This window comes from Mustela nivalis (assembly GCF_964662115.1).
Source record: "Mustela nivalis genome assembly, chromosome: 3".
NCBI lineage: Eukaryota > Metazoa > Chordata > Mammalia > Carnivora > Mustelidae > Mustela > Mustela nivalis.
This window is the reverse complement of record NC_139022.1, coordinates 8,172,412-8,244,500: the sequence shown is the minus strand read 5'-3', so window position 1 is coordinate 8,244,500 and position 72,089 is coordinate 8,172,412. Positions and strand designations below refer to the sequence as shown.

At 37.0% G+C, this 72,089-nt stretch overlaps 1 protein-coding gene and 1 pseudogene across 2 annotated transcripts; both read left to right on the top strand.

Moving 5' to 3' along the window:
* Positions 1–30,906: 30,906 nt before the first annotated feature.
* On the top strand, positions 30,907–71,523 carry GCSAML (germinal center associated signaling and motility like; the record flags this gene model as incomplete). The annotated part of the gene is given in 7 exon segments (XM_082725230.1): positions 30,907–30,911; positions 31,876–31,935; position 40,150; positions 40,154–40,199; positions 70,133–70,161; positions 71,287–71,490; positions 71,494–71,523. Coding segments are annotated over 7 exon segments (375 nt in total).
* LOC309861889 (small ribosomal subunit protein uS2B pseudogene) lies at positions 66,555–69,030 on the top strand (annotated as a pseudogene). The gene is made up of 2 exons: positions 66,555–66,575; positions 68,304–69,030. The product of its transcript is annotated as a small ribosomal subunit protein uS2B pseudogene (transcript).
* Positions 71,524–72,089: the final 566 nt, after the last annotated feature.

The window sequence follows — 72,089 nt, the reverse complement described above, 5'->3', positions numbered from 1 at the left end:
TAAATGAAGGGGCAAGTAAAATACTAAAAGGGTGGCAACAACCCCAGGAAAATATGCTTTAACCAAATTAGAAGAGATCCAAAATCGTGAGTGGGGAGAAAGGGGATAAAAAGAGGTTCAAAAAGAAAGAAAGAAAAAAAAAGAAAAAAGAAAAAAAAAAAAAAAGAAAAGAAAAAAAATTTTTTTTTTTTTTAAAAAGAAAACACCTGGGAAAAATGTAAAAAAGAAAAAATATATATATTAGATAAACTAGTAAAAAATCGTTAAAAAAGAAAAAGGTAACAGTTAAAAAAAAAAAAAAAGTTTTACCCGAAGGCGAGAAGAAAAAAAAAAAAATGAAAAAGAAAAAATTAAATTAACTGCAAGACTAAAAAAAATCACAGGAAAAAAGCCATGAGTTCCGTGCTTGGCTTTCTCCTCCTCTGGAATTCTGCTGCTCTCCTTGGTATTGAAACCGCACTCCTTGGTAGGTGAACTTGGTCTCGGCTGGATTTCTTGTTGATCTTCTGGGGGGAGGGGCCTGTTGTAGTGATTCTCAAGTGTCTTTGCCCCAGGCGGAATTACACCTCCCTTACCCGGGGCCGGGGTGTGTAATCCGCTCGGGTTTGCTTTCAGGAGCTTTTGTTCCCTGAGCTCTTTCCGTAGAGTTCCGGAGGACGGGAACACAAATGGCGGCCTCCTGGTCTCCGGCCCGGAGGAGCCGAGAGCCCGGGGCCCCACTCCTCAGTGCGCCCTCAGAGAACAGCGCCCAGTTACTCCCGTCTGCCTGACCTCCGGCCGCGCTCCGAGCTCACCGAGCCTGCGATCGGTTCAAGGTAACACCGAGCTGCGAGCTTACTGTCGGCTCTGTTTCTGTAGCCGGCTTTCCCGTTCCAATACCCGCAAGCTCTGCGACACTCAGACACCCCCGATCCTTCTGTGACCCTGCGGGACCTGAGGCCACGCTGACCCCGCGTGGGCTTCGCCCCGGTTTAGCCTCTGGAGCGATGTCCCTCAGCGGAACAGACTTTTAAAAGTCCTGATTTTGTGCGTGGTTGCTCCGCTGCTTGCCGGGAGCCGGCCCCTCCCCCCGGGGTCTATCTTCCCGTCGCTTTGGATTCACTTCTCCACCGGTCCTACCTTTCAGAAAGTGGTTGTTTTTCTGTTTCCAGAATTGCTGTTCTTCTTCTCTTCGATCTGCCGATGGATTTTCAGGTGTTTGCAATCTTTAGATAAGCTATCTAGCTGATCTCCGGCTAGCTGAAGCAGTCTCAGCTTGCTACTTCTCCGCCATCTTGACTCCTCCCCCTAGCTCTGTTATGAACATTTCACTACATTTTTATCATTGGGGTAAATACCCAGTAGTGCAATTGCAAGGTCTTAGGTAGCTCTATTCTTAATTTCTTAAGGAATCTCCACATTGTTTTCCAAAGTGGCTTCACCAACTTACATTCCCGCCAACAGTGTAAGAGAGTTCCCCTTTCTCCACATCCTCTCCAACACATGTTGTTTACTATCTTGTTAATTTTGGCCACTCTGACTTGTGTAAAGTGATATCTCTGTGTACTTTTGATTTGAATCTCCCTGTTGGCTAATTATGATGGACATTTTTTCATGTGTCTGCTATTCATTTGTATGTTTTCTTTTGTCTGTTCATGTCTTTTGCCCATTATTTTTTAATTCTTGAGGAACCTCCATACTATTTCTAGTGCGGCTGCATCAGTTTTCATTACCACCAGCAGTGTAAGAGAATTCCTTTTTCTCTGCATCCTCACCAAGATTTATTGTTTCCTGAGTTGTTTCCACACTTATGTGAGGTGGTATATCTTTGTGCTTTTTATTTATATTTCCCTGATGTTGAGTGATGTTGAGCATCTTTTCATTTGTCTGTTGGCCATCTACATGTTTTCTTTGGAAAAGTGTCTATTAAAGTCTTCTTATTTTTTCTTCTTCTGATTTTTAAAAAATATTTATTTATTTGAGATGAGAGAGAACAGAAGTGGGAATTTTAATGGTTTCCTGTCTCAGATTTAGGTCTTTAATCCATTTTGAAATTATTTTTGTGTATGGTATAAGAAAGTGGTCCAGTTTCACTATGCATGTTGCTGTCCAGTTTTCCCAGCACCATTTGTTGAAGAGACAGTTTCGCATTAGATATTCTTTTCTGCTTTGTCCAAGACTTATTGACCATAAAGTTGTGCTTTTTGAGCTTTCTATTCTGTTCCATTGATTTATGTGAAGTGTCTGTTTTTGTGCCAATACCTGGCTGTCTTGATGATTACAGCTTTGTAATATATCTTGAGGTCAGGAATTGTGATGCCTCTGGCTTTTCTCCCCCACCACCACCGCCAAGATTGTTTTGGCTATTTGTGGTCTTTTGTGGTTCCATACAGATTTTAGGATTGTTGGTTCTAGCTCTGTGAAAAATACTGGTGATATTTTGTCAACGATTTTATTAAATGTATAGATTGCTTTAGGTAGTGTAGGCATTGTATCAATATTTGTTCTTCCAGTCGATGAGTATGGAATATCTTCCCATTTTGTTGTGTCAGTCTCAATTTCTTTCATCAGTGTTTAATAGTTTTCAGAGTACATATTTTTTACTCCTTTGTTTAGTTTTTTTTTTTTTTTAACCTCTAGTTATCTTATGGTTTTGGTGCTTTTTTAAACTGGATCAATTCCTTGATTTCTCTTTCTCCTGCTTCATTACTGATATATAAAAATGCAACGGATTTCTATACATTGATTTTGTATTCTGTGACTTTACTGAATTTGTGTATCAGTTCTAGCAATTCTTTTGATAAAGTCTTTTGAGTTTTCTATAAAGAAAATCTTGTTATCTGCAAAATATTTGGCTTTTTCCTTGCATTTAGAATACCTTTTATTTCTATTTGTTGTCTGATTGCTAAGGTCAGGTCGTCCAGCACTATATTAACTAACATATGTGAGAGTGGACATCTCTGTTTTGTTCCTAACTGTAGAGGAGAAGTGTTCAGTTTTTCCCCATTGAGGATGATTATAGCTCTGAGTTTTTGTATATGACCTTTTTATATTGAAGTATGTTCCCTGTATCCCTACTTTGTTGAGGATTTTTATCATAAATGGATGTTTTACTTTATCAAATGCTTTTTCTGCATATGTTGAGAGGATAATATGTTTTTTTTATCCTTTCTTTTACTAATATGGTATATTATACTGACTGGTGAATATTGAACAACCCATGCAACCCAGAAATAGATCCACCTGATCATGGTAAATGAGTCTTTTAATGTACTGTTTGATTCAATTCATTAGTATTTTATTGAGAATTTTTGCATCCATGTTCATTAGGATATAGTTCTCTTTTTTTAGTGGAGTCTTTGTTTTTTGGTGTCAACATAATGCTGGCCTCATGGAATGAATTTGGAAATTTTTCTTCTTTTTCTGTTTTTTGGAACAATTTGAGAAGAATAGATATTAACTCTTTAAATATTTAGTATAATTCCTCCTTTTAAGCCATCTGGTCCTGTACTTTCATTTGCTGGGAGATTTTTGGCTACTGATTCAATTTCTTTGCTGGTTATTGGTCTGTTCATATTTTCTATTTCTTCCTGTTTCAGCTTTGGTAGTTCATATGTTTCTGGGAATTTATCTCTTTCTTCCAAATTGTCAAATTTGTTTGCATATATTCTTTCATAATATTCTGTTTGTATTTCTGTGATATTGGTTATTTCCCTTTTCACCTTTGTGATTTTATTTACTTAGGTGTTTTCTCTTTTCTTTTTGATAAGTATGGCTTAGGGTTTATCTTTATTTATTTATTTGTTTGTTTGTTTATTTATTTATTCAAAGAACCAGCTCCTGGTTTCATCAATCTCTTCTAGTAGGTTTTTTTTGTTAGTTTTGTTTATTTCTATATCATTTATTTCTGCTCTAATCTTTGTTATTTGTCTTCTGCTACTGTCCATAGGTGTTCATTGTTGCTGTTTTCAGCTCCTTTATGTACACAGTTGGGTTTTTTATTTAAGATTTTTAGGTCTAACTTTAATCCCTTGTAGGAAGCATATGGATGGGCCTTGTTTTGCTATTCATTCTGACAGCCTGTGTCTTTTGATTGGGGCATTTAGTCCATTTATATTCAGAGTAATTACTGATGCATATTTAGTGTCATTTTATTACTTATTTTGTCATTGTTTCTGCAGGCTTTCTCTGTTCCTTTGTAGTGTTTGTTGTTTTTTATCTTTCCCATTCAGAGTCTGCTTAGTATTTCTTGGAGGGCTTGTTTGGCAGTCTCAAACTCCTTTAGTTTTTGTTTGCCTGGGAAACTCTTCATGTCTCTTTCTATTCTGAATGACAGCTTTGCTGGATAGTGTATTCTGGCTACAGATTTTTCCAATTCAAAATTCCTGACTTTAAAAGCCCAAACTGAGATGATAGTTCTTTGAGTATCAGAGTCACCAGATAGTATTTTGTATAAAACCTGAACTTGTTGATAGGCAAAAGGCTAAGTAGTGAGGCTAAATAGATAGCAAACAAGTAGAGGGTATTAGCAGAGAGCTCCTGTAGAGATATAAAACTCTTGCATCAGGATGAGACACTGGTATTGAAAGGACTACATTTTCTCCTACATGGCACTGAGAGTTCAAATGAAGCTGGACATGTGCCTGTCTATTGTGTTTAATGAATAGTCACTGCCACCACCCCTGCGAGTACTTTCAGGTTGCTAAAACCCACTTCCTTATATCCTATCTATCTTACAGAAGAAGATGTGTTCCAGGTTGTCCACTGGTTAGACATTGGTAGTGGAATTAACATTTTGTCCTTTTCCAGATAGATTCATGCTAGTGTGAGCAGAAAGGGGAGTTAAAGAGGATGGAGAAACTAGAAATGTTCCGAGTAACGTATTTCTGTCATTTAGTGTCTTAGACCCAACAGGAACCTACTTAACTGAGCCTTTGTGGATTAATGACTTTATTCATGAGTAATCAAAACAAGCAAAATCTGACTGCAGTGTTTCTCAAATTTTAACAGGCAACAGAAGGAATCTACTCTCAGAGATTCTGATTTAGTAGGTGTGGGTGAATTAAGACCTGAGGATTTGTACTTCTAATAAGTTCAGGTGAACCTGATGATGACAGTCTGGGATGGTGCTTTAAAGATGGCTGGCCTAGTGTCTAGCTACTCAAAGGAAGAGCAGGAATGGTATACCTGGGAGCTTGTTAGAAAGGCAGAATGTTGAAAATTAGCATTTAACAGAGTCCTCTGAGGATCAGTAAGGTGTGAAAGTTTGGGACACAAGGTTTTAGTATGTAGGTTCTCAAATATGAATTAGATTAATCATAAACCCAGCATGGTTTTGTGGCAATCCTGCTTCAAATATTTTTCCCATACTATGATTAAACATAAAATAGTAATACATATTTCAGAAATGGCTATAAAGCATTTGAAACCCCTGAGCACTAACAAATTTCCTCAGGCTTGGTATCTCCATTTGGTTTAAAAACAGACAAAACAAAACAATGGGATATATAAGCATATAATTTCTGACTTCAGCAAATCAATTTCATGTTGGATGAAAAGTGAAGAAGTTTTAATCTGTTCTGTACTCCATTGGGTGACAGACAATATGAATTAACTGTTTTATTCCCCTAACAGCTACAACTCAGGGTCAGCAGTCAGCTAATCGCCTGCATGAAATTATCACTGAGGCCACCTTGCCCTCTGTGGCTCTGGTGGGTAGTGTAAGGGAGGAAGTGGGGGACCAGATGGGGGAGATGGGTCTGTCAGGCCCCATCTCCTTCCCCATTGCAACGGTAGCCTTGGAACAACAACAGGAAGAACAATTAGTCCTTTACCTAGCTTGTATAACATCAATACTCTTCTATTTTCATACTTTTTTTCTCTTTCTTTCCCATTTTATTATTATTATTATTATTATTATTATTATTATTATTATTTGAAGTATCAGACATTTCAGGAGAGATATTTACACTTGATTTAATGTTTATAACCTGGGGAATAATATATTTTATTTCTAACTTTTTTTTTTAAGTTTCCTTACAAGAGAATTTCTTTTTGTGTGTTTGAGAAAAGACAAAATATTGGTATTCTGGAGATCAAAGATTTGTGAAGAATCAGAAAGTCCCTGTCTCTTCTGATTCTTCAATCCTGGAGTTTCCTTGAAATCAAAGTAAACCCAGAGTGTTAGATTTATTCTCTCTCTCTCTCTCTCTCTCTCTTTTTTTCCCATGTGCCTTTCTTTACCCCTCCCCTTCAGAATGTTTCCTGCCTTCTCTACCATGCCCATCCCTTGGCAGCTCATGGTTGGTAGGAGCACAAGCCAGTGGTCAGATGCAACATCCTGTCTCATATTGTGTTCATCATTGCCAAAAGCGGAGTGAAACTCAGGAGCTGAAAAGTAGAGTCACAGTGAGAGAATGGGGAATTATCTCCTGAGAGAATTCAGGTGAGTCTGAAGCTGGGCAGGGGTCCTTTTTGGATAAATAGGGAGGGATAGACTGGGTATATGCATTTGGAACAGTGACACAGTGATGCTTTAAGAAGTTTGAACCTGATGACAGCATTTTTAAGAACACACAGTGTTCCATCACCACCTCAGTTTACTCAGCCCTTTTTACCTTCTTTGGAACCAAAGTAGGTTGCCAGTTTTAGAAAATAAAAATACAGGCTTTCAAGTTAGATTTTAATATCAGATAAACAATTTTTTAAGTGTAAATATGCCCTATGCAATATTGGAACATTATTGCACTGTCATACTTATACTAAAAAATTGCTGTTTAAATGAAATTCAAATTTAACTGTGCATTTTGCATTTTATCTAGAAACCCTAGTCTGTAGTCACTTGAATTTTTCTATACCTTTTTATCCTCATCTGGATATACAGTTTTTCTTCCCATTCTTCAACTTCATGGGGTCTGGATGAGAACAAACAGTCAGGTTCTTGAAAATTATGGATGCAAAATAATGTACTCAAATGCTTTTGAATTAATTAGTGCCTTCTCTTGGTGATTTTAGCCTTCTTCACCTTCTAATACTTTAAAAAAATATTTTATGTATTTATTTATCTATTTACATATTTGACACAGAGAGAGGGAGAGAAAGAGAGAGTGCACAAGGAGGAGGAGTGGCAGGCAGAGAGAGAGGGAGAAGCAGGCTCCCTCCTGAGCAGGAAGTCCAATTTAGGGCTTGATCCCAGGAAGATCATGACCTGAGCCAAAGGAAGACACTTAACTGACTGAGCCATCCAGGTGCACCTTGAATGCTTTTGAAGTTGTAGAATAGATATGGATAACAGACATTATTCTTATTACAGCTTGCTTAATCTTAAAGGACTGTTTTTATAGCACCCCACTCTTCCACATACTGACCTTAACTCCTTCCAATCTTATTATATTATGTTATATAGTAAGACAAGATTTTTAAAAGCAAGATATAATTGAAATATAACAGTATATGTTTAAAGTACACAGCTTGTTGATTTGATATATTTATTATTGCAATATGGTTACTACCATAGTATTAGCCGAACACATCTATCACATTACATAAATTATCACTTCTATTTTGTTATTAGAATAATTAAGATCTAGTTCCTCAGCAAGTTGGAAATTTACAATACAAAGTTGTTGTTATAATCACTATTTTGTGCATTCGATCTCCAAGACTTATCTATCTAGTAGTTGCAAGTTTGTACTCTTAAACAATATCTCCCTAATTTCACTACCTCTAGCCCTGATAACCACCATTCTACTTTCTGGTCCTAAGAGTTCACCTTTTTAAAATTCCATATAGAAGTGATATTTGTCTTTCTCTGTCTGTCTTATTTCACTGAGCATAATGCCCTCAAGTTCATGCCATGCCATGTTGTCATAAATGGAAGGATTTCTTTATTCTTGTGGCTGATATATGGACATATTCTATCCATCATCTGTATCTATTTTTCTATTATCTATCTATCAATCTAACATCTATCTGCTCTATCATCTATTTACATCTTCTTTATTCATTTATCCATTGACAGACCCTTAGATTGTTTCCATATCTTGGCCATTGTGAGTAATTTTGCAAAAAACATGGTAGTGCGGATATCTCTTTGATATCTTGTATTTATTTCCTTCAGCTGTATATCCAAAAGTGGGATTGTTGGATCATATTCTAGTTCCATTTTTAATTTAAAAATTGTTTTCCATGGTGGCTAGATCAATTTATATTTCTACCAATAATAAAAGGTTTCCCTTTTCTTTACATCTTTGCCAACACTTCATACCACTTCTCTTTTTGATGATAGCCATCTGACAGGCACCAGGTGATATTTCATTGTGGTTTTGATGTGCATTTCCCTGATGATTAGTGATGTTGAACACCTTTTAGTATACCTTTTGGCTATTCATTTATGTTCTTTAACACAACTAGATTCATCTGCTCATGACAGAGCTCTATTCACATTACTCCTGTGTTTCAGGATACATCCATTTCCCACTACTTAACATGTTAAATGTAGACCACTTATTTTGGAATTTAAGGTCTTATACATTCTTTTTTAATAACTCCCTGAAAAATGACATAAAATAAAATAAAATAAAATAATAATAATAACAATAACTCCCTCCATCTTGTTCTCTTTTCACTTGGGGCATTGCCTTCACTGCATGGCTTAGCAATAAGCCTCTGATCAATTATTTCAGTTTAGTAGAGAATCTCTCAAGGATAACTGTTTTCTTGAATATATCTTTGCAGTCCCTTTGTCTCCCTAGAACTTAACACAAAGCAGGGTTTTAAATAAAGTAAAATTAATTTGGTTAATATATATTTTTCTGCCCTTTCTATTGTAAATATGTTGCATGGACTTTATACCCTTATCAAATTGACCACTTTTGATTTCAAGTCTGTGTGCACTGGCTGTCAAAACTCTTACTCCTGAGTACTTTTCCAACAATTTTTACTTGTCAAAATATTTATTCTGCAATGCCCTGGCCTAATGTGACCTCTTTCTGATCTTTGCCAGAAATTATTCTTTCACATTTTTATGAGTTATAAATGGTTTATATGCATTTATGATACTAGCCACATTCTACCTAGTATCATGATTACTTATATACAAGTCTTTTAGATTATGGATCCTTTGATTACAATGACAGTACCTTTAAAACTTGAGCATCCCTGAAACTTGTGCTTATGCTCTATGGAAAGAAAGTTCTCTATAAATGTTTTTTTGCTCTTACAAAGAAGCATATGTAGTTCTTATTTGAGGGAAGTAGAGGTCAAAATGATCTGCTTTGTAGTACTGAGACTTAAAGGAACTTTCAATTTTTAATTATATTCCTTTTAAATTGATCAAGTTAAGTTTTCTGACATACAACTGCTATCATATTCTGATAGAGATGACGGTCTTTGGACTTTTACTTTATAAATATTAAAGCAGTAAGAAGATTTTGCTTCAATTTAACCATGCTGTAGTGAAGCCATTTAGACTCAGAGAGATGGAAATGTTTTGGTTTGGTCACATTTTCACTTGCAAAGACCCTCTTCTTATTCTGCTCTTTAGCCATTGCTCTTTGCTTAGAATTCTAGGCCTGACTTTCTGGAGAAGTCCATTTGATGGGTTTTGGTTTTATTTGTTTTTTAAGTTTTTATTTAAGTTTTAAATTTAAATTTTATTTAAACATTTTAATCATATAAAAATTATTAAAATAATATAATATAATTAAATAAACTATTAAATATTTTATTTAAATATATTTAAAATAAATAAAATAAATTTTATTTATTTAAATTTAATTTGTTTAAATTAAATTTTATTAGTTAACATACAGTATGATATCAGTCTCAGTTCTATTTTAAAATCTATACAGACACAAAGAGGAAAGAGGAGGACATTGAGTCAGGAGATCTCACTGTGGGTATCTGTGAATGAGACCTCCAGTGTCCAGCATTTTCCACACACTTTGCAGCAGTCAAATTCAGTGACACTCAAAGAATTCACAGGGTTGAACACAATATTCAACTTGCATTGATAATAACAAGTGATGATTATTTCAGGCTTTCTGAATACATAATATTAAGAATTTCACAAGATTATCTCAACATTTTTCCACAGCTATTATATGACATGGTTGTTGTTATTACTCCTATGTACTATGATTCTAGAATCAATCAATAAGTAAGTAAATAAATAAATAAATAAATGTGAGTTGCATAGTTGGATATATTTATTGATGAGTGATAGAGATATTTTATTCCCAGTAAGTAAAATATGAATAATTTCTGTCCAAAACACTCTTTTCTTTGGTGAACCTTATTTTTACTATCATTATTTGATTGGCCTCCAGTAATTTCTTTTTATATTACAAAACTATTTTATTTCTCAATTATATCTTGATAAATAACAGTTTGAAATTTTTATTTGAACCATATTTGAAACAATAGCATGTAAACGCAACCAGCAAAATCCAGAACATTTCTTCAGCAGAAAAATTCCAAGGAGGATAAACAAGAAGGGGAAAAAAAATCTTAGAGTTTAAAAGGACTTTAGGCAGCTATTAATTAACTGGAATATATTGATATTATTTGGACTCTTTTTTTTAAGTTTTTATTTTAGTTTCAGTTAGTTAAGATACGGTGCTATATTAGTTTCGTGTGTAGAATATTGTAATTCATCATTCCCATACATCACCCTTTGCTCATGACAAGTGTTTTCCTTAATCCTCATCACCTGTTTAACCCATCCCCTCACCCGCTTGCCCTCTGGTAACCATCAGTTTGTTCTTTTATTAAGAACATCAATTAAGAATTTGTTTCATGATTTGTCTCTCTTATTTTTTGTTTTACCTTTGCTCATTTGTTTTGTTTCTTAAATTCAACATATGAGTGAAATCATACTTTTTTTATCTATGACTAACTTATTTTGCTTAGCATTATATTCTTTAGCTCCATTCATGTAGTTGTAAATGGCAAGAATTCACTCATTTTTATGGATGAGCAATATTCCATTTTGCATATATACCACATCTTCTTTATCCATTCATTAGTTGATGACTACTGGGCTGTTTCCAGAGTTTGATTATTGTAAATAGTGCAGCAATAAATATAGGGGGGCATGTATCCCTTTGAATTAATGCACTTTTATTCTTTGAGTAAACTATTGGTGAACTTTGGAAGGCAGGTTAGCAGCATTGCCTGGAACTCATATAATTAGATAAAAGGGAAATGGATAGTTTCCATTAAAAGATCACCTGGGAAATCTCAGCCTGATTTTCCTGTAGCACTGGATACATTTCTTGGTTTCTCTGATTCCATATTCCCATACCCTAGGTAAGGATATGAATATTTCCAGATCCTTGATTTTGTGAAGCTAAAATGAAACAATGTATTTATGTTAGCAAGAACATGGTAGGTGATTAATCAGTATTAGCTGTTATTTAACTACTTATAGTGCTCTGAAGTTGAGCTTGTTTTCAGGTTCTTGAACTATATATTTTGTTTCAATGAACCACTCATAGAAATTATGTGGTTCTCAAGGAACCTCACTCAATGCACTGTAGATATGATTGAGAACAAGATGGAAAAATTCCACCTCATGGAACTTATTCTAGCAGGATGAAGGAGTTGCAAAAAGTTCTATAAATCATGTAATTTATTTGGTCATAAGTACTACAATATAAAGTAGAAGGAAGGGTGTGATATTATGGATACCTGACTTCTGAGGAAAGATGTGTATAATTAAGAGTGAGCAGGTTAAGCAAAGTGTGGGATTAGCTTCCAGACAAAAGATCATAGTAAAGACCCTGAGAAGGGTCTGAGCATGGAGTGTAGTGGGACAAAAAGGTCAAGAGTACATGAGGTTAATGAAATGAGTTGTTTCACTACTAGTCCACTCCACAACCTATAGCTGGTTATCTTGCTTTTTGTTGTTGTTGTTGTTTTACCTCTAAGTTTTATTAAGTTATAATTGGCAGACAAAAAATTACTCATAGTTAAAGTATACATTTGTTGATTTTAGACATATGTGAACTCTTGTGACATAATCACCACAATCAAGGTACTAAACATATCTATTATTTTCAATTTCCTTGTGTTTGTGTGTGTGTGTGTCTGTGTGTGTGATAACACTCAATATAAAATCTATCATTTTAACATATTTTGAAGTATTTGTTACATATTTTGTACAGTATTCTAAAGTATAGGTACTATGTCGTGTAACAGATCTTTGGAAACTATTCATGCAACATAAAAATAGTCCTTGGTAGCTACCACTCCATTTTCTGATTCTAAGAGTTTGATTATATTCAATTTGACATATAAGTGAGGTAAATCAGTATTTTCTCTCCAGTTATTGAATTATCTCATCTAAACATAATATCCATAAGGTTCACTCATGTAGTTGCAAATGGTAGTACTTCCTTCTTTTTTATGGTTGACTAACATTCCACCGCATGTCTATGTCTAAATATTTTCTTTATCCATTTTGGAAAGACATTTCGTTTGTTTGTACATCTTGGATATTGGTAAATAATGCTATAGTGAACATGGGCATGTGGATAGGTCTTTAAGATCTTTATCTTGATGCTTTGGATATATACTTAGGAACAGGATTGCTAGTTCATAGGGTTATTCTATTTTTAATTTTTGAGAAGGTTTCATGACATTTTCCATAGTACCTGTACCATTTGTATTTCTACCAACAGTTCACAAGAATTTTAATTCCTTCATACCATTGCCAACACTCATTATTTTTTTTTCATTTTTTTTCATTTTTGGATGACAGCCCTCCTAAAAGGTTTGAAATAATAATTCACTGTGATTTGAATCTGCATTTCCCTCATAATTATTAATGTTGAGTATGTTTTCATGTACCTGTTGGCCATCTACCTGTATGTCTTCCTTGGAGATGGAGGGGAAACAACATAATTTTGCTTAAAGAGTTGATTTCAGGGGCGCCTGCATGGCTCAGTGGGTTAAAGCCTCTGCCTTCAGCTCAGGTCATGATCCCAGGTTCCAGGGATCTCTGAGTCTGGGGATCGAGACCCACATCAGGATCTCTGCACAGCAGAAAACCTTCCTCCTTTCCTCTCTCTGCCTGACTCTCTGCCTACTTGTGATCTCTGTCTGTCAAATAAATAAATAAATAAAATATTTTTTTTTTAAAAAGAGTTGAATTCAAACATTCATTTTTATGGAAAAGGCTTTAATCAATAATTTTGGAAAGTCCATATGAGCACTCTTTGAATTAAGGAAAAAAATTAAACTGAGAAGAGACTTCAGTGAATGTTGATTTAAAATAATAATAATAATTAATATAATAAGGCCTTTTAAGAGACACTGCACTTAATCACTGTGCTATAGCTTAAGAAAAATTACATAGTTAAGAGAAGATAAAAATTTATCAAGGTCTTTTTTTCTATTAAGTGATGAAGTTACAGTGTAATTTCTGTCTTCCCTTGTTTTTCAGGGTTTATGGCATGATGACTTAATATAATATGTAATATACTATAAACTGAGTATGGGGGTAAAATTTCTGATGTCAGGTCATGTGTCATTTCCACTGTACCACAATAGCCTCTTTTTCAAATAGGGCAGAAGTTAATGTATTAATGCTCATCACCCATAAAAAAAATAGATAATTGAGACAAGCAAAATTTGAAACTTCTGTTCTTTGAAAGATGTAGTAAGATGAAACAGCAAGGCACAGGATGCCTGACAGGCTCAGTCAGGTAAGCTTCCAACTCTTGGTTTCTTTGGCTCAGGTCCTGATATTAGGGTACCAAGATTGAGTCCAGGATTGGGCTCCATGCTCAGCACAGATTCTACTTGAGATTCTTTCCCTCTTCCTCTTCCTCTCTCTCTGCCTTTTGCCATGCTTTCTCTATTCTTTTCTCTCAAATAAACAAATAAAATTTTTGAAGAAAAAAAAAAAAGGAAGTTAATGTATTTTACGTAGAAGTGTAAAGAATGTGGTATAGAAACAAGAGGAAATAAATGAGTGCAATTCTGATCCAGAATAGCTTAAAGGAAGGTCATGTTTTAGGAATTGCTGTATGGATTGTCTGTAAATGTTTAACAAACCAATAAAATTCAGAAAAGATTTTCCAAACTGAAGGGACAATATGTGAAAATGTATAAGAGTTTGAAATATCTGGTGGCTCCAAGCATATTGTTCAAGAATAGAGCCAATAGAAAAAAAAAAAAAAAAAGATGGAAATGAGGTTTGGTTGATGATGCAGTCTTCAAAGGCCCAAAGGAACTTGTAATTCAGTGGATATTTGTGAATTGGAGAAAGATGTAACATGGCTCATATTTTAGAGAGAAATGTCTGTCCTCTGTGAATTAGATGTAATGGCAGACAGAAATGGACAAGTTAAGAAACTTAAAATATAGCAAGCAATAGATTGTAAAAAGCTGAGATGTGGCAGGAACAACCAAAATGAAAAAAAAAAAAAAAAGTTAAACAATAGCCAAGCTATGGAAAGAAACTAGATGTCCATCAACAGATGAATTGATACACACACACACACACACACACACACACACACACACACACACATCTATAATGGAATACTATGCAGCCATCAAAAGAAATGAAATCTTGCCATTTACAATGACATGGGTGGAACTAGAGGGTATCATGCTAAGCAAAATAAGTCAATTAGAGAATGACAATTACCATATGATCTCTCTGATATGAGGAATTTGAGAGGAAAGGTGGGGGGTCATGGGGGGAAGGGAGGGGAAAATGAAACAAGATGGGACTGGGGAGGGAGACAAGCCATAAGAGACTCTTAACCTCAGGAAACAAACTGAGGGCTGCTGGGGAATGGGTGGGCACAGGGATAGGGTGGCTGGTGATGGACACTGGGGAGGGTATGTGCTATGGTGAGTGCTGTGAATTGTGTTAGACTGATGATTCACAGATCTGTACCCTAAAACAAATAATACATTATATGTTAATTTGAAAAACAAGGCTCAATAAAAGTAGACAGGTTTCCAATGATTCATCTTGATGTTTGCCGTTTGGATCACAGATGTGCTATAAGAGAAGGCTAAGATTATTTCCCCAAATGAAATTTAAAGTTACTCCTGTTATCTCTCAGAGAGCTCTCCATCATTAGAAAATCTTGGACTATACTGTACTTATATGGAGATAGAGTAGACACAGAAGCAGGGAAAGCAGGAATGGGTTTTATGTGAGGTGATATGGAGTTGGGAAATTCCCAGTTTCCTCCTCGGTGGTCAGATCCTCAACAAGTATATCAGATGGAGTAAAGAGAACTGATAAGAAACAGACACTCACTCTACATCACAAGTCACTTTCCTTTACTATGATAAAATATTTCACTCTCTCCAGACCTAACCATTAACCTAGTACCCCTGTGGGGTCAGCCAAGCAGCAAAAGAGTCCCAAGACTTGTACCAAAGACTCTCCAGATTTTATTCTTAGTCATTCCAGTCCAGTGGAATTAATGGGGAAGGGAAATGACATTTATGAATCTATTTAAGGGTTCCAAGCATGTTATGTAATTGGCCTTAATCCTCCTAATGATACTATAAAGGAGACATTGTTATTCCAATTTTTACAAGTTTTGAAATTTAGGTTAAAAGATTGTGGTTTCACAGTAAGAAAAGGTAATTTAAGTCACTAGAAATGAACCAAGCAAGACTCCAAAGTTCCCTGGCCTTCTCTAATTACTGAAGAAGGTCTTCTATAGGACTCCTTTCCATCTTAAAAGTGAGCCCATGCTTGGGCGCCTGGGTGGCTCAGTGGGTTAAAGCCTGTGCCTTCGGCTCAAGTCATGATCCCAGAGTCCTGGGATCGAGCCCCATATCAGGCTCTCTGCTCAACAGGGAACCTGCTTTCCTCTCTCTCTCTCTGCCTCCCTCTCTGCCTACTTTTGATCTCTGTCTGTCAAATAAATAAATAAAATCTTAAAAAAAAAAAAGTGAGCCCATGCTGTGTCCAGGACCTTCTAGTTGTTCTCAAAGGGGATTGAGGGGATGTAATGCAACATTCTAACTTCTCCTCATCTATGGGATTCAACACTAAATGAATAATGGGAAGTGTTCCTTCTTCTAGAAACCTATAGCTTGCATACAAATTACATGTAGAATGCATAAATTCTTCTCTCTGTTAGGGTCTGTAATCAAAGGAGAGAGACTGGTACAAAGTGAAGGTCAAGCAAAGCTTTATTTCACACCAAACATCGAGAATCAAACTGACCGGTCAGGGCCGTCTCTTGCAAAGAGGCAACCCCTCCCAGCCTCACAAACTAACCTTTATAGAGGTAGTTTAGCCAGGCTATACACAGGTGGCCAATGAGATTTCAATACACAGAGAAAACTGCACAGTCATGCTAAGTCTGCCACACACAGAAAAAAACTGCTAGGTAACACACAGGTGACCAATTGAATTTTAATTTACCCTAGTAGATATATGCACACCCCACTGATTGTATGTCTTCACCTGGCCTGACCCGCCCTTGTATCTAGGCTTTGCAAGTAAGTTCCTCTGGGAGGGGCAGGGTCAATCTAAGTTTACTGTATGGGGTCAATCTAAGTTTACTGCATAAACACAAAATGACTCCCTCTGGCCAACCAGGCAATCTCCACAAACCGTGGTATCCATAGTCTACAGTAGCCCACCATCCCAAGAAACTCCCTCACTTGTCAGGACGTGGTGGGGCAGGGGTATCAGGTGATCAACTGTTTCCTGCACTCAGACAGTGAACGCACTTCCTTGTGGAGATCAAAGCCTAAATAAGTGGCATGGCTCTGACAGAGCTGTGCTTTGTTCTCTGACACCCAATACCCCTTTTCATGCAGAGTCTGTAAGAGAGCTCCCATCCCCCACAAATATGACTCATATGACTCATAGTCCTCAGCGGCTACTAGCAAGTCATCAATGTACTGTAACAGAGTGACTCCTGGGTTGGAGGTTCTGTACCATGCAAATCCTCATGTAGGACCTCGTTGAAGATAGTGGGCGAATTCTTGAACCCTTGGGGAAGTCTTGTCCAGGTGAGCTGGCCTTGGAATCCTTCCTGTGGGTCTGACCACTCAAAATCAAAAAGGTGCTGAGAATTCCTTTGCTAAAGACATGCAGAGAAAATGCATCCTTGAGATCTAAGATGATATACACAGTTCTTTTGGGGCCCAGGAGGGAGAGTAGGGTATAGGGGTTAGGCACTATAGGGTGGATATCTTCAACCCATTTATTAACTTTCTGCAAGTCCTGGATGGATTGATCTCGGCCTTTTTGACAGGCAGCAAAGGTGTGTTCCATGGAGATTTGCAAGGAATTAGGATCCTGTCTCCTTGGAGGCAGTTAATGTGTTTTCTGATCCCTTCCTTCACTTCCCAGGGAAGGGGGGCACTGCTAAATGTGAACAGCTATAGCTGTCGCCTTTAATTGTACCACCACTGGAGGTTGTTCCTTGGTCAATCCAGGGGGCTTCCCTTCTGCCCAGACCTCCGAAAACTCATCCTGTAGGATTTGGAGAAAGCTCCCCCACCCTTGTGTCCTCTGGTTTTGAGACTGGCTCATAAAGGAGGTATTCATCTACTGCTGCCATAAGCACTTGTACAGTTGGTGGTCTCAAGGTTACAGTCATGTCTCCTTCCAAGAACTGAATGCCAGCTCTTAACTTGTGAAGGCAATCTCTTTCCATCAAGTTATATGGGGCATTAGGGAGGACCAAAAATCAATGTTTAACTACTCCCAAGGCCAAATTTAAAGTTCTTTCTGTTGTCCATTTATGTCTCTCTGTGACATTTGCTCCTTGTACCCAAACTTCCTCTCCAGATAGGTGTCCCATACTTTCAAGTAATGATGAGAATTGAACTCTGGTGTTGACCAAAAATCAACCGATTTCCCCTCCACTTCAATTTTTACCTGAGGTTCAGAGAGGGGCTCAAAACCATGGCCCCTGCAGTCTCTGGTGGGAAGCATTGCTGTCTTCCTTTTGGGGCACTCCCTGGCCCAATGTCCTTTTTCCTTACAGTAAGTGCACTGATATGGATCTAAGTCTTCCTGCCTGCCTTCTCTGTGCTTAGGCTTTTCCTTCCATTTACTATCCCCTACCCGTCTCCTCCCTGCCTCATGTAGTGCCAAAACCTTAACCACATTTTTGGTCTGTTTTTCATCCTCTTGTGCATCCCTGTTGTTAAACACTTTTTCTGCTATTTTCACTAACTCAGTCAGATTCTTCCCTTCAAATCTTTCAATTTTCTGGAGTTTCCTATATCTGGGTCTGACTGACTGGCAAAAGCAAGATCATCTAAATGAAATATCATGCATCTTCCCTGAAGTTTATCTCAAGTTGTCGAGCTTAAGTAAACAAACATTTAAAGACAATCAAATCTAGAATTTAACATCCATAAAGGTGTGTTATTAAACATAATTTTTCTCTCTAAAGTAACCCTCGTTTACAGAGATAGCCAAATCAGGACTAATTTATTTGAAAAACAAGTCCAGTTTTAACAAGCCTAATTATTTACACAAGCTCAGCAAGAACAGTGAGAGATCATATAAATCTTTTAGAATCTGCTCTACTGGAACGTCCCGTAAGAAATCTCTAGGTTGAAATTATGATAGCCTCTCCAAGCCAGAAGCCAAGCTACATACTTGCCATCACACATGCCTGCAATACCTGTCAATCTGGGAGAATTCCTCTTCCTATGACCCCAAAAGAATCCTGAGGCTCCTGCACCTTCCAGGAAGTAACATCCTTTACTCACCTGGTGAGGCTGCTGGGAACTCTGTAAGCAAGGTATCATGCCAACAGTTCCAAAGGGCTTTACGGTTCCAGGTTTTATAAAGTCAACCTTAGTTCCTTTAAGCTCTCTAGTCATATCTGAGTCTTTTCAAATATGATATTTCAGTCAAAACCATAGTAAAATAACCAGTGTTTCCAATGGTGTCCTGTTACAAGGAGAACAGATTCTTATTGAACTTATGCAAACGACTGATTGCTATGGAAGAAAGAATACTTGCCGAGACCTTTTGGTTTCAGAGGGTTCAGATAGAGAGAAAGAGTTGAATACCTTGATTTGTTTACAAATGACTACATTTTTATCTCTGTAAGTTACAGATAACTTAAGAAAAAGTTTCCCTAGTCTGGAAGAGCAAATATAAGACAAAACATCAAAAGATACAACATTACAATCTTTCAGTTCACCTAGTCCCGTGTTAATAATTCTGGTTTAGTCTGAATGCAGCTTTTACTTCTGTAAATTCTTACCCATTTCAGTTCCAGGATTTCAACATATCAAAGACCTATATTTGTCCTGAAAGTCTTCCCATATGATTTTCCTTTAAGGCAGAAGTTATTTTACAAGAGAATTCCTAGAAGGCAAATTTATGAATCAGTTAAACACAGCAGATTTCAAAAGCACAAACCCAGTTCCAGCAGCCAACACTCTAGCATTTTATCCCATTTGGTTAAGACCCAGATGTCCAACCAATTTAATTCCATTTGTCATTCAAGCAACCCTTCACAGTTTCAGGTTACCAAAGACTTTGGAAGACACTTTAACAATTACCCATTAAAACCTTGAGACAGACAAATAACCATTTCCACTTTAGATGCCATGCTCTCCAGCCAGCAAGGGGGAGGGGCTACACAGTCCACGTTGGGCCAGAGAAGGCAAGGAATTCCCTGAAACAAAGGGACTTTTGGCAGCTGCTTGGGAATATTCCTTAAAGTCTCTGTCTTGAGGTCGGTTCATCCCACAGTGCCAGTTCTGCTTACCAAAAGTGGCCCACTAGGCACTCATATTCCATGCTCAGCTCCAATGAGCATCAGCATTGGGCACCTTAACCCGGCATTAGACTAACCCCAGTTGGCTCCAGTAATAGCCCTTAACACACAAAATGATTGAGTGAGAAGCCTCACATCTATTATGAAGAACGGAGAGATAAAAGTCAGAGTCCCCTTACTCTCTGCTTGCCCCATTCCTTCAATCATAACAAACAACACAACAGACAACAAAAAGACCAGGCAAAGAAAACCACAGGCCCAATGATTCTTACCTAGAATCTGCCACTGGTGGGGGCATTCTTTATCCCCCAACCGCCTAGGGGGACTCGAACCTCCCAACCACCCAAGGGGACTCAAACCCCCTGACTCTCTGTGGGACTTGAACCCCCTGACTGCCCAGGGGGACTCAAACCCCCTGGTGACCACCTAGGGGTACTCAAACCCCCCAAAAGCCCAGGGGGACTCCAACCCCCCATAGATTTGCCAGCAGAGGGATGGGGTGTCTCCTCATCTACTTCAGCCCTGGAGGGCATGGCTGCATCCAGCTTCTCCCCAGTGGGCCATACCCTGAAGCTCCAACCAGACAAACAGGATCCCGTGATTTTACCTCTGGAGGCTTTTCCCAAAAATTCCATTGAAGGCTCATTTCTTGTCATTTGAATCTGGGTGCCTGCTCCAATGTTAGGGTTCATAATCAAAGGAGTGAGACTGATACAAAGTGCAGGTCAAGCAAAGCTTTATTTCGCACCAAGCATCAAGAATCAAACTGACCGGTCAGGGCCATCTCTTGCAAAGAGGCAACCCCTCCCAGCCTCACAAACTAACCTTTATAGAGGTAGTTTAGCCAGGCTATACACAGGTGGCCAATGAGATTTCAATACACAGAGAAAACTGCACAGTCATGCTAAGTCTGCCACACACAGAAAAAAACTGCTAGGTAACACACAGGTGACCAATTGAATTTTAATTTACCCTAGTAGATATATGTGTACCCCACTGATTGGATGTCTTCACCTGGCCTGACCCACCCTTGTATCTAGGCTTTGCAAGTAAGTTCCTCTGAGAGGGGCAGGGTCAATCTAAGTTTACTGAATAAACACAAAATGATTCCTTCTGGCCAACCAGGCCCTTACATTTCCATATATCCATTGATGGATTTCAGGATCCACTACCCCAAAATATGGTGCCTTGTTGTACTGAATATCTTACACCAAAGGAGTTTGAGAAAATGGCAGAAGCAGAAATGTCACTCTGATCTCCCTAGCCCCTCATCCCTCTACCTGAAAACAGATGATAAATCTCCCGCATAAAGGGGGTTCTTCCTGTACTAGGAGGAGAAGAGATATCCTCATTATCAGAGATAGTGAGTGTGGGGTTGATAGTGCTGTATAAACAAAACTTATTAATTCACTATTTACCACTGCGAGTGCAAACCCTCTGCCTTGTCCATTCTTCACAAATTTATTGTTTCTTTGGCTAAAAGGTATGAAAGTTTTCTGCTGTGGTCATTTTTTTGGGTCTCCATCCTCTTGTGAAGGCTCCTATATTTTCTTCTACTGCTATGTGACAAAGATATTTCTGTAAACTTTTTCTGACTGACTTTCTTATTTAGATTTTTATCCCCCATATTCATTGAACATAGCATGAAGTAGGGGTTTTTCTTTTTTCCCCACTCTCCAAATAGTGAGTCAGACTTTACAACTTCATCAATTAAAAATTCACTCTTTCGGGGAGGAGTCAAGATGGTGGAGAAGTAGCAGGCTGAGACTACTTCAGCTAAACGGAGATCAGCTAGATAGCTTATCTAAAGATTGCAAACACCTGAAAATCCATCGGCAGATCGAAGAGAAGAAGAACATCAATTCTGGAAACAGAAAAACAACCACTTTCTGAAAGGTAGGACCAGCGGAGAAGTGAATCCAAAGCGACGGGAAGATAGACCCCGGGGGGAGGGGCCGGCTCCCGGCAAGCGGCGGAGCAACAGAGCACAAAATCAGGACTTTTAAAAGTCTGTTCCACTGAGAGACATGGCTCCAGAGGCTACCCGGGGCAAAGCCCACACGGGGTCAGCGTGGCCTCAGGTCCCGCAGGGTTACAGAAGGATTGGGGGTGTCTGAGTGTCACAGAGCTTGCGGGAATTGGAATGGGAAAGCCGGCTACAGAGACAGAGTCGACAGTAAGCTCGAAGCTCGGGGTGACCTTGAACCGGTCACAGGCTCGGTGAGCTCGGAGCGCGGCCGGAGGTCAGGCAGACAGGAGTAACTGGGCACTGTTCTCTTAGGGCGCACTGAGGAGTGCGGCCCTGGACTCTCGGCTCCTCCAGGCCAGAGACCAGAAGGCCGCCATTTGTATTCCCGTCCTCCGGAACTCTACGGAAAGAGCTCAGGGAACAAAATCTCTTCAAAGCAAATTTGAGCGGATTACTCACCCCGGCCCTGGGTAAGGGCGGTGTAATTCTGCCTGGGGTAGACACATGAGAATCACTACAACAGGCCCCTCCCCCAGAAGATCAACAAGAAATCCAGCCAAGACCAAGTTCACCCACCAAGGAGTGCGGTTTCAATACCAAGGAGAGCAGCAGAATTCCAGAGGAGGAGAAAGCAAAGCACGGAACTCATGGCATTCTCCCTGTGATTTTTTTAGTCTTGCAGTTAATTTAATTATTTTCTTTTTTCTTTTTTGTTTTTTTTTCTCACCTTCGGGTAAAAAATTTTTTTTTAACTGTTACCTTTTTTTTTTTAACGATTTTTACTAGTTTATCTAATATATATATATATATTTTCTTTTTTATATTTTTCTTAGGTGTTATCTTTTTTTTAATTCTTTTTTTTTCTTTTTTCTTTTTATTCTTTCTTCCTTTTTGAACCTCTTTTTATCCCCTTTATCCCCCCTCATGATTTTGGATCTCTTCTAATTTGGTTAAAGCATATTTTCCTGGGGTTGTTGACACCCTTTTAGTATTTTACTTGCCCCTTCATATACTCTTATCTGGACAAAATGACAAGACGGAAAAATTCAACACAAAAAAAAGAATAAGAGGCAGTACCGAAGGCTAGGGACCTAATCAATACAGACATTGGTAATATGTCAGATCTAGAGTTCACAATTCTCAAGGTTCTAGCCGGGCTCGAAAAAGGCATGGAAGATATTAGAGAAACCCTCTCGAGAGATATAAAAGCCCTTTCTGGAGAAATAAAAGAACTAAAATCTAACCAAGTTGAAATCAAAAAAGCTATTAATGAGGTGCAATCAAAAATGGAGGCTCTCACTGCTAGGATAAATGAGGCAGAAGAAAGAATTAGTGATATAGAAGACCAAATGACAGAGAATAAAGAAGCTGAGCAAAAGAGGGACAAACGCCTACTGGACCACGAGGGGAGAATTCGAGAGATAAGTGACACCATAAGACGAAACAACATTAGAATAATTGGGATTCCAGAAGAAGAAGAAAGAGAGAGGGGAGCAGAAGGTATACTGGAGAGAATTATTGGGGAGAATTTCCCCAATATGGCAAAGGGAACGAGCATCAAAATTCAGGAGGTTCAGAGAACGCCCCTCAAAATCAATAAGAATAGGCCCACAACCCGTCACCTAATAGTAAAATTTACAAGTCTCAGTGACAAAGAGAAAATCCTGAAAGCAGCTCGGGAAAAGAAGTCTGTAACATACAGTGGTAAAAATATTAGATTGGCAGCTGACTTATCCACAGAGACCTGGCAGGCCAGAAAGAGCTGGCATGATATTTTCAGAGCACTAAATGAGAAAAACATGCAGCCCGGAATACTACATCCAGCTAGGCTATCATTGAAAATAGAAGGAGAGATTAAAAACTTCCAGGACAAACAAAAACTGAAAGAATTTGCAAACACCAAACCAGCTCTACAGGAAATAATGAAAGGGGTGCTCTAAGCAAAGAGAGAGCCTACAAGTGGCAGATCAGAAAGGAACAGAGACCATATACAGTAACAGTCAGCTATCAGGCAATACAATGGCCCTAAATTCATATCTCTCAATAGTTACCCTGAATGTTAATGGGCTAAATGCCCCTGTCAAAAGACACAGGGTATCAGAATGGATAAAAAAACAAAACGCATTTATATGTTGCCTCCAAGAAACTCATTTTAAGCCCGAAGACACCTCCAGATTTAAAGTGAGGGGGTGGAAAAGAATTTACCATGCTAATGGACATCAGGAAAAAGCAGGAGTGGCAATCCTTATATCAGATCAATTAGATTTTAAGCCAAGGACTATAATAAGAGATGATGAAGGACACTATATCATACTCAAAGGATCTGTCCAACAAGAAGATCTAACAGTTTTAAATATCTATGCCCCCAACGTGGGAGCAGCCAACTATATAAACCAATTAATAACAAATCAAAGAAACACATCAACAATAATACAATAATAGTAGGGGACTTTAACACTCCCCTCACTGAAATGGACAGATCATCCAAGCAAAAGATCAGTAAGGAAATAAAGGCCTTAAACGACACACTGGACCAGATGGACATCACAGATATATTCAAAACATTTCATCCCACAGCAACAGAATACACATTCTTTTCTAGTGCACATGGAACATTCTCCAGAATAGATCACATTCTCGGTCCTAAATCAGGACTCAACCGGTATCAAAAGATTGGATCATTCCTGCATATTTTCAGACCACAATGCTCTAAAGCTAGAACTCAACCACAAAAGGAAGTTTGAAAAGAACCCAAATACATGGAGACTAAACAGCATCCTTCTAAAGGATGAATGGGTTAACCAGGAAATTAAAGAAGAATTGAAAAAAATCGTGGAAACAAATGATAATGAAAATACAACGGTTCAAAATCTGTGGGATACAACAAAGGCAGTCCTGAGTGCAAAAGGCGGTACAAGCCTTTCTCAAGAAACAAGAAAGGTCTCAGGTACACAACCTAACCCTACACCTAAAGGAGCTGGAGAAAGAACAAGAAAGAAACCATAAGCCCAGCAGGAGAAGAGAAATCATAAAGATCAGAGCAGAAATCAATGAAATAGAAACCAAAAAAAACAATAGAACAAATCAACGAAAGAATTCTTTGAAAGAATTAATAAGATAGATAAACCCCTGGCCAGACTTATCAAAAAGAAAAGAGAAAGGACCCAAATAAATAAAATCATGAATGAAAGAGGAGAGATCACAACTAACACCAAAGAAATACAAACCATTATAAGAATATACTAGGAGCAACTCTATGACAACAAATTTGACAATCTGGATGAAATGGATGCATTTCTAGAGACATATAAACTACCACAACTGAACCAGGAAGAAATAGAAAGCCTGAACAGCCCCATAACCAGTAAGGAGATTGAAACAGTCATTAAAAATCTCCAAACAAACAAAAGCCCAGGGCCAGTCGGCTTCCTGGGGGAATTCTACCAAATATTTAGAGAAGAACTAATTCCTCTTCTTCTGAAACTGTTCCAAAAAATAGAAATGGAAGGAAAACTTCCAAACTCATTTTATGAGGCCAGCTTCACCTTGATCCCAAAACCAGACAAGGATCCCAACAAAAAAGAGAACTACAGACCAATATCCTTGATGAACATGGATGCAAAAATTCTCACCAAAATACTAGCCAATAGGATTCAACAGTACATTAAAAGGATTATTCACCACGACCAAGTGGGATTTATTCCAGGACTGCAAGGTTTGTTCAACATCCGCAAATCAATCAATGTGATACAACACATCAATAAATGAAAGAACAAGAACCATATGATACTCTCAATAGATGCTGGAAAAGCATTTGACAAAGTACAGCATCCCTTCCTGATCAAAACTCTTCAAAGTGTAGGGATAGAGGGCACATATCTCAATATTATCAAAGCCACCTATGAAAAGCCCACCGCAAATATCATTCTCAATGGAGAAAAACTGAAAGCTTTACTGCTAAGGTCAGGAACATGGCAGGGATGTCCATTATCGCCACTGCTATTCAACATAGTACTAGAAGTCCTAACCTCAGCAATCAGACAACAAAAGGAAATTAAAGGCATCCAAATCGGCAAAGAAGAAGTCAAACTATCACTCTTCACAGATGATATGATACTATATGTGGAAAACCCAAAGGGCTTCACTCCAAAATTGCTAGAACTTGTACAGTAATTCAGTAAAGTGTTAGGATATAAAATCAATGCACAGAAATCAGTTGCATTTCTCTACACCAACAACAAGACAGAAGAAAGAGAAATTAAGGAGTCAATCCCATTTACAATTGCACCCCAAACCATAAGATACCTAGGAATAAACCTAACCAAAGAGGCACAGAATCTATACTCAGAAAACTATAAAGTACTCATGAAAGAAATTGAGGAAGACACAAAGAAATGGAAATTTTTTCCATGCTCCTGGATTGGAAGAATAAATATTGTGAAAATGTCTATGCTACCTAAAGCAATCAACACATTTAATGCAATTCCTATCAAAGTACCATCCATCTTTTTCAAAGAAATAGAACAAAGAATCCTAAACTTTATATGGAACCAGAAAAGATATCGAATAGCCAAAGGAATATTGAAAAAGAAAGCCAAAGTTGGTGGCATCAAAATTCCAGACTTCAAGCTCTATTACAAAGCTGTCATCATCAAGACAGCATGGTACTGGCACAAACAGACACATAGATCAATGGAACAGAAAAGAAAGCCCAGAAATAGACCCTCAACTCTATGGTCAACTAATCTTCAACAAAGCAGGAAAGAATGTCCAATGGAAAAAAGACAGTCTCTTCAGTAAATGGTATTGGCAAAATTGGACAGCCACATGCAGAAAAATGAAATTGGACCATTTCCTTACACCACACACAAAAATAGACTCAATGTGAAGAGGAATCTATCAAAATCCTTGAGGAGAACACAGGCAGCCATCTCTTCGACCTCAGCCGCAGCAACATCTTCCTAGGAACATCGCCAAAGGCAAGGGAAGCAAGGGAAAAAATGAACTATTGGGATTTCATCAAGATCAAAAGCTTTTGCACAGCAAAGGAAACAGTTAACAAAATCAAAAGACAACTGACAGAATGGGAGAAGATATTTGCAAATGACATATCAGATAAAGGACTAGTGTCCAGAATCTATAAAGAACTTAGCAAACTCAACACCCAAAGAACAAATAATCCAATCAAGAAATGGGCAGAGGACTTGAACAGACATTTCTGCAAAGAAGACATCCAGATGGCCAACAGACACATGAAAAAGTGCTCCATATCACTCAGCATCAGGAAAATACAAATCAAAACCACAATGAGATACCACCTCACACCAGTTAGAATGGCTAAAATTAACAAGTCAGGAAATGACAGATGCTGGCGAGGATGTGGAGAAAGGGGAACCCTCCTACACTGCTGTTGCGAATGCGTGTTGGTGCAACCCCTCTGGAAAATAGCATGGAGGTTCCTCAAAATGTTGAAAATAGAACTACCCAGTGACCCAGCAATTGCACTACTGGTTATTTACCCTAAAGATACAAACGTAGTGATCCAAAGGGGCACATGCACCCGAATGTTTATAGCAGCAATGTCCAAAAGAGCCAAACAATAAAAAGAACCTAGATGTCCATCAACAGATGAATGGATAAAGAAGAAGTGGTATATATACACAATGGAATACTATGCAGCCATCAAAAATGAAGTCTTGCCATTTGCGATGACGTGGATGGAACTAGGGGGTATCATGCTTATCAAAATAAGTCAAGCGGAGAAAGACAACTATCATATGCTCTCCATGATCTGAAGAAGTGGAGATGCAACGGGGGGGGGGGTTTAAGGAGGTAGGAGAATAATAAATGAAACAAGATGGGAGTGGGAGGGAGACAAACCATAAGTGACTCTTAATCTCACAAAACAAACTGAGGGTTGCTGGGTGGAGGGGGGTTTGGGGAAGGGGCATTGGGTTATGGACATTGGGGAGGGTATGTGTTATAGTGAGTACTGTTAAGTGTGTAAACCTGGTGATTCACATACTTGTACCCCAGTGGATAAAAATATATTTTATGTTTATAAAAATAAAAATAAATTTTAAAAAATTGATTCTTTTCCCATTGATTTATGGTTACTTCTTTATTATACATCAAGTTTTTATGTATAGATATATGTAAATAGATCTGTTTCTTTGTACTCAGTTTCTTTATATTGACCTATTTCTTGTTTGTCTTTACTAGCAGCATACTGTTTTTATTATTATGACTTTGTAGCATCATTTGGTATCTGGTGTGTTGTCATCCTCTATGATATCACAGAGGCTTGGCACAGGAGATATAAACCATGGCAGATTTTTTTTTTTTAAGTAAGATGGTTTCAATATAAAGAATTAGCTGTATATAAAATCGCTGGAATGGCTGAAGGTGAGGGTTTGAGGCTGGACTCTTGTAAAGATATCCTTACCCTACAGAATTGATCTAGGAAGCTACTGCTGCCCGGGAGGCTTTTTGAGTGACTCCACATTCAAGAATTCACCACCAGCAATGTTTGCAAGGTTGGAAATGGACAACATAATGCTGATGCAGAAAAACTTCCCACCTCTGAGCCTGATTGTCAGAGGAAAAGCCACAAAAGTCCTCTGGGTACTTTAGACAGCACCTAATTTGCAGCCTGAATATTGGCTGCAAGTGAGTCAGAAATAAATTAGCTAGCTGTTGCTTTCCTCTCTGACCAGAAAGAGCGTGGAATGGACATTGATATTGCCTGATAACAGTTTCCAGGACATGCTTCTTTGTTCTTTGTTTCAAAACTAATTTAGCTTTTTGAGGACTTTCCCTTCCCACATTTATTTAAAACTGAATTTGTTGATTTTATCAATAGTACAAGCTTAACTTTTGATTGGGATTACACTGACTATACAGATTATTTTGAAGGAAAAATGCTATTATACACAAATACATTATTTAATAAAAACAATTATTTAATGGCATTTATTCAAGTCTCCTCCCATGTATTTTAGTACGGTGATAATTTTTGTCTTGCATTGTTAGGTTGATTCCTAGAAGTCACTTACAACAGTCAGTTTATGAAGTGTTTTATTTTCTAGACTGCTGTTGTTGAAATGTTACTAAACTTTGTAAGATTATTGTGTATCTACCACCTTGTTAACCTCATTTCTTTTAATACTTTGTTAATTTTATTGGACTTTCTACGTAGTTAATATATTTTCTATAAAAATTTTTTCTCTACTTTTTCATCTTACAACTAATACCTTTTTTCTTGTCTTATGGCATTATTATGTTTAAGCTGTCAAAATTTTGGGGTGTCCTTGTAAATAATCTTAGTTTTTTTTTTTTTTTTTTCTGAATTGTTCCATTAAGTTTGCTGTAGGTTTTTGGTACATTGATCTTATCACAATAAGGAAATTTCATCTTAAAATAAGTTTCACTGTTTTATTTTTATTTTTAATGGGACTAGATATCATCAGATACATTTTTTTGAAACTATTAAGATAACCGTGTAATTTTTCCCTTAGACCTCTAAGGTGGCAAATCATGGAAATGGGTTTTTTGTTGTTGTTGATGATGAACTATCTTTTAATTTCAGGGATAAAACCCACTCAGTTGCTATGTTTGTGTTATTTTTACTGAACTTTTAGAATTAATTAATTCATATTGAAAATTACTGTGTCTATTTTCATGGGTAAATTGAACCTGTAATTCTTTTCTCCCACTAATTTAATTTTGCACTGAAGAGTCTTCTCATCTCAGTAAGTGGATTTGACATTGTTTTCTGTTTTTCTATTTCTGAAACATCTTTCATAAGAGGATATATTTGTCAAAGAACTTTGGTAAGACTTTATATGGAAACATGTTGGCTAGAATATTTTGAGGTATGGATGATATTCAAGTGACAAATTTTGCATTTTGTTTTTGTCAGATTTTAATGCATCAGGTTTGTTATGTAACTTTTCATAGTACTTGTTTTTTTAATCTTTGTAATACTTACTCTGAAATTTGTTTTGATGTTAGATTTGTTCCCTTTTTCTTTTTACTTGAATGTTTCTGCCAGATTTTTGCCCATCTTGACAATATTACTCTTTTCCAATATTTGGTTCTCAAATTCATTTCTGCCCATAACTTTTTTTTCCCCCATGCAGAGATATCTACTTACTTTGTCATTGCCAATCATTTGTGTTTTCTTATGAAATCAACTCATTTTCTTCACATTTCCCTTTATCTATATCTTGGAAATTATCTTCTTCTTTCACTATATTTTTGTTAGTGTTTTAGGATATTTGCTTTATGTTCCTTTCTTTAAAATAAGGTTTTCTTATTATATTACTTTATGTCTAGACATATGTGCATTTTTAGGTATTTCACTGTTAATTTTCAGTTTTATTACTTGATAAATAAATGGAATTTAAGCTGTTGTTTTTTGGTATTTAGATTTCCTTTGTGAATTTGCAATGTATTAAGTTAATTCCAAATACTTGGAGAGTTAAAAAAATAAAATAAAAAGAACTGAAAAAAAATAGGAAGTTTGGAAAAATCACCCATAATCTCAACACCTTGGCCAAAACACTTTTTTAAGAATCATTTAATGTCTTTTGTCTTAATGATAGAACATAAGATGGTACATTAATTCAGCCAACATATATTTGTAAATCACCTATGACCTGACATTATTTGAGTTCTGCCTGATTAAAAAAAAAAAAAATTACTTTGTGTACAGCAGAATTTAGTGTCCATTTATGTTCAGTAATAAAGACATGGAATTCCAATTAGGTTCCTGCTAATGTTAAGGATTTTATGTTCCTGTTTTTTTTTAATAGATTTTATTTATTTATTTGACAGAGAGAGAAATCACAAGTAGGCAGAGAGGCAGGCAGGGGCTAAGGGAGATCAGGCTCCCTGCTGAGCAGAGAGCCATGTGGGTCTCAATTCCAGGACCCTGAGATGACATTCAGGTCTTGAGATGAAGGCAGAGGCTTAACCCACTGAGTCACCCAGGTGCCCCATATGTTCCTGCTTTTAACTTTAAAATACAAACATCCCTTTGAAGGGGAAGTTAGTGAATCAATAACTTTAAGGAGAATTATTTTAGCATATTCTGTTTTCATTGACCAGTTTAGAAAAATGGAATATTGAGAAATCTGGATGCTAGGGAACCATAAGAGAACACATGGGACACTGAAATTAAATTTTGCTTGATTTACAATCGATACTATGAAGTAATCATTACATCCAAATTTAATCACTTGTGAATATCATCCAGAAATCTCTGCATCTGAACTCATCTCCAAAAAGGACCCTTCCTCCTCAAATTTGATTTCATTTGTATTTAGCAAATTATTTTCTTTCCTTCCTGGCCCAATATGTCAATATCTAACTGTTTCTTGAACTTTTAAACACCAACACTGATGAAATGTCTTCTCCAAATAATCATGGTGAGAAAAAGTGAGATTCATAGTCAGGATATTTTGCATGCAGTCCTACATAGAAGGAGGAGAATAGACAAGTGCTGGGAATGCAATAATAGAAGAAAAATGACACTCAAAAAATTACTATTTGGATAACCAGTGTAGTGACAAATTTGATTAATGCAATCATGCACTTGGGTCTGTAGCTCACTATTGTATAATCTTGAAAGCCCCTGATTTCTCTAGCCTTAATTTCATCACTCAGTGCTTATTTGATTCTTATAAGGAAGATAATAATTTTTGGGACAATACCAAGAGTAATATGTGCAACAAACTTCTCTGAATGTAGGTGTGGGTTATAGTGTTCAATATGTGCATGGATGGTCAAACAGCAGGGTTTGGACAATCTTGCTCTGGCTCAGAGGTCCAAAGTTGATAGGACAAGTATTCCATGGGGATGGATGCATGAGAGCTCCCTGTCTCTTCTGGGCTCACTGGATAAGCCATATCTTCTTGTTGTTAAGATCTTTCTCTATTCTTAACCCCTCTCACCTCTTCTGGAGAAGTCAGAGTACAGGCATTCCAAACCGTTGTGAGCCTGGTCTCTATGGTTAATTTCTGAACTGCTTCTATATTTATGACTGCCTGCCAGCTCTGAAGGACAGAGAAGTTTGGCAAAAAGAAAAATCAGTCTTTGCTTTAATGGTAAGGAAAGCAAGAAAAGGGGGTAAAAACATGTTAAGAAAATAAGACTTTCTTTTCTTTTTCCATCCAGTTGCCTGAGAAACAACCAAAACAAACTCAAGAAAGTAAACCAAGATGTAGAAAGAAAATGGTAAGCACAGAGTGTGTCATAGTATTTTTCTCTGAGATTACCTCTGTCTCACAAGGGACTGAGAATCTCTCTTAAGAGCTAGCATCTTATTTTAGAACTTATAAAGGTACAATCACAGAATTCTTTGATTACCTCTAAGACTTGGGAGAAGGTTAGTTGGAGTTTCTAAATAAAAGAAATAGGCTATTAGTGCACATGTTTCATTGCTTCATGGTTATATAAAATACATGTACAAACCTATAAGTGAAATAAAGGATGCTTATTTTAGGTTGTCTTTTTACAATGTCCGCACCTCCAATTGTAAACAGTACAGTTTACAGTTCTGTACAATATAAAGTCATTTAAACTTGGCTTTTGCTTTTTTGTTTCTAAAATCAGATCTGTGCTAGGTGATGTTCTTCAATTCTTCCATTTTAAAGGAGCTGAAGTGTTGACATTGCCAAATACAACCAAGTCTTTATTAAAAACAGACAGTAACTAAATGAGAAATTAAATATCTCCAGGGTGTCTCCATCTGAACATTTTTTTTAATTTATTTTAATTTCAGTGTAGTTAACATACAATGTTATATTAGTTTCAGGTATACAACTTAGTGATTCAACACTTATATAAAACACCCAGTACTCATCATGATAAGTGCACTCCTTAATCCCCATCAGCTACTTCACCCATGTCCTTGCACACTTTTCCTCTAGTGACCATCAGTGTGTTCTCTACTGGTAACAGTCTATATATTGGTTTCACTCACTTTTTCTCCTTTGCTTGTTTTTTCTGCTTCTTTTTAAACAATTTTTATTTTATTTCATTTCTTTTAGATAGAGAAAGCATGAGCAGTGGGGGAGGAGCAGAAGGGAAAAGAGAGAGAGAGTATTTGAAGCAGACTCCCAGCACAAAGCCTGGCCCAGGACTCAATCTCACAACACTGAGATCATGACCTGAGTTGAAATCAAGAGCTGGAGACTTACCTGACTGAGCCACCCAGGCACCACTGTTTTCTTCCTTAAATTCCACATATGAGTGAAATCATAATGATATGCATTTTTCTCTGACTATAGTTCCATCTACAACATTGCAAATGGCCAGATTTCGTTCTATTTGATGGCTGGGTATTATTCCATTGTATACATATACCAGTTCCTTATCCATTCATCAACTGATGGACATTTGGGCTCTTTCTATAATTTGACTATTGTTGATAATGCTGCTATAAACCAGTATCCATTTATCCATTTGAATTAATGTTTTTGTATCCTTTAGGTAAATACCTAGCGGTGAAATTGCTGGATCATAGGATAGATCTATTTTTAACTTTTTGAAGAATCTCCATACTGTTTTCCCCCAGTGGCTGCTAATTTTATGAATGGGACTCTCAGATCTTTAACTAATTAGTTTGGTGAGGAAAAACTCAACTTTTCTGATTACCTGAGTCAATTGCAATCAATAATATTATGTAAGACATACATGGGCTAGAATTAAATTCAGTTTCATCTTGGATAATTTGATCAGATCATGTTCTTTGAATAAAGTTACTTTTGGGGGCGCCTGGGTGGCTCAGTGGGTTAAGCCGCTGCCTTCGGCTCAGGTCATGATCTCAGGGTCCTGGGATCGAGTCCCGCATCAGGCTCTCTGCTCAGCAGGGAGCCTGCTTCCTCCTCTCTCTCTCTCTCTCTGCCTGCCTCTCTGCCTACTTGTGATTTCTCTCTGTCAAATAAATAAATAAAATCTTTAAAAAAAAAAAAAAAAAAAAAAAAAGTTACTTTTGCTACATTTTCCTGAGTCAATTTTGGTTATTTCATTGTCACTAGAATATTATCAATTAATTCATGATTTTAAACATATTTACCAAAGTTATTATGTGAGCTCTTTCAAGTTATTTAGCTTTTTAAAATTTAGGTTTATAGAAGCACAGCAAAATTCATCCATTTTAGGTAAATTATTTCATTGGTTTAGAAAAACATACAGTCATGTGACCACCATCTCAATCAAGATATGGAATATTTTTTCACCTTTCCCTCACTGACAATCCCTAGCAACCACTGATCTGATTTCTGTTTTTTTTTTTTTTCCAGGATGTCACAATATCATTGCTTTTATTTTTATTATGTTCTTATTTTTGCTGTCCTTAGATTTTTTCATTGTTGCTATTCTAATTACTTTAAATTGAAACTTAATTTTTTTGTTTTCAGTTTTTTCTTGTTTAAAAATGGGGGCATGTAAAAATATAACTTTTTCTCCAATAGTGTTTCTCTTTTAATTTTTTTAAAATTTAAATTCAATTTAATTGACATATTGTGTATTATTAGTTTCAAAAGGTAAAATTTAGTGATTCATCAGTCTCATATAACACCCAGTGCTCATTACATCTAGTGTCCTCCTTAATGTCCATTACTGCCACTCACTTAATGTCCCATATCTCCACTCACCTCACCTCCAGCAACCCTCAGTTTGTTTCTTTTTGTTGAGTCTCTTATGGTTTCTCTCTCTGTCTGATTTTGTCTTATTTTGTTTTTCCTTCCCTTCCCCTATGTTCATCTGTTTTGTTTATTAAATTCTGCATATAAGTGAAATTATGACATATTTGTCTTTCTCTAGTTGATTTATTTTGCTTAGCATACTACATTCTTGTTCCATACACATTGTTGCAAATGATAATATTTTATTCTTTTTATGTCTGAGTAATGTTCCACTATATATTACTTCTTCATCTATTCATTTGTCAATGGACATATGGACTCTTTCCATGTTTTGGCTATTGTGGGCCTTGCTGCTATAAACATTGGGGTGCATGTGCCTCTTCAAATTACTATATTTTCCTCCTTGGGGTAAATACCTAGGAGTGCAATTGTTGGGTTATAGGGTAACTCTATAACATTAAAAATTTTATCTCACCTTCTTCCATTCAAATGCCAAGCACAAAATTGTAAACATGAACTAGATTAAAAAAATAATAATACAAAAAAAATCTATTAAAGTCATATAGATGTAATCATCTCTTAATAATTATTGTTAAAAATACTTAATTAAGAAAAGGAAGTGGCTAGCATAAAGAATTAAAACAATGGAAAAGAATGATAAAATCTTTAGAAATTAAAACATCATTGAAAGCATCAATAAGGACAACTAAGTCTTTATTTATTTTTTGTTACTTTCAGAGGTAGAATTTAATGATTCATCAATTTCATACAGCACCCAGTGCTCATTAGTTCAAGTGCCCTCCATAATGCCTGTCACCCAATTAATTCTTCCCCCACCTACCTCCCCTCCAGCAACCCTCAGTTTGTTCCCTATAGTTAAGAGTCTCTTATAGTTTGTCTTCTTCTCTGTTTTTATCTTATTCTTTTTCCCTCCCTTCCCTTATGTTCCTCCTCTATTTTGTTTCTTAAATTCCACATGTGAGTGAAGTCATATGGCATTTGTCTTTCTCTGACTGACTTATTTTGCTTACCTTAATACCCTCTAGTTCTAGTCAGGGGACATACAGATTTCTCCCGCTCTGAGAGTTATGCAAAGTGCCAAATGGCACGTTTTCCTCCTAGGCAGCAACCAGAGTCCTGGGTTCTGAATCAGGGATCCCCAATCTGGAGGGCTTGGTAGCTAAGCCTCTGGGGATGGAAGCTTGAAAATCCAACCTAGGGTTAGGGTTAAGGCCTAGGGACATGACAGCTCTTATCTGCCAGCACTGAGGCAGTCTCCCCCAATGGCTGAGTGGAGGGCAGGTGTTTGGAGGATAGTCAGGTCCCTGGTTGGTGGTCCTGGGGGGCACCTACACTGGTGGTGGCCTCATGGGAGCACACAGGTTTTTCCTGCTCTGAAGGTTCTGCACAACTCCAAATGGCACCGTTTTCTGCTGGGTGGTACTTGGAAAAGTTGTTGCAAATGGCAATATTTCATTCTTTTTGCTGGGTGAGTAGTAATCCATTCTGTCTCTATCCCATGTGTTGTTAAAGGAAACAGTATTATTGTCCAATATTCTGTTACTTTGTTTTTTTTCCTGTTTTTTTTTGTACTTTAACTGTTTTTCATTCCAAATATTTTAAAAATATTTTCAATAATAAATTCTGATCTTATTGCATTATTATCAGTATCAGTACCAGTATCTATGTAATTTCTGCTTGTGAATTTTATTGAATTTTTTTTCATATATTGTGCATCAACTTTGAAATAAGTTACTTATAGTTTTTAAATTGTTTCTTCATATGGAGAATAGTTTTACAATTAAAAATATTGTAACTTTAGATTGTGGTTGTAAAGGAAACATTTTAAAAATTAACAATCAAACATTAGCTCATCCTTGGATGCCACCAGAATTTAATAAGTGTAAGCTAGCAATTTGTCAATTATGTTCCATAGACTTTGGAAATTCCAATGATAATTTTTTTAAGGATCATAATTTGAAATTTATCTATTAGGGAAGCCTGATTAATTATGTATTTTAGATATTCTATGTCCTTATTTTTCTTACTTTTTGTTACTGTCTGAGAGAAATTAATCTACTATTTCATTTGAGTTAATGTTCACTTTTTCCTTTGCTTCATATTGATTCTAAATATTTCAGTAAATAACATTTCATAAGAGTTGCAGGCATTTGTGGTTTTGTCCTTATCATGTCATCTCCTGTCCATCTTTGTTCTGAAATGAGAGGAGGGAAATTTGTTAGTCTTTATCTTCTAATGTGTATGAAGACCAAAGTGGAATGATCAAGATAGATGGGGGAATGGCAGACAACTCCCCTTCAGGAAGCAAAGAGAATAAGGGTGATTAACATACTAACATAATATTGTCTGAATTAGTTTTTACATATAAGGCTGCATTGGTTTCCTTGGATTGCCATAACAAAGTACCACAGACTGGAAGCTTTAACAGACATTTATTTTCTTTCAATTCTGGAGGATCTAAGTCCAAGATCAAAGTGCTGGCAGAGTGGGTCTCTTACGAGGCCTCTCACGTAAGCTTATATGCCTGTCTTCTCTCTGCATCTTACTCTAAGCCTGTTTGTGTCCAAATTTCATTTATAAGGGCAACACTCAAATTAGATGAGGGCTCACCTCAACAACCCCATTTTAATTGAATTCCCTCTGTAGAGGCCTTGTCTCCAAAAATAGTCACATTCTAAGATACTAGGTATTAATCTGGGGGAATACACCCTTAAATCCATAACATAGGTCAGTACGTAACAACAACAACAGGAAAGAAAACAAGAAAGCAAGCAAGAAATTAAAGAAAAAAGAAAGAAAGAAAGAAAGAAAGAAAGAAAGAAAGAAAGAAAGAAAGAATCAATCAATCCAGGGATATTTCCAGTCTGCAAGTTACAGCTATCCACAGTTCCCAAAACTATCTCACTGTGTTTAAGACAGGCAGTAGATAGTGATAATCCATAGCATGGATTTAGACATATTTGGATTTTATGACCAGATCCCCAATGACAGAGCTGGCTGAGCAAGTTAGATTGATCATGCACCAACTTCTTTGTAACGTGACTTTGCATTCTAATATTCAAATAAAGTTTACAGTCATCTTCTGATTTGTTCTTTTCCATAAAGAACTCAAAGGTTTTATAATCCCTGGTACTAATGTCCTTGACAGTACATTTTCACTTCTTGTTGAATAATAGAATTCTTGCTGTCATCCTATTTTCCTCACCACTTTGTGGACTTGGCTCCAGATGGGAAGTCTGGGCTACCTTAAGTTCAGCTCATTGATGAATTAGATTCACAGTAAGTGTTTTCTTCATGGATGTTTTAGAATTTATTATTTATTCTTGAAGTTCAGAAGCTATTACATATCTCAAGGTTCCATGTGATTTTTAGGGTTTTTTCCCCCATAAAATACATTTTCAGATTGAAGTCTTTATTTAAGATATCTTATTACACCTTTCAATACTTTTGTTTCATTTATGTAGTTCTTATCTCAAAGATTAACAACTGTGTGTATGATGATTTCTTTCCATTTTATTATTCTTTATCTAAACATACTACATTCTCATTTTCTATCACTTAGATTTCACTTCCAGCATGCCTTACATGCTGCCAGCTTTTTAGAAATGCCCTTTGCAATGACATGGAGGGAACTAGAGGGTATTATGCTAAGTGAAATAAGTCTGTTAGAGAAAGACAAATACTATGATTTCACTCATATGTGGAATTTACGAAACAAAATAGAAGAATATACGTGAAGGAAAGTAAAAATAAAACAAGATAAAAATAGGGAAACAAACCATAAGACTCTTAACTATAGGGAACAAATTGAGGGTTGCTGGAGGGAAGGTGGTGGGGAGATGGGGTGATTGGGTGATGGGCATTAAGGAGGCCACTTGAATTAATGAGCACTGGGTGTTTTATGAAACTGATGAATCACTAAATTCTACTTATAAACTAACCCAAAAAATAAACAAATAAAGAAAGAAAAGAAAAAAGAAAAAAAGAATTGATTGGATGCTTTTAATGTTGTTTTAATCTCTGAAGATTTTATCATTCCTTTCTATTGTTTTCCTGCCTTTGATAGCCACTTTTTTCTCCATATATTATTATTTTTAACAATAACTATTAACAGATGATTATATTTATATAACTTTAATACATTTTTCTGTTTTGTATATTATTATTATTATTTTTTTTAATCTAGTTCTTGTTTACAACTTTGTGCTTAGTACTTTGACTGGAAGTAGATGAGATAAAGTGGTGTGTTCATACCTTTGTGTAATTGTTTCGGGAAGACACAGAGAAGAATATAAGTTAAGATTCAGGTTTTGCTTTTGGTGTGTTGTCTCAGACTGCCTCCTCACCTCTTCCTTCTGCAGTGGGAACATTTTCTTTCCATGTATATTGCCCTCTTTGATGTGGGCAGATCATTAGAATATTCTTTGTCTATCTTTAGACAAAGATTGAGAGTCTGAGATGCAGAAATAAAAGCTGACATGTTGGCTACTCCATCCTCTCTTAACCATTTACTTGCTGTTGTGGTGTAGAATTGTGTCTTTGTAGAGATAATCTCTATTTCTCTCATCACCAGCCTACACTTAATAATATTGATCACTGTAAATTTGTGTTCAAATATTTGGAATTTTCTCATTTACCTTTAAAGATATAGATAACCTCATCAAGGACAGCAGAAAAATAAATTGAATTTCAATATTCTCCATTAAATTGTTCCAAATTTTAGGGGTGCCTTAGTCAGTTAAGTGTCTACCTTTGGTTCAGGTCATGATTACAGGGTCCTGGGATCAAGCCCCATGTAGGGCTCCCAGGTCAATGGAGAGCCTGCTTCTCCCTCTCCCTCTGAAGCTCCCCCTGGTTGTGAGTGCACTCTCTCTCTCTCCCAGTCAAATAAATAATTAAAATATTTAAAAAAGTAAATTGTTCCAAATTTTACTATATTGCACATCTGTTCTTCATGCACATGGTATTGTACATAGTATGATAATCTAGTAATTCCTTCAGCTTCATAAAATATGGAATTTTATTTTCTGCTTCTTGTTCTTTTCTTAGATTTTTTTAAAAAGCGAGTGCACACATGTGAGATAAAGGGGGGAAGGACAGAGGGAAGAGAGAGAATTTCAAGCAGGCCTCACACCCAACCCACTGCAGGACCTCCTCTCATGACCCCGAGATCATGACCTCAGTTAAATCGAGTTGGACACTTAACTGATGGAGCCACCCAAGCACCCCTCTTTTTCTAGATTTTTGTATTTTCATCTTTATTTAGTTATAATTGACAAATAAAATTTTAAAATATTTAAGGTGCATGTGGTGATATATGTATATTTTGTGAGTAGAATCCCCCTCATCAGGTTGACTCCCACAGTGTTATCAACTATATTTCATGGTTTTTCAGAAACAACTTGAGTAAGGAGGCTTTTTTTTTTTTTTTAAGATTTTTTTTTTATTTATTTGTCAGAGAGAGAGCGCGAGCGAAAGTGAGCACAGGCAGACAGAGTGGAAGGCAGAGTCAGAGGGAGAAGCAGGCTCCCTGCGGAGCAAGGAGCCCGATGTGGGACTCGATCCCAGGACGCTGGGATCATGACCTGAGCCGAAGGCAGCTGCTTAACCAACTGAGCCACCCAGGCGTCCCGAGTAAGGAGGCTTTTAATTTTAATTAACATTTGAATTGCAAGTTTACCACTGACATTAAGTTAATAGCAATAAAATCTTTCTTTCAAGTGTGTTTTCAGCTTCAGATGACTGGGCTGTGTCATGTTATTATCTCTTTCCTTTGCAGGTAGGAAATGACTACATTTGAGAGACAAAATCAAGTACAGGATAAGAAAAGTAAGTCATTGCATCATACTATTTTTCATACAAGGGAATTAGCAAATTTAACATCTAAATTTGTTCTGATACTGTGTTAGGTTTGAAGGAAACACAGTTTTAAGCCCTTATAGGGATGTCTTAGTCCTTCATTTTTTTTTTTTTTTTGTCTAACAAAATTGATCTCATTACTTTTTGCATGAAAGTAATATCTGTGTGTGATTTATTTAATTTTCCTTAAATTTTTAAGTTTTTACAAGCTTATTATTCACTTTTTGTTAGAGGTAATAATTTATTTATCTTGTTAAAAAATCTAATAACTCAGTGGAGTGTTAACCAGGTGACATGTAAAATACAGAAAAATAAAGAAGCTAGATTCTTAGCTATTTGTCCTATTGGAAATATTCCATTTTTTCCTGGATAGCCTGAATTTCTTTTTTTCTTGTGAATTATACTTTTTTATTTATTAATTTTTTATTTTAATTCTAATATAGTTAACATAAAATGTTATATTAGCTTCAGATGAATAATGTGGTGATTCCACAATTTAACACATTACTCAGTGCTCATCACAAATGCACTCTTTAATCCCCATCACCTATTTCACCCAACCTCCTCCAACTTCCCTTTCAGAACCATCAGTTTGTTGATGTATTTTGTTTCTTAAATTCCACATATGAGTGAAATCATATGGTACTTATCTTCCTCTGACTGTCTTATTTTGCTTAGCAGTATACTATGTGGTTCCATTCATGTTATCGCAAATGAAAGATTCATTCTTTTTTATTGCTGAATAATGTTCTGAGCTGTGTAATTTCTTAACACATTTTGAATATTAACTCCTTAGCAGATATATAATTTGCAAATATCTTCTCCTATTGAATAGACTTCATTTTTGCTTGGCTAATGGTTACCTTTGCTCTGAAAAAACTTTTTATTTTGGTGTAGTCCCAGTGATTACTCTTACCACTTTTATTCAATATTGTACTGGAATTCCTAGCCACAACAATCAAAGAAGAAAAATAAATAAAAGGCATCAAAGTGGTAAGGAAGAAGAAAAACTTTCATTTGCAGATGACATAATACTATATATGGAAAACCCTATAGACTCCACCAAAAACCTATTAGAACTGATAATTGAACTCAGCAAAATTGCAAAAAAAAAAAAAAACTATACAGAAATATGTGGCATTTCTATACACAAATAATAAAGAAGAAGAGAAATTTTAAAACAACATCTCATTTACAATTGCATCAAAAAGAATAAAATACTGATTAAACTGAACCAAGCAGGTGAAAAACCTGTACCCTGAAAACTACAAAACATTGATGAAACAAACTGAAGTCAACACAAATAAATGGAAAGATATTCTATGTTTATGTATTTCAAGAAACAGTTTATTAAAATTTATATACTACCCAAAGCAGTATACAGATTCAAGGCAATCCCTATCAATATGCCAGCATTTTTCACAGAACTGGAACAAATAATGCTAAAATTTGCATGGACCACAAAAGACACTGAAGATCCAGAACAATTTTGAGCAAGAGCGCAGAGAAGTTAAGAGCAAAACTGGAAATAGCACAATGTCAGATTCTGAGTTGTACTTCAAAGCAATAGTAATCCAAACAGCATGGTGCTAGCACAAAAATAGACACATAGATCAATGGAACAGAATAGGAAAATCAGAAATGGACCTACAACTCTATGGTCAATTAATCTATGACAGAGGAGGCAAGAATATATAATTGGAAAAAGTCTCTTCAACAAATGTTGAAATTGTGTCTGGAAAATAGAACAGCAACATGCAAAATAATGAAATTAAAACATTTTTCCCCCCACCCCCAAAACACAGATCAAAATGAATTAAACACCTAAATGTGAGACCTGAAACATAAAAGTCCTACAAGGAAACATGGGCAGTAACTTCTTTGACATCAATTGTAGAAACATTTTTTAAAAGATATATCTTTTTTTTTAATATTTTATTTATTTACTTGTCAGAGAGAGAGCACAAGCAGGGGAGCAGCAGGCAGAGCAGGGAGAAGGATAAGCGGGCTCCTGACTGAGCAAGGAGCTCAATGGGGGACTTGAACCCAGGATCCCAGGATCATGACCTCCCCTGAAGACAGAAGCTTAACTGACTGAGCCACCCAGGCATCCCTAAAGATATATCTTATTTGGTAAAGAAAACAAGAAAAATTAAACTAATGTATGTGATTTATTTTAAGCAACACTTTATAAGTTCCCATGGAAGGAATTAACCCAAATACAGATTATTTAAATTTCAATATAGATGCTTTAAATATAAATTGCATAAATAAAAATTTTTATATAGATGTTTTGATTAAAGAGGACACGTACTGCATGGAGCACTGGATGTTAAATGTAAACAAGTAATCTTGGAACACTACATCAAAAAGTAAAGACATATTGTATGGTCACTAACATAACATAATAAAAATTTTTTAAATCATAAATAAATAAATAAACAAACAAATAAATAAATAAATAAATAGGGCCATTTTGAAAATTAGCTGTGTTATTACTTTTTTCCTTTCCTTTCCTTATTCTTTATTTTTTTCCTTTCCTTTCCTTTCCTTTCCTTTCCTTTCCTTTCCTTTCCTTTCCTTTCCTTTCCTTATTATTTTTCTTTTTTTCTTTTTTTTTTTCCTGCTCTAGCACTACCCCCCTTTTTTTAAACAGTCACCAGGTGTAGTAATCATGTTACTACCCAGAATGAACAATTATGAACAGCAATACTTGTTCCCTGGGGACAGACATAAATGAAAGAAGTTCTCTTCTTATCTTCTTACAGCAAAGTGTATTGAAAAAATTGTGTAGCCTCATTATTTGGAACTTTGCATTTATCATCTCTCATCTCATGGTGGCTTGCTTCTGGCACTATGGTTTCATTGAGCACATTTCATGGGTCGTGCAGCAAAGGTATTTCACCTTTGCTGAAAATATATTTTAAAAGCATCATAGCTTATTGCACATTAAATTGTCACATATGACAATTATATCGATTGCATTTATTGTATTATGTGAATATTATTGTACTAAAGCATGGTAGAAAATATATTTCTAACTTTGGGTTTAGTTTAAAACAAAAACAAAAACACCTCTGCCAAAATGTAACCACACACTCTAAAGGACAATTGTTAATCTTAATTACCCTGTCTCTAGCACTTACAAATATTGTTCAACATCTCCTTCCAAAAAGTGTTTCTTTCTCCATTTCTTTGACTTCTACACTTTACTGTTCATGACCTAGGTCACAGCCACCTTTCAGATATCTGACTTGCCCTTTTTTTGGCAGACACCTAAAGTGCTGGTGTTCCTCAGCAAAGTGTATTGAAAAAATTGTGTAGCCTCATTATTTGGAACTTTGCATTTATCATCTCATCTCATGGTGGCTTGCTTCTGGCACTATGGTTTCATTGAGCACATTTCATGGGTCGTGCAGCATTAGTTTTCTTTCTACATTCCTAAAGAATTTGTGTCTGATTAATCTTTCTTCTTTTAATCTCTGATAAGATTTACTGGTAAGGCTATGTATGGGAGATGACATTTATTAAGAATTTTTTAAATAAACAGATGAAAATACTTCTCTAGTTACAAATAATTACCATTTTCTGCTTAATCTTGTCAACTTCACAAGTTCCATTTCTCATTAAATTTGTCCTTTTCAATTAAAATTGTAAAGTATTAAGCCTTAAAATAGTTCATTATATCCCTGAATGTATTTAATGTTTTGAGGATCTACAGTGGTGCCTTCTTGTTCATTCCTAACATTGTTTCTGTGTGTGTGACTGCATGTGTGTGAGTGTGTGTGTTTTCTATTTTATAATTAATTAGTCTTGCTAGAGTTCATTCACTTCATTCATATTTTTACAGAATCAAATTTTGACTTTTCTTAGTTCTCTATCACAGGAGAATCTCTTTTCAGGTCCCACTCCAACTGGTACATGGCTTACTCAAATTCTAAGAGATTCCCCAAGCACTGTGCTGTTTTATAGGAAAAGGAGATGCAAACTGATTTGGATGAATCTACCCTGAAATACCTCAGACTATTAAATCACCTGAAACTTCACTGATGTGTTGACACTTTTAATTTTCCTTAGACATGCTGTTTAAAGTAGACTAGGAGTCCTGCTCCTTGCTGTTCACCTGGACTTAGTTTATGATCTCCATGCAGTAGACCATTACTATGTCCTGTGGATATATGAAATGATCAAAAAATGATCTGCAAAGCAGATTTTGACAGAGAGAGAGAAATGGACAATGCCCCCCAAAAACACTACTGTAGCTGTGCTTGTGTTTCTTCCTGTAAAATAAAGGCATCTTAGATGTCTGTCATTATATTACTTTGGTCGAGTAAACACACTCATTCACAATAGTAAATGTGATTGAATTTCCCATTTAAATTCGTGAAACTGTCCAAAAGGGGAAATTAAATGGAGAAGTTGTGGGGTAAGGAGTGTACTTGTGATGAGCACCAGGTGTTGAACAGAAGTTTTGAACCACTGTATTGTATACATAAAACCAATAGAACACATTAGCATGTTAACTATTTGTAATTAATTAATTAAATTAATTCTTTTGCTTTATTTAAATTAAATCTTGTTAACATATAGTGTATTTTATTTGTTTTTTTAACTGTTTTTACAGTACTCCAAGATTCATTATTTATTCATTACACCCAGTGCTCCATGCAATAAAAGACCTCTTTAATTCCCACCACCAGGATCACCCCACCCCTTACCCCACCACTCCCACCAAAAAACCCTCAGTTGGTTTCTCAGAGCCCACAATATCTCTTGGTTCATTTCTCCCTCCAATTTACCACAACACCTTTCTCCTCTCTTTCTCCCAATGACCTCTGTGTTATTCCTTATGCTCCACAAGTAAGTGAAACCATATGATAATTGAATCTCTCTGCTTGACTTATTTCACTCAGCATAATCTCCTCCAGTTCCATCCATGTTGATACAAACGTTGGGTGTTCATCTGTTCTTATAGAGGCATAATACTATATATGTGGACCATATATTCTTTATCCTCTCGTCTACTGAAGTGCATCTTGGTTCCTACCACAGTTTGGTGACTGAGGCCATTACTGCTATGAACACTGGGGTACAGTTTCACTACATCTGTATCACTGAGGTAAATGACCAGTAGTGCAATTGAAGGGTCTTAGTTTCTTAAGGAATCTCCACACTGTTTTCCAAAGTGGCTGCCTCAACTTGCATTTCCACCAACAGTGTAACAGGGTTCTCCTTTTTCCACATCCTCTCCAACACATGTTGTTTATTGTCTTGTTAATTTTGGCCATTCTAACTTGTGTAAGGTGGTATCTCAATGTGGTTTTTGTTTGAATCTCCCTGATGACTATTGATGATTAACATTTTTTTTTCATGTGTCTACTAGCCACTTGCATGTCTTCTTTGAAGAAGTTCATGTCTTCTGCCCATTTTCTGACATGGTTATCTCTATTTGGGTATTGAATTTGAGGTGATATTTACAGATCTTGGATATGAGCCCTTTGTCTGTAATGTCATTTCTGAATATCTTCTCCCATTCTGTGGGTTGCCTCTTTGTTTTGTTGACTGTTTCCTTTACTGTGCAGAAATTTGGATTTTTTTAAAGATTTTATTTATTTATTTATTTATTTATTTGACAGAGAGAGAGAGAGCATAAGTAGGCAGAGAGGCAGATGGGGGAGGGGGTGGAAGTAGGCCCCCTGCTGAGCAGAGAGCCTGATGTGGGATTCAATGTCAGGACCCTGGGATCATGACCTGAGGTGAAGGCAGAATCTTTAACCCACTGAGACACCCAGGCACCCCCAGAAGTTCTGAATCTTAATGATGTCCTGAAAGTTCATTTTTGCTTTTGTTTCCTTTGCCTTTGAATATATGTCTTGAAAGAAGATGTTGCTGATGTTGGAGACGTTATTGCCTATGTTCTATGATACTGATGGATTCCTGCCTCACGTTGAGGTCTTTTATATATTTCAAGTTTATCTTTGTGTATGGTATAAGAGAATGATCAAGCTTCATTCTCCAATACATTGCTGCCCCATTTTCCTAGCACCATTTATTGAAGAGACTGTCCAACTGGATATTTTTTCCTGCTTTGTAGAAGATTATGTGACCATAGAGTTAAGGGTCCATATCTGGGCTCTCTCTGTTGCACTCATCTATGTTTCTATTTTTATTCGAGTACTATGCTGTCTTGGTGATCACAACTTTGTAGTAAAGCTTGATACCAGGCAACGTGATGCCCCTAGTTTTGTTTTCTTTTTCAACATTTCCTTAGAAATTCGGGGTCTCTTCTGATTCCATACAAATTTTAGGATTGTTTGCTCCAGCCCTTTGAAAAATGCTGGTGGAATTTTGATTGGAATGACATTGAAATTTAGATTGCTCTAGACAGTATAGACATTTTAACAATGTTTATTCTTCCAATCCATGAACATGAAATGGCCTTCCATCTTTTTGTGTCTTCTTTAGTTTTGTTCATGAGCATTTTGTAGTTCCTTGAATTCAGATTCTTTACCTCTTTGGTTAGGCTTATTCCCAGCTATTTTATGGTTCTTGATGCTGTATAAAATGGAATTGATTCTTTAATTTCACTTTCTGTACTTTCATTGTTAGTGTATAACAAAGCACCCGATTTCTGTACTTTGACTTAGTATCTTGCCACATTACTGAATTGTTGTATGAATTCTTGTAGTTTGGGGGTGGAGTCTTTTGGGTTTTCCATATAAAGTATCATGTCATCTGCAAAGAGAGAGACTTTGATTTCTTCATTGCCAATTTGGATACCTTTTATTTCTCTTTGTTTTCTGATTGCTGTTGCTAGGACTTCTAATACTATGTTGAACTAGAGTGGCGAGAGTGGACATCCTTGATGTGTTCCTGATCTCAATGGGAAGGCTGTGAGATTTTTCCCATTGAGGATGATATTTGCTATGGGTTTTACATAGATAGTTTTTATGAAGTTGAGTATGTTCCCTCTATCTCTATACTTTGAAGTGCTTTTAACAAGGAATGAATGCTGTATCTTGTTAAATGCTTTTTCTACATCAATTGAGAGGGGCATGTGGTTCTTCTCTCTTCTATTATGATTTGTTCTATCACATTGATTGATTGGCAAATATTGAACTATCCTTGAAACTGAGGGATGAATCCACCTGGTCATGGTGGATAATCTTTTTGATGTGCTGGTGGATGCTATTATCTAGGATCTTGTTGAGATATTCATCAGTGATATTGGTCTGAAATTCCTTTCAGTGAGGTCTTTGCCTGGTTTGGGGATCAGGGTAATACTTACTTCATAAGAAGAGTCTGGAACACATTAAAATATGTTCATCATCACTAGCCATCAGGGAAATTCATATTAAAACCACACTGAGATACCACCTTACACCAGTTAGAATGGCCATAATTAGCAAGACAGGAAACAACATGTGTTGGAGAGAATGTGGAGAAAGAGGAACCCTCTTCCACTGTTGGTGGGAATGCAAGTTGGTGCAGCCACTTTAAAAAACATTGTGGTTGGGCGCCTGGGTGGCTCAGTGGGTTAAGCCACTGCCTTCGGCTCAGGTCATGATCTCAGGGTCGTGGGATTGAGTCCCGCATCGGGCTCTCTGCTCAGCAGGGAGCCTGCTTCCCTTCCTCTCTCTCTGCCAGCCTCTCTGCCTACTTGTGATATCTCTCTGTCAAATAAAAATAAATAAATAAATAAATAAAAAATAAAAAACATTATGGAGATTCCTTAAGAAATTAAAAATAGAGCTTCCCTATGACCCTGCAATTGCACTGCTGGGTATTTACCCCAAAGATGCATAAATAGTAAAAAAAAAAAAAAAGGGGGGGGCCATCTGAATCCCAATGTTTCTAGAAGCGATGGCCATGGTCGCCAAACAGTGGTAAACCAAGATGAGCTTCAGCAGTTGAATGGATAAGGAAGGATACCCAAATTTTGTAGCAACATGGACGGGACTGGAAGAGATTATGCTGAGTGAGATAAGTCAAGCAGAGTCAATTATCATATGGTTTCACTTATTTGTGGAGCATAACAAATGACGTGGAGGACATAGTGAGATGGAGAGGTGAAGGGATTTGATGGAAATTGGAAAGGGAGGTGAACCATGAGAGACTATGGACTTTGAAAAACAATCTGAGGGATTTGAAGTGGTGGAGGGAGAGGTTAGGGGAACTAGGTGGTGGGTATTATAGAGGGCACGGATTGCATGGAGCACTGGGTGTGGTGCAAAAACAATTAATACTGTTATGCTGAAAAGAATTGAAAAAAGAAAAGTGTGGGGGTGCCTGGGTGGCTCAGTGGGTTAAAGCCTCTGCTTTCGGCTCAGGTCATGATTCCAGGGTCCTGGGATCAAGCCCCACATCGGGCTCTCTGCTCAGCGGGGAGCCTGCTTCCCTTTCTCTCTCTCTCTGCCTGCCTCTCTCTCTACTTGTGATCTCTGTCAAATAAATAAATAAAATCTTAAAAAAAAAAAAAAAAGAAAAGTGTGGAAGTATCCCATCTGCATAAATTTTTTGAAACAGCTTCTGAATAATAGGTACTATTTCTTCTTTGAAAGCTTGGTAGAATTCCCCTGGATATCTGTCAGGTACTGGGCTCTTGTTTTTTAGAAGGCTTTTTATTCTTTTTAATTTATTTAGTTTTTTCAGCATAACAGTATTCATTGTGCACCAAACCCAGTGCTCCATGAAATACGTGCCCTCTCTAATATCCACCACCTGGTTCCCCCAAGCTCCCACCTCTCAACCCTTCAAAACCCTCAGATTGTTTTTCAGAATCCACAGTCTCTAATGGTTCACCTTCCGTTCCAATTTCTCTCAATTCCTTTCTCCTCTCCATCTCCCCTTCTTATCCATGCTATTTGTTATACTCCACAAGTAAGTGAAACCATATGATAATTGACTCTCTCTGCTTGACTTATTTCACTCAGCATAATCTCTTCCAGTACCTCCCATGTTGCTACAAAAGTTGGGTATTCATCCTTACTGATGGAGGCATAATTCTCCATAGTGTATATGGACCACATCTTCCTTATCCGTTCGTCCATTGAAGGGCATCTTGGTTCTTTCCAGTTTGGCGACCATGGCTATTGCTCTATAAACAATGGGTTGCAGAGGGCCCTCCATTTCACTCCATCTGTATCTTTGGGGCAAATACCTACTAGTGCAATTGCAGGATCACAGGGAAGCTCTATTTTTAATTTCTTGAGGAATCTCCACACTATTCTCCAAAGTGGCTGCACCAACTTGCATCCCCAGCAACAGTGTAAGAGGGTTCCCCTTTCTCCACATCCCCTCCAACACATGTTGTTTCCTGTCTTGCTAATTTTGGCCATTCTAACTGGTGTAATGTAATATCTCAAAGTGGTTTTAATTTGAATCTCCCTGATGGCTAGTGATGATGAACATTTTTTCATGTGTCTGATAGCCATTTGTATGTCTTCATGGGACAAGTGTCTGTTCATATCTTCTGCCCATTTTTTGATATGATCATCTGTTTTGTGTGAGTTGAGTTTGAGGAGTACTTTATAGATCCTGGATTCAACCTTTTGTCTGTACTGTCATTTGCAAATATCTTCTACCATTCAGTGGGTTGCCTCTTTGTTTCCATGACTGTTTCCTTAGCTGTGCAGAAGCTTTTGATATTGATAAAGTCCCAAAAGTTTATTTTTGATTTTGTTTCCTTTGCCTTTGGAGACATATCTTGAAAGAAGTTGCTGTCGCTGATATCGAAGAGGTTACTGCCTATGTTCTCCTCTAGGATTCTGATGGATTCCTGTCTCACGATGAGGTCTTTTATTTATTTTGAGTTTATCTTTCAGTACGTTGTAAGAGTATGGTCGAGTTTCATTCTTCTACCTATAGCTGCCCAGTTTTCCCAGCACCATTTATTGAAGAGACTTTTTCCACTGTATATTTTTTACTGTTTTGTTGAAGATTATTTGAGCATATTGTTGAGGGTCCATATCTGGGCTCTGTACTCTGTTCCACTGGTCTATGTGTCTGTTTTGATGCCAATACCATGCTGACTTGGTAATCACAGCTTTGGAGTAAAGCTTGAAATCTGGTAACGTGATGCCCCCCATTTTATTTTTGTTTTTCAACATTTCCTTAGCGATTCGGCATCTCTTCTGATTCCATACAAATTTTTGGATTATTTGCTCCAGCTCTTTGAAAAATACCGGTGGAATATTGATCAGAATGGCATTAAAAGTATAGATTGCTCTAGACAGTATAGACATTTTAACAATGTTTATTCTTCCGATCCAAGAGCATGGAAAGGTCTTCGATCTTTTTGTGTCTTCTTTAATATCTTTCATGAGTGTTCTGTAGTTCCTCGAGTACAGATCCCTTACCTCTTTGGTTAGGTTATTACCAGGTATCTTATGCTTCTTGGTGCTATAGTAAATGAAATCAATTCTCTAATTTCCCTTTCTATATTTTCACTGTTAGTGTATAAGAAAGCCACTGATTTCTGTACATTGACTTTGTATCCTGCCACATTGCTGAATTGCTGTATGAGTTCTAGTAGTTTGGGGGTGGAGTCTTTTGGGTTTTCCATATAAAGAATCGTGTTATCTGTGAAGAGAGAGAGTTTGACTTCTTCATTGCCAATTTGGATGCCATTTATTTCTCTTTGTTGTCTGATTGATGTTGCTAGGACTTCTAATACTATGTTGAATAAGAGTGGTGAGAATGGGCATCCTTGTAGTGTTCCTGATCTTAACGGGAAGGCTGCAAGCTTTTTCCCATTGAGGATCATAGAGTCTTTCATAGATAGATTTGATGAAGTTCAGGAATGTTCCCTCTATCCCTACACTTTGAAGCATTTTAGTCAGGAATGGATGCTGTATTTTGTCAAGTGATTTTTCTGCATTAATGGAGAGGACCATGTGGTTCTCCTCTCTTCTCTTATTAATTTGTTCTATCACATTGATTGATTTGTGAATGTTGAACCATCCTTGTAGCCCAGGAATAAATCCCACCTGGTCATGGTGGATAATCTTTTTAAAGTGCTGTTGGATCCTGTTTGCTAGGATCTTGCTGAGAATCTTAGCATCCATATTTTTCAGTGATATTGGTCTGAAATTCTCTTTCTTGGCAGGGTCTTTGCCTGCTTTGGGGATCAGGGTAATGCTGGCTTCAAAGAAAGAGTGTGGAAATTTTCCTTCTGCTTCACTTTTTTGAAACAGCTTCAGGAATATAGGTGTTATTTCTTCTTTGAAAGTTTGGTAGAATTCCCCAGCGAATCTGTCAGGTCCTGGGCTCTTGTATTTTGGGTGGTTTTTGATCACTGCTTCAATCACGTTACTAGATACTGGTGTATTCACGTTGTCAATTTCCTCCTGGTTCAAGTTTCGAAGTTTATAGTTGTCCAGGAATGCATCCCTTTCATCTCAGTTGCTTAACATATTGGCATATAACTGTTGATAATAATTTCTGATGATTGTTTCTATTTCCTTGGTGTTTGCTGTGATCGCTCCCTTTTCATTCATAATTTTATTAATTTGGTCTGTCTCTATTTTCTTTTGGATTAGTTTGGCCAATGGTTTATCAATCTTACTGAGTTTTTTCAGAAAACCATCTTCTAGTTTCATTCATGCATTGTACTATATATATCTCTAGTTTCTATCTCATTGACCTTTGCTCTAATCTTGATTATTTCCCTTCTTGTGTGTGGAGTTGGTTTAATTTGCTTTTGATTCTCCAGTTCTTTAAGGTGTAGAAACAGCTGCTGTATTCTGGATTTTTCTTTTTCTTTTTTTTTTGAGGGAGAATTGGATGGCTATTTATTTCCCTCTTAGAAAAGCCTTTGCTGTATCCCATAGGTTTTGGACCAATCTGTCTTCATTCTAATTGGTTTCCATGAATTGTTTACGTTCTTCTTTGAATTTCTGGTTGATCCAGGCATTCATAAGCAAGGTGGTCTTTAGCTTCCAGGTGTTTGAATCCCTTCCAAACTTTTCCTTGTGATTGAGCTCCAGTTTCAAAGCATTGTGATCTGAGAATACGCATGAAATAATCTCAATCTTTTCGTATTGGTTGAACCCTGATTTGTGTCCCAGTATGTGGTCTATTCTGGAGAACATTCCATGTGCTTTCGAGAAGCTTGAGTAGTCTGTTGTTTTAGGGGGGAATGTTCTGTATCTACCTATGAGGCGCATCTGGTCCAATGTGTCACTCAATGCTCTTGTTTCTTTGTTGATTTTCTGCTTGGATAATCAGTCTATTAGTGAGAGTGGCATATTAAGATCCCCTACTCTTAATGTATTCATATTAATATAACTCTTTATCTTGATTAACAGTTTTCTTATGTAATTGGCTACTCCCATATTGGGGGCATAAATATTTATAATTGTAAGATCTTCTTGGTGGGTAGTTCCTTTAAGAATAATGTAGTTTCCTTCAGTATCTCTGACTACAGTCTTTAGTTTAAAATCTAATTTATCTGATATGAGAATCACTACCCCAGCCTTCTTTTGAAGCCCATTGTCACAAAAGATGCTTCTCCATCCCTTCACTTTCAATCTTGATGTATCCTTAGATTCTAAATGGGTCTCTTGTAGACAACATATGGATGGATCCTGTCGTTTTATTCAATCTGCAACCCTGAGCTTTTTTATGGGCGCTTATAGGCCATTCACATTGAGAGTGATTATTGAGAGACACATTTTTATTGACATCGTGTTACCTTTGAAGTGTTTCTTTCTGTAGATTGTCTCTATATTCTGCTCAATGCTATTCTTAGGGATTTTCCTTTTTTATAGAACCCCCCTTAATATTTTCTGCAGTGTCAGTTTGGTGGTTGCATAGTCTTTTAAGCTTTGCCAGTCTTGGAAATTATTTATCTTTCCATCCATTTTGAATGTCAGTCTTGCTGGATAAAGTATTCTTGGCTGCATGTTCTTCCCATTTGTGTCCTGAATACATCTTGCTAGCCCTTTCAGGCTTACCAGGTTTTAGTGGACAGGTCTGACGTTATTCTGATGGGCTTTCCTCTGTACATAAGGAGCTTCTTTGCCCTAGCTGCTTTCATGAGCTCTTCTCTACAGTTAAGGTTCGTCATTTTCATATCAGTTGTCTTGAGGTCATTCTAGATTCTGTGATCTTGGGAACAGACCTTTCTGCCTCTAGAGCATGAGTGATGGTTCCATTTGCTAGATTGGGAAATATTCATGGAGAATTTGTTCAACTATATCCCCTAGTACTCTTTCTTTCTCCTCCCTCTCAGGAATTCCAATAATTCTGACATTGGAACATTTCATGTTGTCATTTATTTCCCTGATTCTGTTTTCATGTTTTCTAAGATGTTTGTTCCTTCTGATCCTTTTTCTCTCACTTTGTCCTCCAGATCACTAATTCTATCTTTTGCTTCAGTTACCCTAGGTTTTAGAGAATTTAGATTAGATTGGAACTCATTGAGCACATTGTGAACACCATCCCTGGTGGCTTTCACTTCTGCACTAATCAATTCCATTTTATCATCAAAGGCTTTCTCCAACGTAGCTATTGCCTGGATAATTGTTAGCCTGAATTCCCTTTCTGACATACTGTCTATGTCCATATCCAAAAGCTCTGATGGAGAGGGTCTAGTCTCTGAATTTTTCCTCTGTTGGGCATTTCTCCTCCTAGTTATTTTGGTGAGAGATGGTTGAACAGATGCATAGCTGGATGTATCTACAGTGGTGCAGGCAAAATGTACTTTGGAGCGCTTCTGAGCAATAGAGTGTCCCCACCGAAAAGAAGGAAAGAAAAAAAAAAAAAAAGAGACAGAGAGAGAGAAAGAGGCAGGGGAAAAAATAAAGAAATAATAAAAAAGAAGACCCAACCCTAATGAACCCCAAAGGTAAGATTTAAAAAATAAACAAAGAAAAACAGACCAAACAAAAAAAAAAAAACAAAAAAAAAATGACAAAAGTAGATGCCAAGAGAAGAAATAAATAAATAAATAATACCCAGTCAAAATGAACCCCAAGTATAAGATTTATGTACTACAAGAACAAAAATAAGTGCACAGAAACACTGACAGGATAAAAAAAAGGTGGGAGGGTGGTTATAAATTCTTAGTGTGGGCAAGGAAGTTTATTTTTATTCCTCCTGGATGTATCTTGATATAGTTGTTAAAGAACTGAACTTTCTTGAGATAAAGGGGGATTAAAACTGGTTTACATATAGGGTTAGCACTGATTGGAGAAAGGGGATTATTTTAAAGCTTTTCTCTATATGAATATTAAATAAAATAAAATAAATTTAAAAATAGGAAAGAAAAAAAATAAACACAGGTATATGTATCAGAGAAGTTCAGATTAAAGGGATATTATGGGGGATGTCCAGGTCAGTTAAGTGGCTGCCTTTGGCTCGGGTCATGATCCCAGCATTCTGGGTTCGATTCCTGCATTGGGTTCCTTGCTCTGTGGAGAGCCTGTTTCTCCCTCTGCCTCTGCCTGCCACTCTGCCTGCCTGTACTCTCTCTATCTCTCTGACAAATAAATAAATAAAATATTTAAGAAAAGGTTATTATGGAATTTGATGTACTGAACATCTCATTGTGTTGGTAAATAAGTTAAAACGTTATATTAAAAAGAAAAAAATGAAAATAACCAGAATAGTGGGAATGAATTAAAAATAAAAGTTGTATCGATGAGTAGTGGTGGTTGTCCTCTTTTTTTGTTTGTTTGTTTGTTTTGGCAGGCTTTCTGGGAGGAGGGTCCTCCTGCATGGGTTTTCAGGGAATATTGCTAGAGTTGAGTCCTCCTATCCCCATCAAGGGGCTGGGCTCTGAGGAAACTGGTTTTTCATTCTTTTGTTCTCTGGAGGGTTCTTTGTTTGTTTGTTTGTTTTTTCTCTCTTTAGCAGCTTTTGGTGGTGGTTCTTTGGAGGTTTGGAGGAAAGCATATCGCTCTCAGACCTGCCTCTGAGAGAGAAGCCTTAGTCTGTTCCCCTCTGGGTGCTCCAGAGCACATAAATTCCTCCTCTTCCACTGGCAGAACATGTCCCCAGTCATGGTCTCTGGGGTCACACGAACTCCCACTTGTATCCAAAACCACGAGAAATACTAGCCACGGCTGTCTGGGCAAACCCAGACCACCAGAGATGTCCCAACCAGAGATAGCACACAGAGATTTTCATGCTGGCCCTCCTGAGTGTGTTCAGAATCTTCCAGTCCTAGAAAGCGCTAGTTAGTGCTTGCATGGGCCTCTCTCAGGGGAGGATGTGGAGTGCAACTCAGACCATGGTCTCGCAGCACACGTGTAGAGCACTAACAGCTGTGGTTCTAGAGAGTCCCAGCTGGTGTCCATATCAGACTCCCTCCCAGTTGCTGCCACCCAGATGTTCTCAGTCACGCCAGTGGCTCAGGGACCAAGACCTGGATTCTTCACTGTACTCTCTGGTTCCCTGCCCACGGTGGCTGTCCTGGGTCAGTGGGCTTTATTCCCTCTCCCTAACCGTCCAATTCCACCAATTTCTCCTTAAGATCTTTTGCTCTTTTTGAGTGCTTTCAACCAGACTCCAAGTTAATGGTGGTCACCAATCATAGCGCACTCTCATATTGGGGTATTACTTTCCAGTGGGTCACTTCTGGTGGCTCCCTCCCCCTTTTGTTTATCTTCAGATATCAGTCGATATTCCCACTCCACTTTACCTGTCCACTGGTGTCTTCTGCCCCCATAGAGATCCAGAAGTGTATAATGCTAAGTTCAGGCTTATTTCATAGATAATCAGAGTTCTTTGGTAGGTAATCAGCTCACTTTTTGGGACCGGTTGAAACAGTGCCTCCTACTTCTCTGCCATCTTTTCTCCTCCCACTCGGTGGAAAATCTTTTTTAATGTACTATTGCATCCTATTATCTAGAATCTTATTGAGAATGTTGGCATCCATATTCATCAGATATGATTAGATATTAGATGGATAATACCATTAGATAGATTAGATATTAGATAGATAATATCATTAGGTATTGGTCTAAAAATCTCCTTTTTGCTGGAGTCTTTAGCCTGGTTTGGGGATCAGCCTAATTCTGGCTTCATAAAAAGAGTCTGGGCGTTTTCCTTCTGTTTTTATTTTTTGAAACAGCTTGGGAGAATAAGTATTATTTCTTCTTTGAGTGTTTGATAGAATTCCCCATGAAATCCATCAGGTCCTGGGCACTTGTTTTTTGGGAGGTTTTTGATCACTGCTTCAATCTTGTTACTAGATATTGGTCTACTCAGGTTGTCAATTTCTTCCTGATTCAGTCTTGGAGGTTTATAGTTTCCAGGAATGCATCCATTTCTTCTAGGTAGGTTAACATATTGGGCATATAACCGTTGATAATAATTTCTGCTAATTATTTATTTTTCCTTGATGTTAGTCGTGATCTCTCCCCTTTCATTCCTTATTATTTTATTTTACTATTTATTTATTTTATTAATTTTTGTCCCCTCTCTTTTCGTTTGGCTTCATTTGGCCAATGTTTTATCAATCTTATTGGTCATTAAAAAAAAAAGCTTCTAGTTTTATTGATGTGTTCTACTGTATCTCTAGATTCTATCTCATCGATCTCTGCTGTAATCTTAATTATTTCCCATCTTGTGTGTAAGGTTGGCTTAATTTGTTGTTGGTTTTCCAGCTCTTTAAGGTGTAAAGACATTTGGTGTATTCTGGATTTTTCAATTTTTTTGAGGGAGGCTTGGATGGCTATGTATTTCCCCCTTAGGAGAGCCTTTGTTATACCACATAGGTTTTGGACCAATGTGTCTTCATTCTCATTGTTTTCCATAAATTGTTTAAGTTCTTCTTTGATTTCTTGGTTGATCCAAACAGTCTTAATCAGGGTAGCCTGTAGCTTCCAAGTGTTTGAATTCCTTCCACACTTTTTCTTATGGTTGAGTTCCAGTTTCATAACACTGTAGGTCTGAGAATATGCAGGGAATAATCTCAATCTTTTGGTATTGGTTGAGCCCTGTATGTAGTCTCAGTATTTAGTCTCTTCTGGAGAACATTCCATGTGTGCTCAAGAAGAATGAGTAACCTGTTATTTTAGGGTGGAATGATCTTTATATATATTTGAGGTCCATATGGTCCAATGTGTCATTCAAAGCTCTTGTTTCTTTATTGAGTTTCTGCTTGGATGATCTATTACTGGGAGTGGTGTGTTAAGATCCCCTACTATTAATGCATTCATATCAATATGACTTTTTTTCCCCAATTTGTTTTTTTTCAGAAAAACAGTATACATTATTTTTTCACCAAACCCAGTGCTCCATGCAATCCATGCCCTCTATAATACCCACCACCTGGTACCCCAACCTCCCACACCCCCGCTGCCACTTCAAACCCCTCAGATTGTTTTTCAGAGTCCATAGTCTCTCATGATTCACCTCCCCTTCCACTTTACCCCAACTCCAGTTTTTTTTTAATTTTTTTTATTTTTTATAAACATATATTTTTATCCCCAGGGGTACAGGTCTGTGAATCACCAGGTTTACACACTTCACAGCACTCACCAAAGCACATATCCTCCCCAGTGTCCATAAACCCACTCCCCTTCTCCCAACCCCCCTCCCCCCAGGAACCCTCAGTTTCTTTTGTGAGATTAAGAGACACTTATGGTTTGTCTCCCTCCCAATCCCATCTTGTTTCATTGATTCTTCTCCTACCCACTTAAGCCCCCATGTTGCATCACCACTTCCTCATATCAGGGAGATCATATGATAGTTGTTTTTCTCTGCTTGAATTATTTCGCTAAGCATGATACGTTCTAGTTCCATCCATGTTGTCGCAAATGGCAAGATTTCATTTCTTTTGATGGCTGCATAGTATACCATTGTGTATATATACCACATCTTCTTGATCCATTCATCTGTTGATGGACATCTAGGTTCTTTCCATAGTTTGGCTATTGTGGACATTGCTGCTATAAACATTCGGGTGCACGTGCCCCTTTGGATCACTATGTTTGTATCTTTAGGGTAAATACCCAATAGTGCAATTGCTGGGTCATAGGGCAGTTCTATTTTCAACATTTTGAGGAACCTCCATGCTGTTTTCCAGAGTGGCAGCACCAGCTTGCATTCCCACCAACAGTATAGGAGGGTTCCCCTTTCTCCACATCCTCGCCAGCATCTGTCATTTCCTGACTTGTTGATTTTAGCCATTCTGACTGGTGTGAGGTGATATCTCATTGTGGTTTTGATTTGTATTTCCCTTATGCCGAGTGATATGGAGCACTTTTTCATGTGTCTGGATGTCTTCTTTGCAGAAATGTCTGTTCATGTACTCTGCCCATTTCTGGATTGGATTATTTGTTCTTTGGGTGTTGAGTTTGCTAAGTTCTTTATAGATTCTGGACACTAGTCCTTTATCTGATATGTCATTTGCAAATATCTTCTCCCATTCTGTCAGTTGTCTTTTGATTTTGTTAACTGTTTCCTTTGCTGTGCAAAAGCTTTTGATCTTGATGAAATCCCAATAGTTTATTTTTTCCCTTGCTTCCCTTGCCTTTTGCGTTGTTCCTAGGAAGATGTTGCTGCGGCTGAGGTCGAAGAGGTTGCTGCCTGTGTTCTCCTCAAGGATTTTGATGGATTCCTTTTGCACATTGAGGTCCTTCATCCATTTTGAGTCTATTTTTGTGTGTGGTGTAAGGAAATGGTCCAATTTCATTTTTCTGCATGTGGCTGTCCAATTTTCCCAGCACCATTTATTGAAGAGGCTGTCTTTTTTCCATTGGACATTCTTTCCTGATTTGTCGAAGATTAGTTGACTGTAGAGTTGAGGGTCTATTTCTGGGCTCTCTATTCTGTTCCATTGATCTATGTGTCTGTTTCTGTGCCAGTACCATGCTGTCTTGATGATGACAGCTTTGTAATAGAGCTTGAAGTCCGGAATTGTGATGCCACCAACGTTGGCGTTCTTTTTCAATATCCCTTTGACTATTCGAGGTCTTTTCTGGTTCCATATAAATTTTAGAATTATTTTTACCATTTCTTTGAAAAAGATGGATTGTACTTTGATAGGAATTGCATTAAATGTGTAGATTGCTTTAGGTAGCATAGACATTTTCACAATATTTATTCTTCCAATCCAGGAGCATGGAACATTTTTCCATTTCTTTGTGTCTTCCTCAATTTCTTTCATGAGTACTTTATAGTTTTCTGAGTATAGATTCTGTGTTTCTTTGGTTAGGTTTATGCCTAGGTATCTTATGGTTTTGTGTGCATTTGTAAATGGGATTGACTCCTTAATATCTCTTTCTTCTGTCTTGCTGTTGGTGTAGAGAATTGCAACTGATTTCTGTGCATTGATTTTATATCCTGACACTTTACTGAATTCCTGTATAAGTTCTAGCAGTTTTGGAGTGGAGTCTTTTGGGTTTTCCACATATAGTATCATATCATCTGTGAAGAGTGATAATTTGACTTCTTCTTTGATGATTTGGATGCCTTTAAATTCCTTTTGTTGTCTGATTGCTGAGGCTAGGACCTCTAGTACTGTGTTGAATAGCAGTGGTGATAATGGACATCCCTGACATTAGCGGGAAAGCTTTCAGTTTTTCTCCATTGAGAATGATATTTGCAGTGGGTTTTTCATAGATGGCTTTGATGATACTGAGGTATGTGACCTCTATCCCTACACTTTGAAGAGTTTTAATCAGGAAGGGATGCTGTACTTTGTCAAATGCTTTTTCAGCATCTATTGAGAGTATCATATGGTTCTTGTTCTTTCTTTTATTGATGTGTTGTATCACATTGATTTGCGGATGTTGAACCAACCTTGCATCCCTGGAATAAATCCCACTTGGTCATGGTGAATAATCCTTTTAATGTACTGTTGAATCCTATTGGCTAGTATTTTGTTGAGTATTTTCGCATCTGTGTTCATCAAGGATATTGGTCTATAGCTCTCTTTTTTGATGGGATCCTTGTCTGGTTTTGGGATCAAGGTAATGTGGCCTCATAAAATGAGTTTGGAAGTTTTCCTTCCATTTCTATTTTTTGGAACAGTTTCAGGAAAATAGGAATTAGTTCTTCTTTAAATGTTTGGTAGAATTCCCCCAGGAAGCCGTCTGGCCCTGGGCTTTTGTTTGTTTGGAGATTTTTAATGACTGTTTCAATCTCCTTACTGGTTATGGGTCTGTTCAGGCTTTCTATTTCTTCCTGGTTCAGTTTTGGTAGTTTATATGTTTCTAGGAATGCATCCATTTCTTCCATATTGTCAAATTTATTTGCGTAGAGTTGCTCATAGTATGTTCTTCTAATAGTTTGTATTTCTTTGGTGTTAGTTGTGATCTCTCCTCTTTCATTCATGATTTATTTGGGTCCTTTCTCTTTTCTTTTTGATAAGTCTGGCCAGGTGGTTATCAATTTTATTAATTCTTTCAAAGAACCAGCTCCTAGTTTCGTTGATTTGTTCTATTGTTTTTTTGGTTTCTATTTCATTGATTTCTGCTCTGATCTTTATGATTTCTCTTCTCCTGCTGGGCTTAGGGTTTCTTTCTTGTTCTTTCTCCAGCTCCTTTAGGTGTAGGGTTAGGTTGTGTACCTGAGACCTTTCTTGTTTCTTGAGAAAGGCTTGTACCGCTATATATTTTCCTCTCAGGACTGCCTTTGTTGTATCCCACAGATTTTGAACCATTGTATTTTTATTATCATTTGTTTCCATGATTTTTTTCAATTCTTATTTAATTTCCTGGTTAACCCATTCATCCTTTAGAAGGATGCTGTTTAGTCTCCATGTATTTGGGTTCTTTTCAAACTTCCTTTTGTGGTTGAGTTCTAGCTTTAGAGCATTGTGGTCTGAAAATATACAGGGAATGATCCCAATCTTTTGATACCTGTTGAGTCCTGATTTAGGACCCAGGATGTGATCTATTCTGGAGAATGTTCCATGTGCACTAGAGAAGAATGTTTATTCTGTTGCTTTGGGATGAAATGTTCTGAATATATCTGTGATGTCCATCTGGTCCAGTGTGTCATTTAAGGCCTTTATTTCCTTGCTGATCTTTTGCTTGGATGATCTGTCCATTTCAGTGAGGGGAGTGTTAAAGTCCCCTACTATTATTGTATTATTGTTGATGTGTTTCTTTGATTTTGTTATTAATTGGTTTATATAGTTGGCTGCTCCCATGTTGGGGGCATAGATATTTAAAACTGTTAGATCTTCTTGTTGGACAGATCCTTTGAGTATGATATAGTGTCCTTCCTCATCTCTTATTATAGTCCTTGGCTTAAAATCTAATTGATCTGATATAAGGATTGCCACTCCTGCTTTCTTCTGATGTCCATTAGCATGGTAAATTCTTTTCCACCCCCTCACTTTAAATCTGGAGGTGTCTTCGGGCTTAAAATGAGTTTCATTGAGGCAATATATAGATGGGTCTTTTTTTTTTAATCTATTCTGATACCCTGTGTCTTTTGTTTGGGGAATTTAGCCCATTAACATTCAGGGTAACTATTCAGAGATATGAATTTCGTGCCATTGTATTGCCTGTAAGGTGACTGTTACTGTATATTTTCTCTGTTCCTTACTGATCTACCACTTGTAGGCTCTCTCTTTGCTTAGAGGACACCTTTCATTATTTCCTGTAGAGCTGGTTTGGAAATTCTTGGTTTGCAAATTCTTTCAGTTTTTGTTTGTCCTGGAAGCTTTTAATCTCTCCTTCTATTTTCAATGATAGCCTACCTGGATTTAGTATTCTTGGCTGCATGTTTTTCTCGTTTAGTGTCTGAAAATATCATGCCAGCTCTTTCTGGCCTACCAGGTCTCTGTGGATACGTCAGTTGCCAATCTAATATTTTTACCATTGTATGTTACAGACTTCTTTTCCTGGGCTGCTTTCAGGATTTTCTCTTTGTCACTAAGACTTGTAATTTTTATTATTAGGTGACTGGGTGTGGGCCTATTCTTATTGATTTTGAGGGGCGTTCTCTGAACCTCCTGAATTTTGATGCTCATTCCCTTTGCCATATTGGGGAAATTCTCCCCAATAATTCTCTCCAGTATACCTTCTGCTCCCCTCTCTCTTTCTTCTTCTTCTGGAATCCCAATTATTCTAATGTTGTTTCATCTTATGGTGTCACTTCTCTCTCGAATTCTCCCCTCGTGGTCCAGTAGGTGTTTGTCCCTCTTTTGCTCAGCTTCTTTATTCTCTGTCATTTGGTCTTCTATATCACTAATTCTTTCTTCTGCCTCATTTATCCTAGCAGTGAGAGCCTCCATTTTTGATTGCACCTCATTAATAGCTTTTTTGATTTCAACTTGGTTAGATTTTAGTTCTTTTATTTCTCCAGAAAGGGTTTTTATATCTCTCGAGAGGGTTTCTCTAATATCATCCATTCCTTTTTCGAGCCCGGCTAGAACCTTGAGAATTGTCATTCTGAACTCTAGATCTGACATATTACCAATGTCTGTATTGATTATGTCCCTAGCCTTCGGTACTGCCTCTTGTTCTTTTTTTTTTTTTTTTTTTGTGGTGAATTTTTCTGCCTTGTCATTTTGTCCAGATAAGAGTATATGAAGGAGCAAGTAAAATACTAAAAGGGTGGCAACAACGCCAGGAAAATATGCTTTAACGAAATCAGAAGAGATCCCAAATCGTGACGGGGGAGAAAGGTGATAAAAAGAGGTTCAAAAAGAAAGAAAGAAAGAAAATATATAGAAAAGAAAAGAGTTTAAAAAAAAGAAAATGAATAAAGAATAATATAAAAAAGAAAATATATATATTAGATAAACTAGTTAAAAAAGAAAAGGGTAAAAGTTAAACAAAAATTTTAGCAGAAGAAGAGAAAAAAAATAAAAAAGAAAATAATTAAATTAACTGCAAGACTAAAAAAATCACAGGGAGAAAGCCATGAGTTCCGTGCTTTGCTTTCTCCTCCTCTGGAATTCTGCTGCTCTCCTTGGTATTGAAACCGCACTCTTTGGTAGGTGAACTTGGTTTTGGCTGGATTTCTTGTTGATCTCATGGGGAAGGGTCCTAGTGTAGTGATTCTCAAGTGTCTTTGCCCCAGGTGGAAATGCACCGCCCTTATCAGGGGCTGAGTATTCTGCTCGGGTTTGCTTTCAGGGGCTTTTGTTCCCTGAGCGCTTTCTGTAGTGTTTCACAGGATGGGAATACAAATGGCAGCCTCCTGGTCTCCGGCCCGGAGGAGCCAAGAACCCGGGGCCCCACTCCTCAGTGTGTCCTCAGAGAACAGCGCCCAGTTATTCCCCACTGCCTGACCTCCGGCCGCGCTCCGAGCTCACCGAGCCTGTGACCAGTTCAAGGTAACCCTGAGCTGTGATCTTACTGTCAGCTCTGTCTCTGTAGCCGGTTTTCCCATTCCAATACCCGCAAGCTCTGCGACACTCAGACACCCCCGATCCTTCTCTGACCCTGCGGGACCTGAGGCCACGCTGACCCCACGTGGGCTTTGCCCCGGTTTAGCCTCTGGAGTGATGTCCCTCAATGGAACAGACTTTTAAAAGTCCTGATTTTGTGCTCCATTGCTCTGCCGCTTGCCGGGAGCTGCCTCTCCCCCCAGGGTCTATCTTCCCGTAGCTTTGGATTCACTTCTCCGCCGATCCTACCTTTCAGAAAGTGGTTGTTTTTCTGTTTCCAGAATTGCTGTTCTTCTTCTCTTTGATCTGCCAATGGATTTGCATGTGTTTGCAATCTTTAGATAAGATATCTAGCTGATCTCCTGCTAGCTGAAGTAATCTCAGCCTGCTACTTCTCCACCATCTTGACTCCTCCCCTCTGTAGATCACCTTTTACTTCTGTTGTTTCCCTCATTGTGTAAAAGCTTTTAATTTTGATAAAGTTACAATAGTTTATTTTTGCTTTTGTTTCCCTTCCTCAGGAGACATACCTAGAAATAATTTGCTATGACAACTGTCAGAAAAGTTACTGCCTGTGGTCTCTTCTAGAGTTTTTAGGTTTCATGACTCACATTTAGGTCTTTAATCCATTTTGCAATTTGTTTTTTGTGTATGATATAAGAGACTGGTAAGTTTACTCTTTTGGATGTTGCTGCCCAGTTTCCCAAAACCATTTGTTAAGACTATTTTTTTCTCATTGGATATTCTTTCCTGATTTTGTGAGAATAATCGACCATATAATTGAAGACTTATTTCTGGATGCTCTGTTCTATTGCATTGATCTATGTGTCTATTTTTGTGCCAAAACCTTTTTACTTGTATTACTGAAGCTCTATGATACAACAAAGTCCAGAATTGTGATGCCTCCAGGTTTGATTTGCTGTTTCAAGACTGTTTTGGTAATTCAGGGTCTTTGCAGTTCCATTTAAATTTTGAAATTGTTCTAGTTCTGTGAAAAATGTTGTTGTTATTTCAATAGGGGTTTAATTAATTCTGTAGATTGCTTTGTGCAGTATAAACAGTTTAACAATATTTTTTCTTGTAATCCATGAGGATGGGATGTCTTTTCATTTTCTTGTATCCTCTTCAATTTATTTCATCAGTATTTTATATTTTTCAGAGTACAGATCTTTTAACTTTCTGGTCAGGTTTATTCCTAGGTATCTTATTTTCAGTGCAATCTTATTTCAGTGCAATTGTAAATGAGATTGATTCTGCTGCTTCATTATCAATTTATAGAAATGCAACCAATTTCTGTGCATTGATTTTGTATCCTGTAACTTTAATGACTTTGTTCATTAGTTCTACCAGATTTTTGGATGAGTCTTTCAGGTTTTCTATGTAGAACATCTTATTATCTTCAAGTAGTGTATGTTTTACTTCTTTCTTACTGATTTGCATGCGCTTTATCTCTTTTTGTCTGATTATTGCAGCTAAGACTTCCAATACCATGTTGAATAAGAGGAGAGATTGACCATCCTTCAGTTTATGGTTATAAAACAATATTAATATTGAAATTATATTTAATTAAATCATTTTATATGAATACATTTATAAATAAGTAAATGAATAAATAAGTCAGTCCCATATATGAAATGGGTGCATTGAACATGACATTTTATTTTTAAAAAATAGTGAGTTATGAGAAATTATTAACATATTGTTGTTTTACAGAATCTGTTAAATTTATCTAGTATATACTGAGGGTCACTATCAAGGTTATTAATGGTAAATTACAAAATTATTCAATATTCCTCTTATAAATGGTATTTTTGCATATTTTGTATTTTGTGACAACCCTCATTCTCAATTGTTAGATAAAAAGCAAATCATCTTAATACCTCAGAAATAGACTTGAACACTGATGGGACAAATTCAACAACTAAAGGGAAGGAAGAAGCCACCTTTAAGAAGATAGAAAGTGCAAAGATGTAGTTTAGGGGATAAATAAATTATGGGTGCTGTGGAAGGGAGGGAGCCATGGTCATAGACAAGGGCAAGAGAGAGAGAGAGGATCACATAGAGGAACCTACAAGAAGAATGTTTCCCCAAAGTCATTGGCTTGGAAAATGGGAGTACCTGAATATCATAGGTTTTGCAACCAATAAGGCTTAAAGCCTGGAGTTTTAAAGGCCAAGTCTAGGCTGGAATAGAGACTGGCAGACACTGTGCTGCTCCAGAAGAGAAGGCAGGCAAGTAACTGCGAGCAGACAGCAAGTAACAGCAAGTAAATGGAAGCAGCAAACTGGAGAACACCTAGGGCACACAGGTGGGAGATTATTTGCTCCTCTCCTAGCACTTCCCTGAGAAGCAGCATTCATGGACATACCCTTCTGGAAAAAAAATGGAGCATGTCAGTGCCATTTCTGTCCTCTGCACCTCAACATAAATACAGATCTATCTGTGGGAAGCAGTGCAGTCTTAATTCAGGCTGCTTAACTTGCTTACCACAAGACCAATACAGCTGTACTCTGGTGAAACTGCACTTTTCAGTCCACTTGCCTCAGTTCCAGTACAGTGGGCCCTTCCCCAGAAGACCAGCAAAACCCCTCCCCTACACCATGTCTCCTAACTAGAGAGTTTTGCAGGGCCTCACTTCTAGTGGAGGCAGTGTGAAGTCTCATTACACAAACAGACTAGAGCACACCTAGTTAAAACTCACCATATTCAAGTCAGGGACCAAACACTGTCCACAACAGGCAAGGAGAGCCTCTACAGGCAACTGGCCTATAGGACAGAGCAGCCAAGAACAGAATAGCAGAGCATACACTGTACACACCAAAGACATTTCCTGAATTTCCAGATGCTACATGACCTCTTCATCTCTAGGTCATTATTTTCAGGAACAGGAGACATAACTGGCTTTTCTAACAAACAAAAGAAGACAGAAACTTAGACAAAATGCAAAGACAGAAGAATTTATCCCAAAAGAAAAAACATGTGAGGACTTATCCAGAGATCTAAGTAAAATAGATATAAGCAACATGTCTGATAAAGGATTCAAGGCAATGATCATACAGATACACACTGAGTTGAGAAAACAATAGTAGACATCAGTGAGACCCTTACCACAGAGACAGAAGTCATAAAAGGAATCAATCAGAGAAGATGAGCACAATAAATTAGATTAAAAACAAACCTGATTCAATGATCAGCAGCTTAGAGGAAGCAGAGGAATAAATTAATGGCCTCTAAGACAAAGTAGTGGAAAACGATGAAACTGAACAAAAGAGAGGAGGAAGAATTATGCAGAAGGAGAATAGACTTAGGGAACTCAGTGACTCTATCAAAGATATTATTTGTCTTATAGGTGTCCCAGAAGAAAAGAGAAAAAAGGTGACAACCTGGATGGTTCAGTTGGTTAAGCAACTGCTTTCAGCTCAGGTCATGATCCCAGAGTCCTGGGATTGAGCTCCACATCAGGTTCCTTGCTCAGCAAGGAGACTACTTCTCCCTTTGCCCCTCCCCCAGCTCATGCTCTTTATCTCACTCTCTTTCAAATAAATAAATAAAGTCTTACAAAAGAAAAATAGAGAGAGAAGAGGACAAAGAAAGTTTATTTGTGGAAATAATAGTTGAAAACTTCCCTGATCTGGGGAAGGAAATAGATGTCCAGATCCAGGAGGAACAGAGAACTCCCTTCAAAATCAACAAAAGCAGCAGAACAATACTAGGACATATTGTAATTAAATTTGCAAAATATAACAACAAAGATAAAAAATCTTAAAAAAAAAAAACAAGACAGAAGAAGTCCTTAGTTTGCAAGGGAAGACCCATAAGTCTAGCTTTATATTTCTCAACAGAAACTTGGCAAGACATAAGTGAATGCCATGATATATTCAATGTGCTAAATGGAAAAAATATGCAGCCAAGAATATTTTGTACAACAAAGCTATTATTCAGATGGAAGAGGAGATAGTTTCCCAAACAAATATGAAAGGAGCTCATAAACACTAAACCAGTCCTACAAGAAATATTACAGAAGATGCTTTGAGTGGAAAGGAAATATCAGAAATGACAATATAAAGACAGGAAACAGAAGCAGTGAAAATAAATGTTTATGTAAAAATCAGCTAAGGAACTTACACCAAAAAAACCCAGATATAAAATATAATAACATATATGCCAAATGTGTGGGGGATATAAGAAAAGAATGGATTCAAACTTGAATGACAATCAGCTAAATATAGACTGCTATTTGCAGAAAAGTTTGTATACAAATGTAATACCAACCATATATCAAAGACAACTAATGAACATGCAAAGGATGAAGAGAAATAAATCCAAATATATCACTAAAGAACATTAGCAAAGCCTGGGGCGCCTGGGTGGCTCAGTGGGTTAAGCCGCTGCCTTCGGCTCAGGTCATGATCTCAGGGTCCTGGGATCGAGTCCCACATTGGGCTCTTTAAAACAATAAATACGTATTACTAATTACTTCGAATGCAAATGGACTAAATGCTTCAATCAAAAGACATAGGTTTTGTAATATTGAAAAAGAACAAAATGACAAAAAAAAAAAAAAAGCCCCATCCCTTTCCACTGTACCCAGGGAGGTGTCCTTATGGCATTGGTTGTGTTCCCACCATAACTTACAAGGAAAATTTCACAAAGTCCAGAGCCCTTGATGTCTGAAAATAAATGAAGAAGATATCCTCAAATTCCTTGTAATGGGAACCCTTTTATGTGGCACCAACCCTGATTTCCAAATGCAACAGCACATCTAAAAAAAGAAAAGTGATGACATCTACATCATGAATCTGAGGAGAACATGGAAGAGGCTGATGCTGGCAGCTCATGCCTATTTTGCCATTGAAAACCAAGCTGATGTCAGGGTCTTAACATCCAGGAATACTGGCCAGTGAGCTAAGCTGAAATTTGCTGCTGCTACCAGAGCCACTTCTATTTCTAGTGGCTTCACTCTTGGAACTTTCACTAACCAGATCCAGGCAGCCTTCTGGGAGCTGAGACTTCTGAGATCCCAGTGCTGACCACCAAGCCCCTCACAAAAGTACCTTATGTTAGCTGCCCTGTGTAATACAGACTCTCCTCTGTGCTATGTGGACATTGCCATCCCTTACAACAACAATGGAGCTCACTTGGTGGGTTGATGTGGGGGATGTTGGCCCTGGGGAAGTTCTACACATGTGTGGCATCATTTCCCATGAACACCATGGAAGCTGGTGCCTGATATCTACTTCTACAGAGATTCTGAAAAGTTTGAAAAGAAAGATCAGGCCACTGCTGAAAAGACTGTGACCAAGGAGGAATTTCAGGGTTAAACACACTGCTCCACTTGCTGAGTTCATCACTACTCATCCTGAGGTCCCAAACTGGTCTGAAGGCATGCAGGTGCCCACTGTTCCTGTTCAGCAGTTCCCTACTGAAGACTAGAGCATTCAGCCTGCCACTGAAGACTGGTGTGCTCCTCCCACTGCTCAGGCCAATGAATGGGTATGAACACTTTGTGGTTTTAAGCTGCTCCTCCACAAAGCCAAAATTGAAATAAGGTTGACAGAAAATAGTTTCTAAAAGTGGGAAAACAAACCAAAACAAAATACCCATTTATATGCTGCCTTAGATTCATCTTAGGTAATCATCTTAGACCTAAAGATACCTGGAAATTGAAGTGAGGGGTTGGAGAAACATTTATCATGCAAATGCATGTCAGAAGAAAGCCAGAGTAGCAATATTTACACCGGACAAACTATACTTTAAAATGAAGACTAACTTTTTGAGGAACATCCAGACTGTTTTCCACAATGGCAGCATCAGATTGCATTCCCACCAACAGTGAGAGAAGGTTCCCTTTTCTCGACATCTTCACTAACACCTTTTGTTTCTTGTGTTGTTAATTTTAGCCATCTCCTGAGGCAAGGGAAATGGAAACAAAAATAAACTTTAAACAATGGATATGAACAAATAAATAATATCTAAAAATTACTACTTGTGTATTTCAGATTAACAACAAAAATATAAATTACTTTACCACTTATAGATGCTATTAACCTGAATCTTTATATTTGTATTTAATTTAAAATAGTAAATCTTGTTACTTCAGTATCTACCTCTGTAATGATTGTCTTTAAGAATTAAGACTTTCTTATGATAGCTTTATAGGATTTATATCTTAAATTACATATGTAATTATTCTTTCTTTGAACTTACCTTACTTTCTTTATTGTCATGACATGTTTGGGAAGGAAAATTCTTTATTTTATTTACTTTATTGTCATGACATGCTTGGGAAGAAAATTTCATTACTCAATTCTGAAATTTGCTTTTATTTGGAAAATTTACTTTATTTTAGCAAATTACACAGAAACATGACATTAATGCTTCCTGAACATATATTTACATATATTCACATATCTTCTTTCCTTATTTTGTCATTCAGCTTGAGGACGTCAATAATAATATGAGATGTCACATGCTTAAATGATGGACTTTCTTGTAGTTTTATCAATGTATTCGATCCTTTTCCCTTTTTTCTCAATTTACGATAGAAAAAAAAATCTTAGTTTTGTTTTTCGTTTTTTTTTTTTTTTTTTTAATCCTTCAGGTAAAGATGTTTCATCTACTTCTAATCAGGTAATAAAAAAGAAATTCATGTGATAAACATCAAAATACAGATGATTTAATTTAAGGATAGCTGCAGGATTTCTTTTAATTTCTGAATGAGCTTATCAAAGTATTTTATGCTTTAAATAATTTTCTTTATAATTTTAATGGAGAAATAGAGAAAAATTAAAAAAAAAATATTTTAACTGATTTTAGTAACAAGTAAATTCTTACTGTTGACCCAATTCTACTGAAGTATATTATTTTAATTTTCAAAACTATCATAACAAAAATAAAATTGAATAAATTTACACATATAATTTGATGACCATATAACCACATTAATTCTTTTCAGTTTTCCATGTTGCCTTCTAATTTTTAAGCCCAGGAATTATCATTTATATTTACAAATATGGTGGAAATTAACAGACATAAAAATGTTTATTCCTGGTGTGCCTGGGTGGCTCAGTGGGTTAAAGCCTCTGCCTTCAGCTGAGGTCATGATCCTAGGGTCCTGGGATTCAGCCCCACATCGGGCTCTCTGCTCAGCAGGGAGCCTGCTTTCCTCCCTCTCTCTCTGCCTGCCTCTCTGCCTACTTGAGATCTCTGCCAAATAAATAAATAAAATCTTTAAAAAAATATTTATTCCTTTTAATAGTACATCACAAGCATTTTATTGATTTAATTACAGTAGAGTATCTAAATGTTTTCATTTTTCTTTTATGGTCAGTGCAGCTGAGAATATTTAAGCTCAAAATTTTAACTTTAATTTGTCTTATAAAGCTTTATTTTTATGTAGTTTGATTAGTTACTTATTTGAGGTATGATTATTGCATATATTATGTCTGAATATGTGTGACTTAATGTAAACAACTACTTTTTTTTTTTTAGGTATTTAGAAGGATAGTAATATCCTTCTTTTCTCTTTTATTATTTGAAGTGAAATGAAAGCATAATGAATAGTAGCTTGGAGCACAGTACATATTTGCTAAAATGAAGTCTGTAAGATATCAGGATTTGGAGAAAGGGTTTTAGACACTCGATGTGTGAAATCACTGTCAGACAAGAGAGGAGGAGCAGTCACTTAATTCAAATTTGATGGATGGTCCTAGATCCTTGATTTATTATTATTAATATTATTTTTGTGTTTGGTAGGAAAATGAGAATGGTTCTGAGGAACTGTGCTACTCCATCATTAGTCACAGATCTTGTCGGAGGCCCTCCCTGAGCTCCAATGATGATGGTTATGAGAATATTGACTCTACCACAAAAAGAGTGAAACCATTTAGAAATGGGTCAGAAACAGAATATGCCCTTGTTAAGATGACTTGTGTAATTAGGCCTTCTTCCTGTACCCTCTAACATGATTATGAACTTGTGCTTCCCCACTAGAAATCTCATGCTTCATCATTTTACACTAATAGAGATGATACAAAATACTGACCTGGTTTTGGTTAAGTCGTATAAATTGACAGAAATACATACAGTATTCTATATCTTTTTGTTTATAAAGTTTAAAGACATGGAGATGGTGGAAGCTTCCTAGGCGATGTACATCTATAGTTATATGACCTAATATCCAATTCCAACACAGTTCCCCAAATTTCAAATGCCAAATATTTCCACTCATAATTTTCCATTTCACTTTTGAGGTGTAATCTACTCAATAAACCTTTAAAATATAAAACAATTGTTAACCTGATTTTTACTTAAATTTTATTTATTTATTTATTTATTTATTTGACAGACAGAGATCACAAGTAGGCAGAGAGGCAGGCAGAGAGAGAGAGAGAGAGAGAGAGAAGCAGGATTCCTGCGGAGCAGAGAGCCCGATGCGGGGCTCGATCCCAGGACCCTGAGATCATGACCCGAGCCGAAGGCAGCAGCCCAAACCACTGAGCCACCCAGGCGCCCCTAAATTTTATTTATTTATTTATTTATTTATTTATTTATTTATT